The sequence below is a fragment of the Neodiprion pinetum genome, chromosome 4 (assembly GCF_021155775.2).
Source record: "Neodiprion pinetum isolate iyNeoPine1 chromosome 4, iyNeoPine1.2, whole genome shotgun sequence".
NCBI classification, from domain to species: domain Eukaryota; kingdom Metazoa; phylum Arthropoda; class Insecta; order Hymenoptera; family Diprionidae; genus Neodiprion; species Neodiprion pinetum.
In genome coordinates, this window is record NC_060235.2 from 34655398 (window position 1) to 34727486 (window position 72089).

Consider the following 72089-nt stretch of genomic DNA (forward strand, 5'->3'; position numbering starts at 1 on the left):
ACATATTTCGATACGTTTCGACGCACGCCCGCCGCTTAATTGCCCGAAAATTAGACGACTGACTCTTCAGATAGGTAAAAAGTCCGGAAAACGTTCTAGGCGGCTGCTAATCGCGCCGATCTTTTCAACAATGCGTTCGGTCACACGTTAACATCGCCCAATTTTCTCTTCTGTTCAACCATGGTCGTTAAAGGTTTTCTAAGTAATGACACCGGATGCTGTGGAAGGTTAGGGAACCGTACATGTTGTTTCACGGGGTTCCGAAGTCCCTGCATTCCGCCGCGCTAAATAATTTTACATGACTTTTACTTATCCTTGATACTTTTCTTTCATTAAACTGAAAATTCATACCGTATACTATTTTTCCTTGTTCCAGCATCAGCAAATTTTGCATTCAGCCAAGCGTCGGCTTAAAGATCCATCGCGTCAGGAGAATTTACCGACACATTAAATTCTTTCATTCAAAATCGCTGTGCCGCTGACTCGTCCGATTGTTGAGGTGGACTTTTCTCGTTCGGCCAGCTCGCGTCGGCTGCTGTCCAAGTTATACGTAGGCAAAGCCAGCTGTTCCTCCGAGGAATGTATACACAAATTTATGTATACCGTAAAACTATCCCTGTTTTAGAATTTCATATTTTTCAAGTGGAACATTTTATATGCCTCGTCTCGTCAAATTTCAGTTTTTATTCACGCAGTACCGGACAGCGAGCATTAAACCGGTATACCTTTATTTTCATTAAACAGGCGGAACGAAATGTTTCTCAACGACCAGAAAGGCATTCTACACACATACATACTAGTAAGTATAAACGACTAAAATCGTGACGACTATAATACAGTGCAGCGAAAGAGTATTTTCAAAAACGAACGGCTAGTTAAGCAGTAATTGTTGAAAGATTCCGGGTTGTTGATCGGTTTTCCTTCTGACCGAATTTGGTATGGATCTAAAAATGAACGTAATTTCTTTGAGAAATTCAACATTTTACACTTTCGACGTCCACTTGATAGTTCGAGTGCTTGCCTCATTAGTATAAAGAAATTGGACGAGACTTACTCTTCTGTTGATAAATATTTCAGATTTCTGGCATAAAATCTTTTCCCAATTGACCCCACCGATCGTCGAACACTCTTCACCCTACAACTGTGCCAATTGGCATCATATTGCTGGTCATCTCGAAGGCGACACTGATGCGGCAAATTATGATACAGAGACTGAGAGAGCGGGAGGATCGGGAAGCCGAAGAAGAGAGGTTTGGAAAGAAAGAGAAGGCCAAAGAAGCGCCCCGCCGCGGAACGCGTTCAAAGCCGCCGACCTCGTCGTCGGTGCTCCGCGCGTTCGCCAACGTCCATAAATCTTGACTGCTGTAGACAAAAGCCCGAAAAATGAAGCGCATCAATTAACCCCGTAGCGGTGAGCAACGCTTTCGATCACTTTAAAAATTTTCGCTGAGAGAAGACGCGCGCTCGTCCCGCGTCCCCTTTTCCCTCGCCCCTCGTCCTCTTTATCTCAAAGTTGGACATGTGGCAAACGGCGTCGACGGAGATCCCAACCCTGTAAGTGGTTTTCGAGCCACGTCGTTAACTCCCAAGAACCACGTGTCCCCAAGATGTTTCCGCGTGCTTACTAACTAAAAGTACTTTCCGGGCTTAAGTAGAATTTAGGACACGTGAGCCATGATGGCCTAGAACTTGGGAGGCAAAGCGCGTAAAATGATGTAACTTTGACCGTTTTAATCTCCAGTGGAAATAAAGAGGCCGCCCTGTCAAAGGCGGCGGACCTGATCCGCGGTTCCTGCAATGATCGAGGATGCCGTTCGTCTCTCCGTCCTTCGGAGAGATATCTTCGCCCAGCGGGACCCGGTGAGCATTTCATGCCATGTGAGCCAGTTCAATGTAACAATGTAAATACTTTGTCATCCGGCAGGGCCGCTTCTCGATCCTGGAGCCACGGCTGTTCCCGGTTGTCCCGAGGCGGAGTAGGGCAATCAGCCGCACGGAAAGCGCTGCAGTCATTCCGTTGCCATTATGAGTTTTAATTCGATTCGAGGGCAGAGCAGAACGCTTTGTGCTACTTCACGCATAGAATTACCGACGGAACTGGTCACTCGAATCGTGAGAGTCGCTGTACAATCCCGCTTGAATCCGGAATTATATCTCGCAGTTCGAACTCAAAGCCTGCACATGGACCAGATGCTATACAGGTGCGGTAGGTAGGTACTCTATATGATAGAAATAGTAACCTCCTGCTGGAAACGTAATTATTACGCGGAGCACAAATCCGGCTTTTTGTATAGTTGCCGACTCTGCGCTCGAGGAGGCAATTAAAAAGTATATTTGAACGAGCATATTTTTGAAATATTGACAAGGATTGCGTTCCATACAAACGTTACCCTCATTCTTTTCATCATCGGAAATACCAAACTGGACAATTAACTTTTTATCTCTCAGCGCACAGGACCTTATCAATAAAAAATAGTAACGATGCGCTCTTTTGAATCAGTTATACTTCGATTTCGACACCGAATTTTACATCTAATTTCACAACATATGCCGAACGATTCGTGATCATAAATCGTTGCAACTCCGCCAAAGACTATGAACAAAGAAAAAAGCATCCAAGGAAAAATCATGTTGACTGCTAAAAATAGCTCCGCGGTATTTCAAGTACAAGCATTAAATTTCGAGGTCAATTGCCGCTCGCAATATTAATTCATGAAGCCCTCGCTGTTTTCCGTTGAATTTACGTCAACTGTGGAATTTTAATAATGTAAAAATTAAAGCAGCGATAAAGGAGGGGGATGATTATGCGAGGGCGTATCAGAAGGGGGTGAAAATTTACGTGACGCCATGCAAACGCGAGGAGGAGGGAACGAGAACTTCCCGCAGTGGGTGAAATTGCGTGACGTACGTTACGTGATGAGAAAAAATAGTTCCATTTTTTGCGGTCGTGATATTACAAAGAGGAGGAGACTGAAGCTTTACGCTGATCGACCGCGTATTATGAATTCAAACGCGTCGGACCCACCCGCAGGGTACATCCGAGCACCCTGACGTGAATGTGGTGGGCAGAAGCCGAGGGGGACGTGAGTACCTACGCAGGTATAAGTAAACGTTACCCCTCAAGTGAGATATGGATCTTCCAGCTCGTTGAACGCGGAGAACAGAACGTTGAGTTGCGTTTACGTTTACGCAATCCTGACGCAGCTCCGCGTTGCGCGACCAGAAGGGTTGACCGAAAGAATACAACCGCAAGGGCTGCGGACCCCAAGCCTTGTGGAGCGAGTCCTTTCGGCGAACCGTGGCGAAACCCGTCCGTCACTCTCGTTATTAATATACTTTGCGTGCTGGCTGGCGCTCCGGTATAATAATACGTGCGTGCTCGTGTGGGTATATATGATACACAATTTGCTCATCTACTGGGTGTCCGTACACGGAGAACGTATCCGCGCTGATTTGACAAGAGACGTCTCCATTTCAGTGACGATGCCATTAATGCTACGCGGAGTTTGCCAATATTCACCTCAATTACAGGATCTCGAATTACGCGGTGGTTCGGTTAACTGGAACAGTCCGGAACTCTGCGGATAAACTGTAACTAGACAGTAATCCGACCTCCTGTATAGAATATCGAAGAAGTGAGAAAGCATTTCATTAGCTGCAAAATATTTTAACAACAACCACTTTGCCGCTTCATACAAATTTAACTCGTGTATACTGTCATATACTCTGCGTATGTCCCGATATTTTTACCAGATTGCAAAATTGCGCGAAACTCAATCGTACTGCATTTATTTATTAACTACGCAAACGATGCAAGTTTCGAATCCGATATTTCAGAATTATTGGCATCAACGAGCGTAGGCTGCTGAGAAGTTTCACATCGTGACGACACGAGCGCGTGCCAACATTTGCGTAATTCAGGAAGTCGAGTCAACATTATTATAACCGTGTACGGGTAATGTAATTGCTTACAAAAGTAATAGAAAAAAGATTTGAGAAACACGAACGCTGCAGTTTTCTCGTCGCGTTGCGAGAGATATGCGGCGAAACATACGCCCATAGGACAGATTTTTTAATAACCGAGGGCAGAAAGCGTGACGGGTGATAATTTGATCGTGTATTGCTCGCGTCACCCGTTAATGAAAAGCGATCCAAAACACCGGAGGGTTCGAACAATTCTAGGCGTACTTTCACCTCAGAGATTTACAACAGATAAAAAGGATGAGTTTTCGATGGTGCTCGCGATGCTTCCCCCACATATGTATGTACACGTGACGTGTAAAGCCAACACGAAGGGGTACGCGTACGTACGAAGCGCGGAGCTTTGAATGAGTCGATGCAAAGTCGAGCGTGAAGCACGAGTTTTCTCCCACGGGATTGAGAGATTTTTCAGCAAAAAAAAAAAAAATAAAAATATATACAGGAGAAACAAAACACGTGCCGAAGTACGGAGGGGGGCAACGAAAACAGAATTAAAAATTTTTAAATATCACTCGTCGACCGGCGAGCTGTTCGAAACTTTCTCAATTCATTTTAGAACGCTAGTCGCGATTTCGAACTTTCCTTTATATACGAGGTGGACGAAGGGTGAAGGTTTATTACGAACTATGAACGTCAATCTATGTACCTGAAGGAGGAGAAAAACAAATAAATCTCATAGCTTCGAAGTTTAGTAGGTAGAGAGAGGTACATTATAGAGCCGGACGATGTAGGAACAAATGAAATTTAACGACGTCTAATACGCTCCTGACGGAATTGCTTGAAACTCTGTACCAAAGATCCTTGCTCCTTGCAACGACTGCGTCAGACTGTAAAACGAGTTCGTAAGATAAATTAGCCTCGTTAACTGCCCCGCGGGAAAACGATAGGTACCTTCGAAACTGCGGGGTCGGTCGATTTGAACGGGTCTAGGCGATACAAATAAATTGAGCTTTATTAATTGAAATAAATGCCGGATTATTTTATGAGCGTAACGTTTCAGCCGTTGCTTCGCCACGCGGCTTATTTGAGACGTTTGGTCGATGCAGCAGCCGATCCGATGCGAGTAATTTGAAACCGTCTGCATTGGTCATCCGTAAATTGGATATGACGATAAGTACAATGGTGCTGTGAGCGTTAAATCCTTTTCCCAATAAAAACGTTCGATAGCGTAGTGCTGCTAATTTACTGCAGTCAAACTTTTCTACACCGCGAGTATTTGGTCAGATGATCACGCAAGACCAGCAATGGTGCCCGTATGAATAAATAAATGATTCTGCAAATTAAATCCGTTGATGCGGGGCGTGAACTTGTCTTCACCGAGCTTGAGTATAACTGCGAAAGAAAACGAGGCGAGGCTCGGAGAAAATCATTATTGAAGCAAATGGTCCTGATTGGTTGTCTCGTTGTTTCGAAACGCCGCCGAGTTTGCTCCTCGTTTTTTCTGGAGGGGCCTTTGGGTGGGAAACACTTGACACAACGTCTAGCCCCAAGTGACCATGAAAACAAGGTTTGATTTCTTACCGAGTACAGTGGTATGAGCGAGCGGGGATTTGAAGATGAAGTATAACCGTTCCGTGACACTTGGAAGTGAAAGAGGAAACGTAGAAGGAGAGAAAGAGATACATATATATATACATATATATAGAGGGTTTTTAGATTCGAAAGTCTGATTGCCGACGATAAATATAATTATGACAAATGTTCCGAGTGAGGGAGGCATTGTTTCTGAACCGAGATTGCGCAAAGTTGGTCCGATTCAACCATAGCTCAATATTGATTGTTCCGTATGGACAGAGCGGAACGACGTCCAATGATGCGTGAAATGTGAATGAAACGGTTTCAATTATCCAAATGTATACCTATCTACCTGCCTATGCCTGCATGGTTAACGATCGTCGATCACGAGCCAATCTGCTCTGTCCGTTGGGCGCGGAATGCCTTGAAACGGAGACCGATAAATAGACAGGTGCAGGACATAGACAAACAAGGATACGCGTGCGCGCGGGTCTACATGGATTTTGATGAATTAATCAAACGGTACCTACTGTATTTCGGATAGAATATGCCGGTGTCTGCCGGACGTGCGTTGTTACCGGAAAGTCGAATGTAGATATCGCGATGTAGAACGAGGCCAAACATTTCTGCAGGGAATGTGAAACGGATGTTTGGACATACGCGCATACACGTGCACAGCAAACATGAGGAGGCCCACCTATCGTTATTGTTGTTGCTCAATTTCTGCAATGCCCGAACCCTGCACTGCAGACAAGCCGGATCATCGCATCGGTTTACCTCGGCTCTATCGGCTTACCATGGCTACGCATGTCTCTCGAGAATACAAAGGGCAGTGCAAAAAGTTAATTACAAAATGATTCGTGCCAAAGAAACCGCAGTACTATAAGCCCTCTCGTATCCCGTAGGATTCCTGTATCTCTAGCTGAGCCCCTGCACCCTATACAACGTTCTCTCCCTCTCTCCCTCACTCCCGCTCCCGCTCCTCGCCAAACTGAACCCGTCCTGGGCTTCTACCCGCTAATAATGTGGGTTCTTGTACCGCTGACCAGAATGCAAATTATTATATGTAAATAAAATTCAGTTGCCTGAGGTTGCCTGATCTGGTCTGATTGTAACCCTGCAAATAATACTCGAACATCATTTTCAATATGTGATAAATGGGACGGGAACAACGTCGCTTTTGCATCTGCTCGATCAAGACGCAATATCACTGGTTGAGAAGAGATTAGTTTATCGAAGTACGTTCGCAGGGACTGAGTTCACAATATACTTTGAGTGCGGGATACAAGTATATCATATACGACGTGGTCTACGAGGAATTCTTTGAGAAATTAGACCGGTCCTCGATGTTTGCGGAGGAGTTCGTCCCCCTATTTATCATGGTCCGTGCAGAGACTCGCGCTTGCGATAATCACGGCGTCTCGAATTCAGACTCGCACTGACACTCATCATCTCGGCACGTGTGGAGGTATGACTTGTACGGAGACTGGAGGAAGTTGCCTCAGATATTTGAGCGTATTACTCACGTACGACGTGTGCAGTACGTAGGCGCTTGGAACGCGCGAGTCACTTTGGTACATAATGGTATCGCAGGAGAATACAGTCAGAGTCGTTGAGCCACTGCCGCCACCGCAGGACATGACGTATTCATAGGAGATTGATTGGACGCGTTGTCTGTGTTTGAATTGTGAATCCAACCTCAAAGACAAATGAGGGACGCCTGGTTCTCGTGAGCGACGTAGCCACCCGTGGGTCTCAGTTGGTCGCTTCGCGTCCCTTTACAACCATTATTAATACCCGTACATTCGTCATTTCACTCCGCAACTAAGTAAGTAAGCAATGTTTGCTTTGGCGCAAATCAATCAAGTGAACGGTAGCCGTGAGACTTGATTGCTCCGATGCCGAGGATGCGACCGACGCGTCATTGATTGAAAACCCCTTGAAGATAAGAAAATTGCTGATAGCTCTGAAAATCACTTCACTGAAATAATCACTGGGAGGTAGAGATGCTTCGTTAGGCGTCACATCGACCGGACTCGAGATGCAAAAAGGCACCCCGTTCGTCCTGAACAGGGCTTTGGAGATCCTCGCTCCGGAGCTGTTCATCAATCATTTAAATGTAACGCAGCGGCTGGGGTTCCTTGCAGAGCCCGTTTCGATGCATTTTGCCCTGACATCTGTCATGCTGAGGCCACGGAGCTGCGTGCGCGTTCATTGTTCTCGGTTCCAACACAACCTCGAGCAAACATAACACCGAACACTGTGCGTGGTTCGGAGTAAACCTATTTTAATAGCGATTAGTTAATGCCAAGAAGAAGAATCACCTCGAGGCGGGGAACAAGGCGGATTGTTCGAAAGGCGTTGGGAAACGTTCGAAAAATAAAAGGTATCTCCGAACCTGATCAAACAGCGCAGAATCCGTGTTCTGGAATCGTCACTGTGTGATGCAAATCCTGCTATGCGTGAGTCGGTGGTTACCGCCTGCCAATATGATTCGATTCCGAGTACGAGGGACCATCGAATTCCAAGGTATCCGATACGTAAGAGCCGTGCCCATTCCAGTCGGCCGACAGCATCCCATGGCAATATACCTCCGAGGAGAAGCTGACTGGGACGTAACATAATTACTTTAAGTTGAAATGGAGGCTCGGTAATCTAATCAGCATCTTATCAAGGATGGACCGGAAGACCCCGGGCCATTTAACGGCGTCACCAACCCATCTGGGGGCTCGACTCCGACCTCCCTACCAATCAGACTTTAACCCTAACCGGGTAGTCGGCTCCACCGCACCTTCATCCCCCCGTCTTAGACTTTCGCCAGTGCGGATCGAGCGGTCTTTCCACTTTCGGTAATTGCTAGCGAGATTTCGGAAAGCCGGGTCGAGGATAGGGGGTGGCTTATAACCTGGCGACGGTGATCAACCGATGTCCAAATCCAAGACACGTTCTCTGCAGGTCTTCAGAGGTCTGCGATAAAAGCGGATAACGCTTGATTGATATTACAATTTCAAATCTCGGTAATCCGGGGGTGCAGTTTGCTGCATGAAATCCACTGCGCCGATCCACCGCCCGCGAACAACGACTACTTTACCTACGTAAACCCTTTAACGTAACGAATTGCCTCCGGTATATTACCTGCGGGCATATTATGGACACACGTACGCGCGCATGTACCGAATGCGAAGCTTCCACCGTATTAGCCTTAATACCTCTGCAGATTGCAATATTCAATCGAGCAGACACTGCCGTGGGGAAATTACAACGCTAAAGCCGGAATCTTTATTGAATCTGGTGCAGAGCGCGCGGCACGTCTCTACGTTTACCTATTCCTAAATCAAGCACACCGCTGCGCACTTTTTTCTGTAACACTGCCGGGTTAGGGTTGATTCTCCGACATGGATGCACCGTCGAATGCTTCATAGCAATTTACCGTCCCAGTTAACGGAAGACCGAAAAGATCTCGGAAAATCCAACGCGAAGGTTATTAACGGTGCATAACTTCTGAATATTGGAAGCCTAATGGCAAGTCAAGAACCTTTAGATACCCGAGATGCCGAGAAAAATGTTCAAAACATGAGAAACTAAATTTGATCCTCGCTGTTTGTTGACGAGAATTGAACCGTCTTCGTCTCATTCTGCGATGTGTAAATAGTCTCGACAACGTCGAGCGTCGCACAGCCTGAAATTAGCGAAAGCACGACGGAAGTCGACGATGTCAATCATTTGCTTTTAATTTATTCCCTTCCCGAACTGGAGTAACCTTCGGTATTTAACCGTCGAGAATGGCTGGGCGCCGAAACCCTCGAGATCGCCGTCGACAATGGCGTCGAGGAGAGGGTGATCCGGTTGAACCCTGCCTATACTGGACATACGTACATGTACATACCCATGTACAGCTATATAAGGGTAAACGTAGCGGAAGACACGGAGTGGGCGCGGGGAGAGCCGCGAGATTGTGATGAGAAACGGGAAAGGGGTGAACGCGCGGCCGACCATACGAAACTGAACAGTGATTAACCCGGGGAATCAGCCGGGCTTACCAAGGTTCAACCCTACTCTGCCAAAAGCATGCCCCACTTGTGCACGCTTCATTGGTCATCTGACGAGGGCTTGGATTCCATCGAGTCTCTTGGTTCAAGGCTGAACGCTTCGGGCAACTGAAGAATTCCTATTGCTTCCGTCTAATGAACCTGTGCACGACTGTTCAATGACCAAGAAGAACTGTTCATTTGTCCTTTTGGCGACGTACGCTTCGAGCTCGCTCTCTGTGTTACGGCAGAAATCATACGTCGTTGACTAAATCTCTCAATTCTCTCGCCCTCTCACATCTGGTGAATTGCACGCATATAAAATTCGAGATGCAAACATCGTGTTCGATTTGAATGAACGTACGATACCCGGAAACACTGCCACACGATCGTTTTATTCGAACCTGCACAGGGATGAATTATAGATACACCAATTGAAAATTAATTTGTTCGGATATCGAAAGTGTTGCTGAAAAAATTCTGCTCAGCGAAATCGTTTTTCTTATTTTCATTGCAAAATATGTACTAGAGTACTGCAAACTCGGTGATTCAGTGGTATTTACAGTTACGCGCATTGTGCGAAAATTGATCGAGGGGAGGATCAGATGGTTAAAATTTAAGTTCGCGTCTTGGCGCGTAATATTTGGCCTCCAGTCTCCTATTCGCCGGGGGACAACACGTTGCCCGAAGCGCATTAACACAGACAGTTTTCAGGGACTCGTATTAATTGGTATTGCTGTTGTTGAGCCCACAGCTGCACGCCCGCTTACATATGCAAACAGCCCCGTGAAATTATCTATATACTAAGATAGGAGGGTGGCTGCCGGATGGGGATCAACATAATCCCGACTGTAACGTTCTCAATATCGATCTCGGCTCAACGCAATTTCTTTGAGAAGAAGCGTACGGTGTCTCGACAAGCAAGCAAATATTTACAGGGAAAATTGATACTCCATCAATTGTCAACAGTTTATCTTCACACGTAGCCGATGCTTCGATCGAAGATGTCGACGTAGTTTTCAGTGATTGCCACGTAAACATGAAATAAGGCAACCTTTAAAAACGCTTGTATCTCGTTTATTGGTAAAGTGTGGCAAGAGAATATTACAACTTTTGTGATAATCAGGAACCATCGGTAACCATGCTTCGGTATCTCCGTTACGAAGTCATCGCAATTCGAAGTATCTGCTGCTCGCCTGCCAATCCATCAAGCAGACAACGTCGAGATCCGAGAGCCTTTATACCTACAGTAAGATCGAAACGCAATCGAACAACGGACGATACGACGAGACGCACGATTCGATAAAAATGGAGTGACTAAAGCGTGACAAAGGTCTTTCGTTGACATTTACCGGCTCTCAGACCCGTTATATCGGCACCGAGATCCTCACCATCGAAAGCGTTGAGACATCCGTTACATCGGCCATGTTGGAAATAATTTTATTTGTGCTTCGTTCGAGACCTGGGAAAATGTTTATTTCGGATATTCATTTGCTATGAAAAATTTGGCAAGTGGATCCATCTGCTGTAGACTGAACAATTCACTGCAGAGAAGCTCAATGGAAGGACTCCGGGTGGATAATAACCAAGTACCACGCGCTGCGATAGTTTTCTTTGCCATCTGCCGGGGCGAAGCTTCGCGAGTCGCGAGAAGAAAGTCGGTGATAGCCGCCGTAGCATGACAGGAACCGTTTCGAAAACGCCGCGGGGTGCTTGGGCCCGTGGAATGACTCTGCCTCGAAGATGATGAGCTGTAAAACGGTGTAGTCCGCTGCCATTACAGATCCCATTATACGGTTCTTTTGTTGCTGCACCTCACTAATCTCGATTGGTTTACAGATAAAGCACAATTTGTCTGTCATTCTGCGTTTAATTGCAATCATTAATGAAGGGCAGGTTGATTAAAGTCACCTTGTTGTCTTTCGTCGGAGGCAGAAACGTTCTTTATTTGTCCTCACCAGGATCAGATTCAATAGGTTGTTCGCTCGATCGATTAATTGTTGCATCGCGAGTTCGATTATCCAGCAACATCTTAATTACAATTTAATTACGATCGTACGCGGGTGAGTTTTGATTTGCAAACTCATCAATGCGTGTGTGCCGTTTAAGGCTCGTACGGTAATATCAAATATCGTCATGCTGTATCGATTAAAATACTTTTCGCAGAATGATGACGATACTCTACGTGCACTTTGGAAAACGATTTCGGTTATTGAACATGACGCGGAAATAGAGTATCAGCTTTGAAAGCAATCGCGTTTGTAACATTACAAAGTGCTTATTTTGAACAATTTTGTAACCTATCTGCATCCATCCCCAACCTATGTAATCCACCCCCATGCGAAATATACACACGTCCAATCGTGACAAATCTTAAAACCGCCGACACACTTTGGCTCGAGTTTATTCCTAGACTTGTCAAAACTAAATTCGGAATCAGGTATACTGATTCTGGACTAGTGATAAAAGTTACAAATAAAAACTTACGAATAGCAGACCATTGGACAATGAGTCGTAAAAATTACACCAAAAAGTTATCCAATGCCGTCAGCGCTCCAGCCGTAATTTTCGAGTAAAAACAAAAGAAACCGAAAGGCGTCTCGTTTTGTACGAAACTTCAAAGACAAGAAAGACCATAAATTATAATCATTATCATAAATGGGTATGTGAGCATCGGGCGCTGCACTGCAGGTTTATATTTTGAACTTTTTGTCTTCAAAACGTTTTTATTATTTTTTCTTTTTTTTTTCTCCTGCGTGCAGTTTGCGGTCACCGCCCGTGGCGACTACTCAAATAACGGTGAGTTGTAAGCGAATTTTTTGCCGAATAGTATATAAAAGTATAGTGTAAAGACTCGAGTAATCGCAACACTTGCGCGGTCCTAATCGTTCTGTAAAAAATGTGCTTAGCGTATTGTTACGTCGGTATGTAGGTATTATTAACGGGTTTTTTTGCCGCAGGTAGAAAATTTACATGCAATCCGTATCTCCATGCCTAGCGTAAAACCCCTACCAAAGAGAGAGAGAGAGTTACAACATATATATAACATTAAAACGAGTTAACCGTAGTGAAGAGAAGGTCGGGGTGATGAAAGATCTTCTCGACTTGAGGTCGGAGGGCGCATCAGAGAGTTCCGGAAATAAAACGTAACGCCGCAATTAAAGGCTGGGACTAATTGTGGCAAATGACACGCGAGACTAATTGCGTTTTATCTTGGTAAATTAATCGTTGGTCCGGTCGCGGTGCAACATCACCGATGAACCAACAGCTCTGCTCCACGAGTCCGATGATAAAATGCCAGTCATCCGAGCAGCCTCGACCAAGTCCAAGTACGCGGGCGAGTTCACAATCGCATCGGAACTAGGTCATACCTGGAAAGAACGCGTGACATACGGCCGGCGGTTTTGTTTCCTCCTTTTTCTTTCCTCCTCTCCTCGTTCTCCTTTTTTTCTTCTTTCTCTGCTCAGTGCACTCGCCTCAGCCGCAGAGAAAAGATGATGGAACGATCGCAACAAAAGGAGTCATCCGTCGTGCGAGCCGAGGCCGGCTGGCCGGCTGACTTTTGATTCGTTCGAATACCTTCAAAGAGTGACACGAGCTCTTCCTACACCAGAATGAAGAACTCGGTAAGCACCGGCGTGCGAACTGTCAGGACAACTCCCGTATAAGGAAAAATCTATATAGGTATAAGGCGACAAAGGAGCCGCGAGGAAATGCAATCGGAAGAGACCATCCCAGCCAATCGACTTGCAATCCAGTCACGTCATCCGAGAGAATTTTCTGGACCACTCTTTCCTTCCTGCATGGCGCACGGGCAATCTCACCACATTTATCCTGCGCACCTTACAACTCAGTTTGCCTTCCGTGTGTCGATAATCGAAAACTCCCCGTGGAGTTCGGCTCGAGCCGATAGATACGAGCTTGCAGTGAAAAATTGTGAGAGAGCGGTATTGAAAAAGAAACTTAGGGCACTTCTCAAGGTATCGATCCACGTGGATAATATCCGAAATATATGGCTCGATTGCCTCCGGAGGAATTAACCGTAGGTTAAATTGAAGCGCGATTCATCGAAAAGCGCACGAGTCGAAGGAATAATTCTTCGCTCAAACGCGGCGTAATGAGTCCACTATGTATGACCAGTCATTGGAAAACAATGGGCCCTATGTCGACGAGATCCCGCTCGAAGTCATATAACCGTTAAGAGACGATTGATAGAAACCTATTGTGCAGCGTCCGTTCTTTCTTGACCAGAGTGACGGGCTGTCAGAAGAGCCGTTGCCCCGGCATGCCTCTTCTTGGCCGGGTGGGTGTCAACGTCTCATCGACGTTCTTGACTCCTCATATCCCCATACTGCCTGTCCGAATTCTTTATCTTCCTTTTACCCTTCCACCTTCTCTATTCTTCTGCCGTCTCGAAGCCGGCATCGACGTTCGTTTGTTCCCTGATGGACGGTTACTGTTTTTGCAAGCGATCAAGCCTCTTCTGAGAACCCGAGACGGTCAAGATCCTCTTATCTCAGGCACTTGTTTGCATTATACGTAACGTGGACAAGTTCGGTACGCTTTTATTGGCTCGGGCATTATCGCGAGGTGGATCATTCGGGAAAAACTACGGTTGCGCGAACCGCAACGTGACTGGGAGAACGCGGATTTTCCGTGTAATCAAAAAAAAAAAAAAAAACCGATTGCGCTCAATCCTGGATTAGTCGCACTGTCGCCGTATTTAACGTCAGAATTACCTTTACGTGTAAACTGTATAATCTTGAGTTTACAAAGTGCTCGGTTCAACGGCTCCTGTTTTAATGATAAAATAATTGGCCCTGCATCCAATGTAAGATTATAAAGGGGATGCAGAAGAGTCATATCAGGTGGTGTGAGAGCCTTGCGACGAGATCGCGAAGAGGCTGGAAAAGACGTGGCCAAGAAGATCCTCGACGATCTAGGTGAGCTTAGGCATGGAGACGGTTGAGTGTCCGTGTGATGGATAACTTGGGCGCAAAAGTGACAGAGAGAGGGATAAAGGCGAGGACAGAGGCCCAAGAGAGAACAGATTACAACGCAATTATGTCGCACGACCATTAGAACATCCCGACTGACAACGGAGAATCTTTGGCCATTCGACACGGGTTCTCTCCTAATTATAACCGGCACACTGTCCGGCATTCCTTACTCCTCTACCCTCGGGACTACGACCTGCGATAGCGCGAACCTCCACCCTCGGGAATCAGGGACGCTTCTTGGGTCCCGGAATACAAGCATAATAATATTGTATTATCCGTTCCACCCTCACATCCGTTCTCGAACTGTCACCAATCTCAAGATAATAGCTTGAAGGGCGTGGATTCTGTGAAAATTTGTCACGTGGCCATTTCCAGGCTCTGCAAGTCCATCGTCTGGCTCGCTGGGAAACGAAGAGCATCTTCTGGCAGAGGACTATCGACGAGTGTCCGATGTATTTAATTTTGCTAGTAAACTCAATTTTTAGAATTTTCGGAAGATATTTCTTTTTGAGTAATAAAACCCGTGGTCTAAGAAATCCAAAACCCGGTGAAGGACATTTTTATGTACACTCTACACAATATTTAAAAATAAAAAATGGAAAACGCCGATGGTGAAGGTCATACGTAGGTCGGTTTGGTATGGAATGCCTCATACACAGAGATGCACTGCTCCGCGCAAGGCGGTCTATGCTACGTGTTAAAATCTGCCTAATTACAACGTAAAGGAACAAGTATTATATCGCCATTTTGCAAATACAATTGGAAGAGATGGAAGGTCTCTAGGCTGTGGTGGAGGCAATCTGGGTACAGGGAACCACAAAGATGATTATTACCGAGAAAGTTGGACATGTAGTTTCCTTGTAGTTCGAAATCCCACACGGAACAATGGTATCCGGACGAGGGTCAAATCGTTGGTTGGGGAGGGATTAGGTTGGGTTATTTCAATCCAAGAGATTACGATTACAGGGGTGAGTGATGGTTAACCCGTCAGCAGTCCTCTTTAAGTGTGGAAGATCTTTGTTTTCGAAATGCGCGTCGATCTTAAAGCGATTCCTCATCCTTATCCTCGAGAGATCTTCTCACGCGTGACGTACCGCGCAGGAAACCAAAATAAAATCGACAAAGGCAGCAGGAGCGGCTAGGTGAGCAAACGGTTCACCAACAAAGTCACTAAAATCAGATTAGCCTGAATATTTTGATTACATCGTAGGCGCTGTAGTTAGGCAAACGCCATTAACTATTAGAGAAATCCCGAGAAGAACAATTATTATTCGTGAGGAAACGAATAGTAATAAAATTCCATGACCAAAGCACTTTTTAATTCGAACCATTTATTAAGCCCCTCTTTCCCTCCCCCTCTCCATCATGTGTATAATTTCTGGGGACCATAAATAACGGCGGGAGTAAATGACAGAAACGCTGGGCAGACGTTAGACATATCCTTCTGCATCCCTCGTCTAGATGATGACCAAGTAATTACTAGGATAAAATGCTTAAACGCCGGTTGCTAAACCGGGTTAACTGCACCTCTTGACTGCCTCTGCCTCCCTTCCTCCTATATCACAGGTAGATGTGTATATCTAAATATAAGTATACGAAGAAAGTCCCTCGCCTTGAGAGATTATATACCTACTCAAAACGAAACAAGTCTTGATATCGAGAATTCGGTTTCTTCTTTGTTCCGCTCACACATACAATTCCCACTCTTGATCGCGTGAGCTATGCAACCCTTCAAAAACAGTTACACAGTATTATTCATTATTTCAATACCAAGATTCGAGAACGGTTCAGGGTAATGAAAGGTTTTCCAATCACCGGCTTTACGCGACCTGACACGGCAATTGAGTCGAGTAAGCAAGACTGTTGCAGAGCAAAATTACGTCGCCAAAGGACGAGAGACAGGCGAGCGATAGTCGGCAGGACTCGATAAGACCTATATCAAATTCTTTTTCGAAAAAACTCCCTCCATTAAATTGTCGACGCAACGACTCTTCTACAACAGACCCGATACAGAATCAGTTCATCATTTTTTCCTCCAGGGAACCAAACACCACGCTTATGGACTCGAGTTGAATTGGCGCGTGTGAGGTCCGCCGAGTGGAGACAGTTACGAGCGTTGATGAGCTCCGAGTATTCTAATGAAGAAACTGCTTCAGGGTAGTACCTTATAGCAGCCGCCCCCCGGAGTGCGACATCCTGCCACCCGCAGGGCTCATTGTCCTTGTTTAGATCGCTCGGTCAGGCCGTTCCAGCCTCGCGGCGCAGTCAAGAGTCGGCCCAATCAGCAAAATCCACTTTTACTGAGCTATGATTGGAAGAAGTTGAAGCTTTGTTGGTGCACGAGACTCATCGATTTTGAGGTTAGAAATAGGTAATCACGTATGCAAACGCAATCGGTGAGTGATTCTTTGATGTCGCGAAGAGATGGCGAAAAGCTTCGTTCGAAATTGTTGGATGTCGGAGGATCCTGGGTAGGTATATTTTATCGAGGAACAAGCTACGAAAATGTTCCTAGTACTCCACGGCGTAAATAACTGAGAGAACCAGAGAAAGCTCGAAAGAGGATGACGGCTCTGATCATGTGGCTAGATCGATGGCCACGTAATACGACTACTTCCATCGTGTAGAGGAGACAGCGAGTGAATCCAGTTGATAATCTGGTGGGTAAAATTTATCGTCGTAGAGTGCCGGGGGGGGATATCGAGGCGTCGAGACGTCAGTCCGAGACGTTCATGCAGCGCGCGTAATAAAATAGAAGTGTATCTTACGGCTGGAGGATGGTTTACGCGCAGGCCCGGCTTATAATTTTCGTGCAATTAGAGTCAAACCCCGATCAAACGACTCCGCGGCCTTGGCGCTTCTCCATACCCGCATCTGATCATTATATAATGCCAAGGCATCGGATCGGTACCGCGAGAATCTCGCTCGTTCCTCTCTTTTGACAGATGGCTCGGTGGATCGCCAAATTGCCGTTTAACCTTTAGCTCCGGAGACCCAACAGCCCTTCTCACGTTATTATACACCGAGGCACCAAACTACATTGTTTAGATAATTCATTGAAATCGCTGCTGTCCAGGAACAGTGTAGGTACCCGAAGGCCTCCAGACACGTCCGCGATGTGAAATATGATCGCGCGAATTACGGACGACGGAGGACCTGCATCACATCGCGATGGCTCGCCTCTACAACGAAGACCTTACGGCGGTTGCAGGAATTTCTCACACCGAGCTGGTATTCTTAACGCTAAACTACGAAACGTCTAGTCGGATACCAGCTTCGGTTTGTCAGGAGTTGGAGGAGCAGTTCGAAGATATCGCTGAAGCACGGCGTTTTCTTGCCGATGCGCGCTACGCGCGGCTCGGGAACCGAACGAGAACTTTTCCCTATCTTGATTCTTCGAATAGCCATGACGTTTTCTGCTTCAACTTCGCCGACGCGATTCGAGTGCTTCTTCTCAACACGGACGATGTGAAATTAAGATCCGCTAAAGCCAAGCCTTGATTCCACCTTGCAGGCTGGAATCAAGCGACAGTATTTTACCTGTGTGACGTTTCGACGGCGTCAACTCATAATCATCGATGTAACAGTAATTCTTCATAGGTTGGTAAGCACTGCTCGAGTCGTCGGAGTAAAAATCATGACGTTATAATTCGAGATCCCATTTCGTCCCGCATCCATCTCACTGTCCGAAGTGGTGCTATTACCTATCAAGATGACATGAAAAATTCAAGTCTTTCTCGAGAAGAGAAGCTTCCACCTCGAAGTTTATGGGTATAGGTATATCTATGTATAATATCATACATAGTATTAAAGTGTCCTGATTTAAAGACCTAAAGAGGTAATGGCGGCAATTTTCTTTTTTTTTTTGATAGGGAGAGAAAGATCGGAGCTTTTTTAAACTTTGAGTGTATTTTAATTCACATTTGAAAAGTATGAGCAAAAATTTTTATCATCCAACTGTCGCAGAACGGCAGCGTTATTAGCTGACCCGTTAAGTTAAGAATACATCTTTGGTCAACGGCTGACCATCGAAGGGCCTAGCCGCTTGAGTCTGGAATCGGCAGGGAAGATAAAGTGCGTATTTGCTGTCTGAAATGTAAAGACGGAAATCATTATACATCATATCATATCATACATCATATCATACATCATACACAGTATTACAGTTCGAAACCAAAGTTTGGATGTTCGGATGTTCGGACGTTCAGAAAGTGACGTCACCCAAAATTTTTTTTCTCTTGACGTCGTTGATCGAAAATCAGCTAGCCAAATTCCTCAGTCTGGAAACAACCGCGCAGTAGAGCGGACGCCGGACGTATGAGAATCGCGTTCCGCGGATTTCGAGTACCCGGTTCTCTACCTCCTGGATCCTGCGCTCCGGATCCGTTTTCTGGTGCAACTCGAGTTCCAGGACAAGCGCTCCGTAGTTTCTGTGCTCCAGGTCCGCTACCTGGTGACACTCGACTTGCAGGACAAGCGCTCCGTAGTTTCTGTGCTCCAGGTCCGCTACCTGGTGAAACTCGACTTCCAGGACAAGCGCTCCGTAGTTTCTGCGCTCAAGGTCCATTACCTGCAGGAACTCGAGTTCCAGGACAAGCGCTCGTAGTTTCTGTGCTCCAGGTCCGCTACCTGGTGAAACTCGACTTCCAGGACAAGCGCTCCGTAGTTTCTGCGCTCAAGGTCCATTATCTGCAGGAACTCGACTTCCAAGACAAGCGCTCCGTGGTTCCTGCGCTCCAGGTCCGCTACCTGGTGAAAATCGACTTCCAGAACAAACGCTTCATAGTTCTGGCCGTTCAGGTCCTTGACCTGGTGACTTTTGATCTTCAGGACTAATTTTCCGTAGTTCTGGCTGTCCAGGTCCTTAACCTGGCGACTTTTGACTAAGGGCTGCGTACTTTCTGCGCTCCAGGTCCGCTTCCTGGCACAAATCGACTTCTAAGACAAGCGCTCCGTGGTTCTTGCGCTCCAGGTCCGCTACCTGGTGAAACTCGACTTCCAGAACAAACGCCGTCATGTTTTGTACTATCAAACCAATGTGCATGTTTCAGATAACATTTTGAATCGGAAAAAAAAACGAACGACCCGAAATTTATTGTCATAAAATCAGAATACGTTATACTTACATGCATGTGTAAACGTGATTTGTAGCATTATATAGAAAAAATCTTACGGACAGATTCGGTTTGTGTCGCACACATAAAGACAGTGTTCATTCTGTATACTGTGAAGCAAATACCAGAATTTTTTGGGGAGTCATCGTGCCCCAGTCTCCCCTACAACTATGTCATCTGGTAAAACACTGACAACGAGTAAGCGAGCGCACGAGCACAAAAACCAGTTATATTAGGCATCCGACCCCGAGCAAGCTTTAGCGAGCGAGTGTTTTAAAACTAGTAGTACTTTATAGTTATAAGGTACGGAGAGTCTTGTCCCACAAGAATGATCCAGGTGGCAAAATGTTTTCATATTTTCGGTGTCCACGGCTAAGTTATATTGCAGCGTCGTTTTAGCTGTTCTGTATTCTATTTTACGGATTATTCTATGCATGGGAAAGTATTTAACAACCGTCGGTAGAAATAACAATAGCCAGAATTCAAAGTTAATGTTCGGTAGGCGATGGCGAAGATTTGAAACCCACCAGCCACTCGTGAATTTCTAAACTTGGCACTCGTATGGACTCACAAAAGGGTCAGCATTGAGAGAAGAGCGTAAATTCCTGCCCTCACACATTCACCCCGTGATCTTCGTCAGTCTTGATTCCCGATTCGTCCGCCCTCGTGACAGGTCGCATCCGTTTTCCGTTCACAATTAGTACCAATTATCAAAACGGCCCCAGCTCAGCTCTATAATTACGAATAATTGGACAGGAAAAATGCTGACTGGACGCCGCGCCGACGAGGCATGCAACAGGCAAAACGCTGAGGAAGCGTACCTACTTTTATAATAGGTACGAGCACCGGTTCGCTAGCCATGGGTATTTGTTGTTTTTCGGGAGTCGTGCAGAGGCCGGAATCCCCGGGTTCAAAGGGTGCGTTCCGTCATGTTTTTCACATATTTTTTGACGTTTCGGAGAATGAAATGCGCGTGAACTGAATGAATAAAGAAATACTTCCGTTCAAGAAGCAGGGACAATTAGTAAATGAAATAATTTCGTAATGCCGAAGAAAAAGAGAAAGAGAGACAGAGAGAGGAATCGCCAGAGGTCGGGTGGTAATGTTCAGTGAAGCTGCGCGAGGGTGAGAAGATATTAGGAAATTCATATCGATGAAATTTCATCTATGTATATAAAAATATTATACCTCGCATTTCGAATTTATCCTGCAATGAACCGATGCGAAAATCGTCTGCCTCCCGAGAGAAGTTCCTGTATACATGTGCACATATGTACAGGAAATACCTATACCTGTCGCACTTTAGCAGAAGCGACAAGCCCGCTGGTCCGAAGATTTCGTTATCGATTCATGTTCAGAATTGTTTTCAATCAACGATTTTTTTCCACACCGTATTTCGCAGAATTAGGAATTAAAATCGTTGGCTACGGTGAGCGAGTTATTTCCAGCGAGATGTATGTCTCGAGTGGTTGCGGGAACGTGGCAATTAAATACAACAAGCAGGGATATAACTAGTAACAATTAAAATAATACCAGAGTTGCACCCCGGTAACCTATAACTAGAAATTGCGCTCGGTCGGCTCAAGGTTTGATGCTTCTAATGTTTGACCACTAATTGCCCGTTACTTTGGGTGACTAATTGTTATTGATTGCCGTGGATGAATGCGCTCATCATGGCGCCCATACCCATCGGAATTCGTCAGATCGTAATCAGAGCGGATTACACACAGCATAGCGATACATCGACAGTCCTTAGCTATTATTGTCGAGACAAACGATTATCCTTATCAATTCGTAATTATTGACGGCCGGTAACTTTATTTAAAAATACTTGAAACGGACTTGTTTCCCTCGAACGAGAGCCCCGTGTCGCATCGGGACGACGTGACTCGGGAGCTAGGCGTCGTTTGGGCTGTAAGAACCAAAAAAAGAACCTTGTCAAGCCTTAAAGTTCTGAGGAATACAAATGAGACGCGATTAGACTGGGTAAAAAATACGAAATACCGAGAGTTTGGTCTGGGAAAAATTCGTGTGGTCGAAGATCTTGTCTGATCACGGCGGGAGGAAAATATATCTTTCAATTCCTGACGCCCGGTAGTTCAAAGCACCTGGAATATGAGTTTCAGAATTCATACGAACGTCAGTAGAGTCATTTCGGCTGTCAACTTCATATTTTACTTACTAGCTGGAGCCATATCTCTTCGGATCAGTAACTACGATAAAAAGTCAGGCCAGCCCGGTCCGAGGATCCGTGTATTTTGAATAATAGCTTGCCGCCAGCCAGGCTGTGAGTACAGCAATCAATATAGGCGTTCATGTACCGGCGCACAATGTTACTTTAAGTTACTGTACCTAATAGCCAGCAGCGTCTATCGTTCACATGCTCCCAATTACGACCTGGCAAAGTCCAGAGCAAAGCAGATAGAGCAAACAAACGTCTAAACTTCAACCGCGAGAGCCAAGGCCCGAAGGAATCGGCTGACAAGTCCTCTATACGAATAGGTATATTCTGTCGCGAAAACATACGGAGCTTGCAGCTGAAGCTGTTTGGCTAATATTGTTGTTACTTGAACAAATTGTCAAAATTCACGATGTTGATATAAAAAAGCGCTAATTGTGTTTACACGCGCGCGAGCACGCAGGCACAACTGTATCCAGCTGCCGTCGTAGGTACGTAACCATGTACCATCGTTAAAGCTGCTATATCGATTTCGTTGGGCTTTACTCAACCAAGCCAACACGCGCACGGTGGAGTTTTATGAGTTTAGGCGAGGGCAGGACTCGCCCGTTTTGCTTTATTTATTCATTCGTCTATTTATTTACTTCCTTCTCTTTCGTTTTCGTTATTGTTGCTTATAAAACGTGCCATCAATCGTATCCAACGATAAAATGTTATACAAAATGGGCAGGCCGAACGACGTCGGGAGGATTCAAAGGGCTTTGTTCGCGTTGAAGGAGCGACAAATGGCACAAGTCATTCTTTTAAATTTGATTCCCTTGTCCGGGGGCTTTGCTGGCGGCCATCTTACGTCAATTTAAAAATACCGATTTTCTTTTCATCCCTCCTGCGAATATCGGCCGCTTCTTTCCTCGAGCCGAGCCGAAGTTACCTGGTGTACAGCCGAACCTCTACGGAGAAAACAGCGACGCTGCAGTTTGGACATATAACATTAATAGTCCGTGTAGCCCGAATGGCGTGAAGTCAGTGAAAGACACCCCGCGACGACGGGAGCCTTGAGATGTGATCGAAAAAATACTGCTTCGGTAAAATCCTCTCCGGCACCTAAAGCCGCGTAGGGCTCTCAACACGCATTGCCCTCTCGTATCTCATTTGTGACGCTCATTATCCAGCTAGGTATAATAAATGGATTGGGCGCGAGGAGGACCGCGGCCGAGCCTCTATAAACGTGTCCCTCGCCGGGCGGTCCAGAAGACAAGTACCTGCGGAGCTTTTAATTGACCGCAAGGAGGATAAAGTACCCTCGGAGCTTTATTATTATGCGCCGCTGCGCCGATCATACGGAGGGTGTATCCTCGCGAGCCCGACGTCACGAGCCCCGATATACGGCATGTGCACCATCCCTACTAATTAAGTTGCCTCCTGTGTCGTGACTTGGACTCGTCACGATGCAACTGTAACCCCAAGCCTGGTCAACGCCGTTTCGTTGCACCGCAACACCGACATCCCACAGGCGCCGCGCTGAGGAAGAGGGTTACATTCACCACGTGCACGTCACGCATACCATACCGATGACAAACGCCTAGGTGTGCAGTGAATGATCCTTGCTTTCTATGGGTGAAACGATTTCCTCGGCTAGACCTCTAATTACTTCACTTTTTGTTCATGGTTTTCATCTTTGGAATGCCAGCAGGTGACCTGCACAGTGTGCCTGAGCATCCACTGGAGGATGATACGAAAGAAGGAGTGCAACTTTAGTGTTCTAAGCTGTAAAACCGATTTTACAACGCCTTATCTACGGCATGAAAACATAAAGAAATCTACTTTTCTACATATTAGACATTGAATTTGGAGTGGCGCTTATGACAGGACGGAAAAAGTTTCACAACTTACAATTCCGGAATGATGTAAAATGTGAAACGAAGAATACAAACAGCGAAGACAGAATTTGATTCAATAAGAATCATGTGTGTTACTATTAACGCAAAACATAATCAAGAATACGAACTATGTTAGAATATGGATCTAGTTTCTAGGATATATCTTAGTTACGTCCCTCCGAATCTCGGCTGATTCTCGTTCATCCGCATGCTCACAACAATCGATACAAAGCAATCTGCTACGGCATGGCATATGAATGGCTGGTATTTGTTCTTGCTGTCGAAGTTTCATTGTGCATATCATATTTATTTTTGTTTGAGAAGTATACCTAGAAAGACAAATATACATGATGCAGGATTCGGCCGGCTTATCTCTCGCAATGATACATCGGCGAAGCTCGACTGCATATGTGCGGAACAGAGAGACAGCAGTGTGAGCAGACAATGGAAAAAATAGCAATAGCCGGGTATAAGTACTCCAGATAAATTAATTGTACGGCTGCAGGGTGCGCGGATAAATCTCAAGTGGGCAGGCCAGATTAGAGGGTTGGTTTTTGTTAGATTTGCACAACAATGGGTGGATCAGGGTGGCATGTGTGAACCGGCCGTTCGGCGAACCACCGTTCGTCAAGGGGAAAAGGAGGACTCTATCCGCGTAGTTCCAGGTCCGCGCTAATCCCAGCACTCGCCAATTTGAAACATTTCTATCCTCTCTTTTTTATCGGATCAGGGCCGAGGCTGGTCTTCCACAACTTTCAATGAACCGATCAATTTGCGAGGAAACCTCCTACGGTTCGTTACGTCATGGCGTTATGCGAAAAAAGAAAGCACAACTTGAAGTACGATAGTAATTAAGATAATCGCAATCATCATCCCTGTCATGACGGGCACAAGGCAGGCATGTAAGGGACAGTTGTTTTTTTTTTTTTTGCTGTAATTAGGTGCTTTACAATTGCGGTAGTTGCAATCTGACCGTGTTACTTCAGTGTTTATTGTTAGCGAAACAAATGTACACAACGACAACGTTATTCTGTTAATTATACAATTTTCTGCGGTTATTACTACGAATGAAGTTGTTAATTTGACGACCAATGTGAGGTTACTCGTATTTTATAATAAAACTCGAGACTGCCACGAGTTAAATTTGCGACAAATTGAATTGAATATGTGGCCTTTGTCACGGACGATGAAATTTTCGAATTCCAGCTAAATTTGGTATTAGTTATAAGTCATATCTGCGATAAAACATAGTGTATTCCAAAGAGTTACAGCAGTTATTCTGGCTTTTATATTACTTTTACAAATAATTTACCTTTGATAAATAGCTGTTCATCTTGTAGTTGGCAAAATCAGAATTATATATGCTGAGATTTGGCTACCAAAAATAACGCCGAAGGGTGCTCGAATCGATTTATCACTTTCTTATTCCAGTGAAGCAAAACAGTGACTGGCCTTTTTCCATTTTTCATAATTTCGTGGGAATAAAAATCACGAAGCCATTCGGAAGAAAGGGTCTCATAATTCCTTGTCGCGATTTAGATAACCGGCTCATGACTTATTCTTTCATGAAGCTTACCAGAATGGTGAGAAAAAAATCTATTTCAAATGGAAATTCTTGCCCACTGATACATCTTGATAATATTGTATGTACTTGAAAAAAATCGCCGAAAGAATAATATAAGGAAGAAGGTACCCCTGATAAATTCTTATTATAAATCCAAGATTCTTAAAAATTCAATTTCCGATCGAACGCAAGATACATATCGACCGTGAAAGGTAATAAAAAATAATGCAATTAATTTAGTTGATTGTCTCATTTCAATCCCAAGTAACAATATGTTTTCTCGTGAACTGCGCATCTCGCGAACTCGTTATAAATGTAATAAATGTGATCAGCTCCATACAGAAAATATGAACTTTTCTACGAGCGTTTTCTTTCTGCCACCCTCGAGGATCGTATTATCGCGTGAGAATAAAATATAATAACAACACTCTCCTTGTTATGAACCGAGACGGGTCTCGATTGTCGGTTATAAGAATCCGCTGAAATGTATGCAGAGAGCATGGAACAATGTAGACAGTCTCCGACAGTATTCGTTTATTCTCCAGCCAATACCAGTTGAAAGATCTAATCTACAATCACGCATATAGAAATTTGCGTGTTCATTTCACTTTGTTTACCAGAAGTAACTGAGAAATGTTTCTCTGCATTAAGGGAGTTCCAACCATACGAGTATTAACATTCAGTTTTCGATAAAATTTGGCAATTGAATGGATTTGTGTAATCCAATCACCAAATAAAAATTTTGTATCGATTCACGGGATTGTTTATGAGATATAAACAAATATGTCTTTGCCCATTTTACACCTATTCTTATTGAGGAATGGACGAGAATTGAAGTTATCAATTAAATTTGTAACGAAGTGACAATGAAATTTCGTTGAAATTTTCTCTGGCAGTAGAAGCAAGTCTAATAATAATTGATAAAGATTTTTCAGAATTATTCACCATTTCCATGATATTGTAAAAAATTATCTAAACAAATTTATACACGCCTGACGTTGTATCCAGCTGCGCAGGCCATAACACGTTGCGACGTGGCAACGGCGCATCACATGCGTAGAACATGAAATTGCTGTATTAGAGTTACTTTTCGGTTTTAAATAAAAAAAATGGATTTTATGCCTGACAGCTTTTGGAAGAATATAGAGTGAATATAAAAAGCTTTCACAATAACATGAAGCGACGTTGCCAAACTGTGAAAAACCTAATACGTTAGTCAGACAAGCAACGTAACCGAATTTCTGACTAGCTGCGTAGTTAAAACTTCGTCAAGCGTAACGAAAATACATTTAAAAAAATGTTAGAAACAAGCAATCGTCAGCTCAGTTTGCCCCGTGATATTGACCAATCATAGTTTCTCTGGACATCGGAATCCTGCAGCCGGCAGTGTTTATCGTTTGTATCGACCTACGCTAGGACAAAGTGGAATCCTGGCTATGTCATCATTGCGAGGCGCGATCTACACCATTGTCCTGCAAATGAGAGGAGCCGAACAAGAGAGCGAGAGACGGTGCGGGGAGAGAGGAGAGGGAGAATAGTCCAGTCTGTCCAAAGGGATTAGAATTAACGTGTCACTGCCCACTGACCGGCGGTAACAATCGCTGTCGCAAATACACCGTGAACCAAAATAGATTCAGGAAAATTTGATGGATTATCGTTGGGGACACAAGAGGGAAAATAGAACCACATTCGACGAGATCAGAACCAAACGATAGATTAATTTGCCCGGCGAATAAGTTGACAACCTACACGAAACTCGCGGTGGATTGTTTTGGGTCTGACAGGCGCGACTACTCTAGGAAAGCTTTAATCCCTTGGCAAATTGCAGACCCGTATTTCCCGAACGACAAACCTATATACGTCAGCATCTGGGATAACACTTAATATCGAGTTATTGTTGAAATTGCTCGGACGTGTTTCAGGGTGACTTTCGCGACGACGTAAGAGGAAATCGCCGGGTTATTATGGCAGGGGTCCGATTTGGCGACATGTCGTGTATAATTTATTCGCGTATATCCGCCTGCACGCGAACGCCATCGTTAAGGTCAGGAAAAAACGAAGCCTGGTCGAGAGACCGTTCTGTTACCATCGCAAACAACTTCTGCTACCGATGTCTCTTTCGCAGTCAGTGTATGTATTATAGACGACATGAAGATATGTGGTACGATAAAGCTGCAGGTACATTATTGTACCCACGTGTGCGATGTGCGGAACTCGTGCACCGCAGTTTATATTAACTGCGTCAAATACGGCCCGATCGTTTGTCAAAGGGATAATAGAAACGTTACTTTCGTGCCATATGTCGCACTGTTCTTCCCCGCTACGTACAATAAACGCAAGTTCGTTTAATGGGTGGTGGCGTCGCACGCAGGCCGCAGCATGGCCTGTCAGTACGGCGACAAATAGCCAGGATAATGGTTTGCGGAATAAACTTTGTTCCTGTACTCCGCCAATAGTACGGTTCTACCATTGGAGGGGTGAGCCCTAAATTTTGCGGCCGTTGGTCCTTACTGCACATCGGGATCCGCACCCGTAAACTGACCGTTGGTTGTTACAGTTTTTAAAAACTCTCACAACTGCTGAAATTCCAAACGGATTCGATAACCCCTTTGCTCCGATAAAAACCGTAACAATATTGACCAACGACACCTGGGCAAAACGTGATTCTAACTACTTTATCGTTCAATCAAATCGAGCACTCATTTATGTCAGAAAATATTCTGATCTATTTAGTAGAGAATCGTACACGGGGGTGAGAAAAGGGTTTCGCATTCGTTTATCCTGCACCTTTCTAACCCCCGTTTAATCGCGACTCTAGAAGTTGGGCCTTTGACTTTCTGGAGTTTGGGTAACTCTAATCTGCATTGGGGAGATTTTCGTATTATTCGAGTTTAAATTGTATGGATTAGCGAAACTTTGATTTCTAAGTTCCAAGGGTACGGCGAGTACCTAAGAGTGGTTTACAGAAGTCCATTTCACAGAAGTCCGAGTCAAGATGAACGTAAGAGTCGCGTTGAGTGAATAACACGCAGATCTCTGATCTCTGATGCTTCGGTCACAAATAATTTCAAGTTTTCTTCCGTGAATACTGATATTGAATTTTTAAATATACTTGTCGTGACTTTTATTCATTGCTGTCTGACATGTAATGCTTTTGAAATCACTCCGGGCTGTTTAGAACACCCAGGTGGTCGACAAAGTTCAAATAACCTCAATTCGATATCAATTGTAAGTTGCATTAACGAAAATACATTCCCGATTTGCCGATGCATTAAAAAAAAGGATGTAGAAAAACATCTTGCAATCGTTGTTCAAAAATTCTATTTCAAAATACCGAAATTTCTTTGAATGTATAATCGTGCAAGGTCACATCGATTTCCTGACTTGTTTGAGCTTCGTTGGAACTGATGTGAAATCTACCCACACGCATGCCTGCACTTGATGGAAAATACACGATTACTTTGTTCTTGGATTTGCCACCGGGAGAAAAATAACATGCTGAGCAGTATCGGATCGAGACGGAAAAGGCTGTGAAAGAAAAAAGAAAATTGGGGAGCAAAGCCCATTTCGATGTCCCTGGTGAGCGGGTGGGTTGCCAATCCTATTTGAGATTAGGCGAAGGCGTCAATTGCGTTACCTGGGGGTTTGTGGGGATCAAAGGCAGATTCCCCGTTTGTGATGCATACGGGCGTAATTGATACCTCCGACGGTGGGGAGACAGAAGAGGCGGGGGTCGGGGTGGGTTCCAAGTCGCATAGTCAATTAGCATAACCTCGTTGTGGCCGGGGCCAGTTCTCGGCCACGTCGATTCCGTTTTCCGAATACACCGGGGATATCAATTTGATTCCGAGAGACAGAAGATCCCCGAAGAACGAACGAACGAACCAATGCCGCCCTCTTTATTCCCGTCGAGTTATTGGATTACAATCAACGTGTATTACGGAGTGGTAGAATGAGGTATACTCGAGTGGGTATATCCCACCAAACTGAGAAAAAAATAGGGAATTCAGGCTCGATAGAATACGTGTGGCTAACAAGCGAGTATAAATTCAGACACACGCACAAATATATTATGGATTCAGGTGAGTAAGGTACTCCATAACTTGTTTGAGTTCCGAATTAGACATCTCGACCGCTCTTATGTTTTATCGTGTGAGCCATGAGGTTGATTCAATTTCAGGGAATACATTTATCAGTTACAGTTACAGACAATGCCGATTCGAGTATCGCTTCCAACTCTTGGTACTGTATAGCTTTATGACTGGATTTTCGGCGCTCGACTGTTAAGTTCGTTCAGTAATCTGCAGTCAGTCCGATAAAAAGGAGCACTTAATTATTTGAACGCGGGGGCTTCCGCGAGCTCGAGAGTATCCCTGCTGGCATTTGGAGACCACTTGAAAAAATCTAAATCTAAAACACGCCGCATCTGGTAGGCGTGACGCCGTGGACCGCTTGACGGGATCGTTAGTGACGAAACATTGAGCAGAATCTCGTGCTCAGATAAAACCGCAGACTTATTTTCTAGTCTAGGCGTGACGCCTGTAAGGAAAAAAAATCGGTCCAATTGAAAAGTAAGTAGACTATGAGAAAAAGAAGACGGTATAATCCTCGTGATGCCACCAGATGGGTGAGATTATGTACTACATAGCTCCCGTGACGCGATAGGTGAAATCATTTTACCATCGGAAAAGAAACGTTCTTTTAATGGAAAATCAATGACATGTTCGTGTTACACCATTCGAATCACATTCATTGTGAATGGCTTTTCACCGATGGCGAGCTTCGCGAATAATATTGTTGTAATATTTTCGCCCTAGACACCCATAATCATGATATAGTCAAGATAATCCGGTACGTAATATTTAGAAGATAAGCAAACGATGCTACTATCTTTTCAGTCGCTGTAAACAAGGTCGATCCCGAAATACTCGACGCCATACTTCAGGTATCCGTGAAGCACTGACCGCAGTCTCAAGTTCAACTGACGCATGATGGAAGAAAAGCGCTCTCGAGATACGCTTGGCATCGTTTATCACAAGGTAATGCCATGTAATGGCATTTTTAACCTATGCAGACAACAAATACTCCAATTGGAGTCGCTTGAAATATGGCTAATTTTAAAAGTAACACAGTCGAAAAGAATAATCGAAACTGTGCGTGCAGAAGGTCAAGGCGAGACATCGAAGTGCGTGAAGATTCGACGACATCCAGACGTGAGATGACATCAGCCGCTGTCTCTCACGTAGTTGATAAGCACGAGCCAATATTACCGGCATCGATCACTGCCCGATCTAGAGATACACAAGTAGTTATCTTGCATAAGGAAGACCGCAATCGTCGTCAACGATAGTCGACAGTACGCCGTAGGCAACATGGGGACGCACAGCACCATATTTGCCGTCCTAGGCGCAGCTTTGTACCTCTGCGCCATTACTTTGGGTAAACAACTAGATTCATCTTACCGCTCGTCCCATTTTTAAGCTCCCAATATTTATGGTTCGATCATTCTGTCGCAGAGAGATCAAATCCCGTGGGAGGCTTCGTGGCCTCTGAAATACCTCAAAGCCTCTTGAGGATAAATGTGAAGTCTTGACCCAACATCCCTTAGCTTATACTGCATACGTAGACTAGTTTGTTTGTTTATAAAAATTTTCATGAACTGCCGTACTGATAACTGTCCTTGTTCACAGGGGAGGAATTGTCAAATGATACGGCAATCGACGCGTCTCTCGTAGCTAGCAAGGTGGACGAAAATTGACGATGAGTATTCTAAATATATCGTTTATTGGTCGACCGTGATGGTAAGCCTCATTTTACTTTTCAGTCTATCACCGCGACGTGGCCGACTTACTTTCCTAACCGAGCGGTTAGCGTATTTTCCGGAAATTCAATCACGCTTCGCATCGTCGATGAGTATGAAGATTTGACCACTTGCACAGCCAAATTACCAAGTGTGAGTATAAAAGGCGGAAAATCAGAAATCTCACAATGTATATTCGAGTACGTAACTACTAGGTAATAAATTTTATCTGTTGAGGGTGAAGAATTCAACGTTCTCAACGCCACCAATGATAATTTGGATGATATCCGCTCGTACGGTCAATGCGGTGTTACAGTTCGAGTGAACAGCAATCACACGGGCACTTGGCGATTGGATGCGATAACTGGAGAAGAAATAAATTATTTCGCGACTTTCTCAGTCACGGTCGTAGAATATAGCAATGCTTCCACTGAGGTAGGTATGCACATTTGTGCTCGGATTCACTGGACAAGGTTCAATCATCCGGGTTTGTTTTCCAGTCAACAGTTTTGCACGTCCAACGCGGTAAATCAGCCACCATGACTTTCGGTCCAAGCGATGCGACTTCGTGCAGGCTCACAAATCCGAGCGGTCAAACCTTGCCCTTGGAACTAGGATCTTGCCAACTAGAAATCTCGACCGTCACCAGCGTACATGAGGGGTTCTGGACCGCGAAATACAGTATTGCAGGAAGAATGGATCTCATAGAACACGTAACCGAGGTCGTTGTTTACGGTACGCCATAAACCTCGACGCTGGTCGCTTCTCTTAATTCACGTTTCACCGATCGTTCATCATCTTCTTGTTCTTCTAGATGATAGCTCGTTCAACGCCAGCGTTACGGTTTCTGAAGATGGCAGCGTGAATCTACTTTGTCGCGTGCGAGCCTCATCCTATTCATTATGTCAATTTGTGAAACCGAATGGAGAAGTCTTAAATGTTCTCGAGGCAATCGGCGATGACAGGTGAGCTATTATTACCCAACCGGAAATAATTAATACAAGGCAATGATAATTATTGAAGAAAATATCGCGTGACTTTGCAACAGGTACCTCTATTACGGACTCGGAACTCAGTCCTCAACTGGGATTTCCAGTGTGCAAGAGCACGACTGTGGAATAACCATCCTGAAACCAGCCTACTTAGATTACGGAGCCTGGAGGTGTATCGTTGGCACTGACTCAGGGTTATCGGGTGCGGTGCTAACAGTGTCTACCCGTAGAAGAGACGAAAACGTAAATGTTCGCACTCCGCATATCACTGAAGACGTCTACGTCACAAAGGGTGATAGTTTCACGGTGAGTTTCGGAACTACGTGCTCCGGTGTCTTTCGAATACCATCGATTATTCCCACGAATGAATCAATAAAAATTGAGTCTATTTGGTTCGATTTTCAGATCAAGTGTAGTGTGGACGCGGAATTGAGGTACTGCTGGGTACGTAGCCCCAATGGTACGGCCTACTCGGTATCCTCAACCGGATCGTCACCCTCGGTTCTCTCTTACGATGGGATGGGGCTGTCACTCGGAGAGTGCGGCGGCGTAGTTCCAGGTTCCGAAGAAACGGATGAAGGCGATTGGCAATGCAGGATGGGGACTGTTGATGGAGAGGAAGTTGGCACAAATGTTAACGTCGTTGTTACAGGTTTGTCAAATTGCTGGTTTACTATAATCTTTTACCATATCAGGATGGATTTGAATTCTAGAATTTAGATATGACTTGACAATCGTTATCTTGTATGTTCAAATGAATGCTCGGATTAAATACCCAAATTACTCGGATTACGTATCCAAATTACTTTGATATCGCACAATAAGATACAACAGACGTCGTGGGATTAACTGGTCACTCTCACGATAGCGTAATTGCTTGGTGAAATATAATATCGGGTACAAAGTAAGATCTTACTTAACCGATCGTGGACATTCATCAATAACGTATCAATTCGATGACAACCTAATGCGGGGGACCGTCCAGGAATTTTTTGCGTCTGCTTATCGCTATTCGTAAAGGATTTGATCTACCAGGTGATTTCTTAATGACTTGATTTCTGTTAAATCGTAGATACGCCACTCGTCCCCACAGCCAGTGTGGTGTACTTGGAGCAGACATCCACGCAGCTGTCCTGCTTCATACCTCCTGGATATGAATATTCCATCAACTACTGTCGATGGATCCAACCGAATGGAAATGGTATCCAACAGTCGACGAACTCCCGATATAAAACAGGACAAACAATCACTAGCTGTGAGCTAGAATTAGTCATGGGTATGTAACTGACTGCTCGATCGAAACGAAATACAGTTTTTTTAACTTCATCATCATTTTAATGCTTCTAAAAATTATTTCCTTCTTTCGGTATTCAGGAAGGAAACAGTCCCATGACGTTGGAAACTGGACCTGCGTAGCAGGTCTCGATGGATCCTCCGAAGAGGTGTCAGCCACCATCCAGGTTCAACGAGTAACAGCCGAGAATAACAGAAACGATAAAAGTTCTTCTTTGAGCCTCATTCTTACCATCGGTATGGCCGTGACCATTATCGCCGGCCTTGTCGTAGTTACGATCCGTTCCAGACTGTTGAAGAACAAAAAGTCGGACCTGCCCCCCAGGTATCAAGAGCACAGCCCGGGACTGCCTTGCTCGACGTTCCCCGTAACTAATCAATCGTGATTTTGGCGCATCGAAAGTTGACATATTGCACGGACTTGATTATCGCTACCCTCTATTTCTTTTCAAAAACAACGTGTATGGACGTTTATAGTTGATAATACTTAGTCATATCTACAAGCACAATGGATTCGACTACATCTTAAATCTTGTTCCACGCCCTCGTCTCACGTATCTTTGATATTCACCATAAATCCCATGACCGCCTCAGGAAAGTGTCGTTAATTATACCGTCGCGAATTGCCCGGCCGCGACCCGCAGGCAGTGCGTTTCTCGAGAGCACCGATAATCGCATGTTTTTGACAAATCTCCTGCAAAGGTGAACGAAAAAGTTGCTGATCAAGGGACAAAAAAAAAAAAAACACACCGTCGTCTTACATCGCTGAACGCAAAGAGCTCGATCCGCCCCGCCCGCGAGCGTTTCATTCCCCGGAAGATACTCGCCCGGAGGCGTGAAAGACGGACCTCATCTAGGCGAAGCAGTGCACGCCCACGCCTCGAGTGGTTTCATTACGTCCACACGAGCTTCGAGATAGGATGGCCCACCTCTGCGCCGGTAGATTTTGGCACGTGCGAATGTGTGAGCAGGGCGCGTGTCGTGACGACTGCGATTACGGAATATCGCACATCCGGGGCTAGGGTTCGTCGAGGCGCGGATGCAACGGGGCGCCCCATTTCCCGGAGTACGGCTGCAACAACATCGCAACGGGTGCTGTGAGAACCTCCATCCTGGACTGCCGAAACCGAGGCCTGCAGGAGGAGGCACGCAGGCAGGCACGCATCACGCACGCACGCATAGCGTTTGGCCGATTCTCGTGGGCGCGTGAAATAACCCGCGGGAAATTGGTGTATCGTTGGATACTTTCATTGTCAGTATGGGAAGAAGGTCGTGAATTATGACTCTCGAGTTTTGTGTAGGGTCGTGTAAACATCTCGATTGCGTTACAGCTGGTATGTGCCTGTGTTTATACCTGTACGGTTTCGGGGGATAAGAGATTGAGGAGGAGAGAAAGAAAGAGAGAGAAATAGTCGCAGGCGCATTAAAAATCGGGTATTTGTCTGAACGATCCTGCATAATGGGTTTTAATTTTATTACGGATGTTTACAAGCACTCAAAGTAAATTATACAACCATGTTATAACTGAAATTTAGTACTTGCTGCTTTTCCTAAGACACAGACCGTACGGTCCTTCACTGAAACCCATCGAAATTCGGCTGGGGTATTGACTGGTTCTTGTAATTTATTCGGCCGAATCAACATTATAATACGTTGAGAGCATAATCTTGATGATTACTTTTTTCAGATCTATACTAAAGAAGAATGGTTCTAGAATTATCTTAGAAAACTCGTAAGATTTCGAATTGGGAGTATTCAAAGGAAGGAACGACTTTCTTACTTCATCCTAAAGCTATGATCATTTAGATCGATGTATCAGAAAACCGCGTAACAAGAGAATGTGTATTAGACACAAGGCACGAATAACGTTTTCGCGTCTTATTCATAGCGTAAAAGAAACGGTGAAAATGACTGAAACATTCATTTTTCTCGGTCACGCAACTTCCGCAAGTTCGACGACGGAATTTCAGGAAGTTTCGTGAGAGAAATTGAAAAGAAAAACCAGCCAAAAATATCTGAACAAGCGATTAGTAGCTCCTTAATGCGGACAAGGTACAAAGAGATGAGTGAAATGAGAGTTCCGTTGCGTCTCGTAAATATACGTGGGTAGCCAGGATGAAACTGAACGACTTATACAATACCGTGTGTTTGCGTTTGTATATGTGTGTGTGCCCATTATACATATCGAAACTCAGCCTGCAAGACAATTAAGAGATGCGGTGGCTCAACTATATTGTATTCAAAAGGGAGGGGATAAAAAAATGGTTCAAGTGAACTCAAAGGTTCACCCAGATGCTCCCAACGCAGACTTTGAACCGTTTCAAAATAATTCACAGCGAAGAGTTCTGCAGCGTGATTTTGTCGTCGTTGGATCAGGAGCTGAAACTCGACATATGCACTCCGGGGAATGAATATGGCGTTGAGAATTCTTTTCATAAAATATCTAGTGAACAGTTGAAGCAGCAAGATGGTAAAAAAAGTAAAAAGCCACGCCTGCAGGTGGCATTCGCGACTGTCAATGGTATAGGATTAACCCCTGCACGCGGTATTCTCGCCGGGATTAATTAAACCGTATTGGCAAGCGTCGCATTACAGGTTCGCGGCGACAGAGGTGGGAAAAACGAATGAAAAGGTAAAAAAAGTGGGAAGGGGTGCCTTGAGACTAGGCGAAAAGCGGCAGGAGGCAATTGCACTTTGGACCGTACGACGACCGGGGATGGCATCTTTTTGTTGCCGTATATCTTCAGCTCCGCCTCGCTTGTGGGACGCACGTGGCCCTCACGCGGTAAATCCAAGCTGATATCTTGAGCCCCGGTTAATCCAGCTCCTAGATTACTTCTCATTGCTTAGAGAAGAGTAGAAACGTGGCGACGGCGATGGTTGGTCGGAGGACCGAGACGGAGATTGCGAGGTGCACGAATGAGGCGGCGGTGGGGCGGGAGGGGGTGGCGAAGCGTGGGGTGGAAAGCGGGAGCGAAAGACTGCCGGCGTGCTAGTCATTTCGTGGGATTAATATTTAATATCCAGGAAAATGACAGCAGCCTCTCCTCGCTGCCTCGGTTCTTATGCAGCGACCTTTCTCTGCCCGGGTTTTCTGTTGTCTCTTCCCCGCGACGAGATGAAAAGGTGGAACATAGTTTCGCCTGCTGCTCCTGCACGCATTGCTTCATATTGCTTTCACATCAGCTTTCGATTGTTTGCCTGCAGGCCTGGATATCACCTCCTCCCCCAGCACCCCCAGGCGACTTTCCGTCTTCCGGTGAAACAAAAGATCTCGAGGGACGCCCGCGTTTACCTGCATCGCGTGTTCCGAGTTACCGACCAGGTAGATGTAAGGTACATTCGGAATACGCTCAACCGTCTGTGGTACAGATTTTTAATGATTACAGACGAATGATGCTTGCAGGGTTGATGTCGCATTACACATACTTGTGCGAAATGTGCGGGATTCCCCTTCCGACGAGAAATACCCGTTCGAATTTCACCTCGCAGGATGGTTTCCTTGAGGTCCTTTCTCCATACCCCGCAAAGCAGGTGGCAGGGCATTACCTCGAACTTAAATGCAATTACACGGGATAGTGTGTCTTAATTAGCATACGCGCACCCCGGTTGAACGTACATCCTGGCGTACACCGGTGAGCTGGTTGCTGGCAGACTTATTTTGTCTGAGAGTTAAGGCGAGGCATGATGCATCGTCTGTTGAGTTACGACCAGCCGAAACCTCCGCTAATACGAACCTGACCTCGTTCCTGAACGAAACCGGCGACCAAAATTGAATTTCTTGAGGGATCAGCAGACTCGTTAAGCACCCGTTGCACCCCGTCAATCTAGCATTTCATACGTGGGGCGTTTGCATCTCGCGTCAATTACAAAAAGAGATTAAAAAAAAAGCTCTTCTCATGTTCGGTTTTCCGCCCCAATCACCGTGAGTCTGCAGCTGTGGATATCGCATCAAATTCGTGCCGAAATTAAGCGTGAGACCGAATGTCCGGTAACGGATATCCAGAGGCTGGTTGAGCCGGCAACAGGAATGATCTGCGGCCAGAAAAGCATTAAAGTCCCGCCGGTTTCAATTACCTAATTGAAAGAAACGGCTAACTCCCCAAATACAACCTTCGATAAATTACATCGGTGCCCTTTTATACGCTGGCCAACGTGTGGCGCCCACCACCAGCCAATAACTGTTAAGGATTTCCATCTGCTTTGTTCCCAGCCAAAGTCCGGGGGTTGTTACAGAATGCTACCAACGAAGGCAATAACCCGAACCACCGTTTCTGCAGGGGTTTCACTGACGCGGTGGCCGCACTCACAACCGCACATTGAGCAGCAATTACACGACGTTAACGCGGCGCGTGCATCCCACCGACGAAATCCATCTGGAAATGAAAGATCGAAACGAGTCTCTCTCGGCCCTACCCCGCAGCTCGATACCCCCAAATTTTCATCCCACATCCCTTAGACCTTGTGGCTGTGGAATCAATTTGCCAAGCAATTGTGCTGGGGGGAAATTGGGATGAGTTCGCGATCTTGGGCGTCCAACTCCTTGTATTATTCATTTTATAACTTTAACTCAATCCGAATGAAGAGCGAATCACCTAATTTACGCCTCATTCAAAAGCTTTCCAAAGAATACCAGTTTGGCGAAAGAAGTTGAGCCAATGCAATCTAAGACCGATATTAATACACTACAGGTTTGCATCGTACGATTCATAGAAAAGCCATAATAACGATTCGCAAATTTACTCCGAAATAATCGGATTAAGTCATCTTCTCCCGCTTTCCCCGACTGATACGCTGTCTTGTTCTGATGCCCCTCACTATGTACGGTATAAGGTAGTTCTTTTGAGAGATGTAATCAAACTCGAGTCTAAACCGTATAATCCGTTCTGTAATCACTCGACCTAATCCAAGCTCATTTATAATCACCTAATCTGAGTTTGGTTATTAAGTTCAGGCCCTCTCTCTCTCTTTCTCTCTTCCTCGCTGCACGCTACCATCCTCTCTCCTCATCTCCATCGCGCATCGTTCTACACTGGCAGTTCATCGGTATAAATATATGTATATGTGCATGAATAATAAGTCTTTTACTAATTGAACGTTGCACGTTTCAGTCCCAGGATTTCACGATTAGATATTTATGTGCTAAAACCAACTTAGCAAACCGGAAATCTCCAATTCATATTAAAAAACTGGAATTCCCAGTCGACCGCATGAACATTGATTACGGGATGAATTAAATGAAATCTACAAGACGTACGGGTCGGAAAAGTTTATGAACAAAAAAGAGAATACTGAAAAATCAGTTAGCGGTGTAGAATTTAGTGAAACACAAAAGTTCACCATATATAATTCATCGCATCCGGTACCACGATATGCATAGTTCAAAGATTCAGTGGAGTCTGTGGTGGAATGATTTTCAAAGGATTATTTCACCGGGAGATAGAAGTTTCGTTAAGTTTCTATGATTGGTGGATCTTGGCTGGGTGAACTTAACGAGTCTCAAGAGGAATAAAGTTAGAGCTTGGATTGTTTGAACTTTGAAAGAGTTCTAAGAAACGAATTTATCGCGGGTGGATTTCTAAAAGCCTTTACGAGTCCAATTTGCCTGGCTTGGCTATGTACATATTAATGATAGAGCGTGAAAAATACGGAGATGAATTAGAGAGGGAGTAGATAATTGCCCATGAACAAATCTGTGCGTTGAAATGACAGAGCGGATGGGGTTTACGGCCTAGGAATAGAACAGGGCAAAGTAAGTCTCCGGAATGGACAGAGTCAAGTGGCAGGATGCAGTTGCAGTCTGGCGGGACCTTCTCAACCCCCGGGATTTAAATAAACAAATCCTTTTTTTTCAGAACCCTTTTCGATTCTCGCCGTGACTATTCGCAATATTCATTATCCTATCGTCCAGACGGAATACTGATTATATGAATTATTTGAACGGAGTCAAGAAGTCTTGACCAGAAGTAAAAAATCGAGACAATTATCGCGTCCTTTTCCCGAATATGATCGCATAAGCCATAATATGGCAGGAGTGAATTGGACGATTCCTGGAGGGTAGATTTTGAATTATGCGGGAAGCGTTTGAGCCTCCACAGATGTAAGTGACGCGATATCGATGTATCCATTGCATGCAATAGACGTCACGCGCAGAGATGTTCCCTGAAAATCCTCATAAACATACAACCTAGACGGGATATAATAACGGGATAAATAATGAGACGAGGATGGATGCTCGTGCACCCCCGTGCATCAAGTGCTCGGCTAGAATTTTCCCGATGCAGCACAAATCTCCGTCCGCGGACGCCAGAGTCAGGGTTTAATAAGGGCGGGAAAATAATCCCCATCCCAATTCTCCACGACTCTAGCCGTGCAGTGCGATCAGCACGGGGATAATCGCGGGCCAACTACTCTTCACACGTACGGTGTGCGTTCACATATTAGGAGCATCCGCGATCGTGCTTTGCCCGCACACATCCCTGCGTCAGCAATATATGTATTTGAGGAATCGATCGGGTTTATAGGGGAGAGATTCGAGCCGAGGATTTAGGGGTAGCCAGGCGCTTTCACGTTGAGCGTTGCTTCGCAGAAACTCCCGCGCAAAACTAACACTGCCATCTGCGTTTGATGCAGCTTTCCCAGTCGCTGGGAGGGCGTCGCGACGTTGGCACGTCGTCGTCGTCGTCGCCTAAGAGCGTGATCTCTGATCACTGTAAAAGCACGACACCCCCGCGAACGATAAATATTTGCAGAGAGTAAACTTTTACCTTCAATTCAGAGACTCTCCAGCCAGGAAACGAACGGTACCTACTGGCGGTGTGAACGTCATTCCTCGACTATTTCCACAATCCCCGTGAACTGCAAACGGCGAAATGCTGGAAACCTGTTACGCGGGGCGACAGATCCTGAGGACTTTAAACACCCCCGAGCTTTTACGGCTGTCGATAGATAACGCGGTTCGAAAGAGGACAATTGTTGTTAACGAGAAATCGTTGTCCACCATACGCCGCGTGCCATCCGATCTATAATCCCGGGGGCCGAGGCGTGGACACGCGGTGTCTCGTGTGTGACGGTGTATCGGGGCCTAGCTAGACTCGGGGGTGGCTGAACCGGCCAGCCGTTCGATCCGTTGACACAAAACCGCCCAGGGAATTACCTGCGCTAACGAGATGCTGGTAATTTTGTATCTACGAGTAAGCCAATACGGCGAGCATTGCCTGCCGTACTCGGGAGCCAAGATATCTAGGTTCGGATTTCAACAAAGATTTTTGATTCGAATTTTTGTCGGCTTTTTCCTTTGACGAAAACATTCACGACCAGCTACGCGACGCGTGGAAAATCGGGGAATACCATTGATCGTATAAATCTGGTGAACGGAGAAGGGAAAAGGGCCCTGGAAGGTCGAACCTCTCGGGGAACGGATTTATTGCCGGGGAAAAAACAATGCCGAAAATTTTTTCCACTCCAGCACACCACACCAGCGGGTGGGTGGTAGGTTTGTGCCTATTGATTCGGTACGAATTCGCGTTGGATTCGCGATATCTTCATTCGTTCGCGCTCTTGTGCTGTCCTTTCGCAAGAGCGCTGCCAGTCCGTAGATCCCGTTGATCATTCGCACCGATGCGGCTATGCTATAATCAAATCGAATTTTCGCCGTGATGATACGCCTACATTTATACGTGATCAACAACGAGGGCGCGGGTGACGCGCTCCTCGGATTTCAGGATCGCTCGCGGACGCGTCCCTTGGAGGCGTCAAATGCGAGGACACGAAAAGGAATTACAAGCGGAGCGAGGCGCGTCACGCCTCCCCCATCTGTAGCACTATAACGTAGTGGGCTCTTCGCCTCCTTGATCCCTCGTACAGAAAACTGAGGCTCGGAATAATTTAATAACAACATCAGTGAGCTACGCCGCCCCTGGAAGCTCCGCTTCACCAGATAATCCTAGGAAACAACGTGGGGATGAATTAGTCCCCATCCCCCCGCGAGGGTTGCCGAGAGATTCGACTGATGCGACTTTAATTAATGACTTCAAGAAATAACTGCGCCTGATTGGCAGAGCGACGACGACTGGCAATCGAGAGTAAAATCTGCGAGGCGTGAGGCCTTCGCCATCTTCGAAAATTATTAATTATCCCAATCGATTCCCCAAATTGCAACGTAGTTACGACCCGGTAGCACAGCCAAGCTTTATAAACTTATCCTCAAGCGCCCGGAGTAACTTTTCAGATTTTTCATACAGTAATAAATCAATTATGGACTTGTAACGACGAAATTTTTCCATGGCTTTGAGCCCGTTCTCCTGCACATACGACGCGAGACAAAAAGATTTCGGCAGAATGTTCATACTTTTGAAGAAGAGTGGAGAATCAGTTTTTGTTCTGCTGCGACGACCGGAACAGGATGTTTTGTCGGCACATAGTCTGCGTATAGCTTGTACGCAATAACGAAACGCGGTCTCTGCGATTGCAGACAATCTGGTGATAACGCGCAGAAAAATGTTTTTGCGAATAAGTCTGCAAGCGTCCGGCGCGCTTTTAAACCATACCAAGGTCTTAATTGTACGTTTGTTTCTTGCCGCGACTTGAGAATCTATAGCCTTGCATAGGAATCCCAAAATGAGCCTGGCATATTCAAAAGCTCGTCTAACTCCGCGCATCCTCTTGCAGAAATCTTCCGTTGTGGTTGGAACAATGGGAAAACTCCGGCTTATTGTTAGTAAAACGGCCGTTGCTGCTACGAGGGTGCAGACTTTGATGTGGTTTTGGGCCTGAGCCCCAAGATAAGGTGTGGTAGCGTGTGTCGGTCGCTTTTGCGTTCGCTATTCCCCTACGCCCCCATTTAATTTGTGTACTTTATACGTAAATACGCAGGTATAACATGCCTACAGCGCACCCCGTTAATCAACAACAAAACCGAAAACGCCACGTATGAAACTGTCGGCTGAGTTTTTAAACTATACGCCAAACTCATCCGAGACAATAGTAGTTGCCGTCACAAATTTTTGGCGTTAAACAATATTTACACTGAGACATATTATTAAATGTGATCCCTGATTTAAAAATCTTCCACTATGCCGTTAATGAAGGCACTATTAAATATACTTACAATTAATTACGTAGCATAACATCTGCGTGTTTATGCGGGTTTAATTTTTCTTCCGCATGCCACGAGTTCCCGACAGTACAATTCTGAATCTTGGCGTTGTGATAACTCTCGATGACAAATGACTCGCCGGAAACAAATATGACAAGAGTATGATGAAAGACCGTTCTGGCGGATACATATATTTTTTATACGTTATACCTATAAGCGTACGTCAAGTCTCAGATACCAAGAGATGTGACAAATGATATTAAAAAAAGTTGATCATTTCATCAATTCATTACTTTTGCATAATTAAATTGCATTAGGTAAAATATGTGATTCCTTTGCATGAAACGACTATAATATGTTCTTATTTCAAAAGCTCGCGAACTAATAATATGTTATCTTCGGATGAGAAGGAACCTGCAGGGAATCATCTCACAACAGAGTTGCCAAACAACCGGGTAACTTGAAGTTCGTGTAGTCGGGCAACGACGAGACTAAGGAGACTGTTCGAGTTGCTTCTGTTGGGAAAATGGAACTGTTGTGGTGGATGGCCATAAGGAGCTTCTGCGTTTGCTACGGCGATAGATAGACTTGTTAGCCAACGCTGCGATTTATCGCTAAAGCTTATTATCTCACAACATGTGGGGCAATCACAGAAAAGACCGGTTCGTTATCAATCGAGCCAGCTGAATGACATCCCCTTGGCAGTAGTGCGGGCTGATGTATGTACATGTACTGAATGCTGTGTGATACAGAGATGCGGTAAACATCTCGGATGTACACATTTGTAACGCGAAATATTCCCCTCGAAAAGGATCCCGTCGTTGAGAAGGCGAAAATCGATATCAGCATCTAGAATTTCAATTTAACATTTTATTTACTTCGAATATAGTACTTCATACTCGGCGGGAGATATGTGGAGATACCTATGACGTCTAGGTAATCAAATACAAAATATTTTCAATAGTTTTTTTGATAAGAGACAATATACTTTCAGCCTCGCTTCGAAGCGGGAGCTTGTTTTATGTCCTGATTATTATGAGGACACTTTTTCTGTGCATTTTTTCCCCTCCTTTGTTTGCTGGTGAATGTATCGACGACTTCGAAAGCTGAAATTATGAATATGAGAAAACGTCACGACGCCCCTGGTATTGACAAGCAGTCAAGTTCGCATTAAGCACGAGCAATAAAAGTCCGTGATACTCGATCTTTTACGAGCAAATAAAACATGCAGACTGGGAAAAAGCGTATTTTGCTTGAATTCCACGCTCGTAAGATGATCAGCCCTGTTCGTCCGTAATTGCACATTTGCGTGCCAGGAATAAACATTTTGAAAAAATGTATACATATAGATATGTAAAACCTCGATGAACATGTCTTTCACGAGTAAGCCATCGCTTCGCTATAATGTCCAGCAGAAATGATCTCATCTTCGCTGGAGTGTAATTATCTCTAATTGATAATGTGTGTTCTCGCCGTTCGTCGACGTTACATTGCCGCTGGAAATGGTGTCCCTCGCCAATTCCGCATTTCTCCGACCGATTAATTTATGATTCATACAATATATACCCACTATAAATATTAAAAGAACGCTGAATTATTACGTGAGATAATTGGAAATTACATTCAGGAATGGCTACAGACCAATTCCCTTGGATGACTGTGGACGAGTCCGTTTTTTCTCTCCTAATTATTACCGAGTAATCCGATTTCATAATTACTTTTTTTTTATCACCATCGGATTCCTGGAAAATCGAGTGTGGCCGTGACTATAATGAATGGCTATGCGGAGGAGTGAATTAAACAAGGCTATTAAGGCTGGGTAAACTCTTAGTTAAATACAGAACTATAACTAGAAAGTTTCTCTTCCATATCTGAAAAATCAGAAGTATATTGTATAATGCTGTACATAGTTGCCTGAGCTTCTCCGATATCGCGACTAGCAATAATTTTTAGAATGTCTGCGAACCACGGCATGAATTACTCCTGCGAACGTGATCGCGTTTTCAAAAGGTCTTAGCTTCACAACCGTCGAACTTTAACCTTGGGCATAATTTTTGTGCTTCGGAATTTTTAACGGTGCGCGCAGTAAGCTGTGGAGAAGTTTCTCGCAAAGTTATGAAGCTTCTCGAAATGAACTTCCCCGCCCTATCTTATTATAATTACGTGAAATGTATTTTAGACCGTTTTAATTAGGTTTGCGCTGTGGCATTTCGGAATACACATTAAAATTAAATTAATAACCGTCCGATATGCTCAGATCTTTCACAGTTTGTACGGTAATTAAAAAATCCTGATAGATACAATCGGAAATTGATACTGTGGTAAAAAATTTTAAACTTGAAATGGTAACTCGATAACAAAGTTATTGCATAACAGCGTATCATAAGGTGATGTTTTTATCAATATGTCACTTTTCAAATATCGCATAAGGTAAGTGTTCAATAAACAACATGCATGTCGTCTTGTAATACATTGTGACTATTCCACAGTGAAATATGTGCGTGACCCGGTGAAATATGATTGAAATAATACACCTAAATTCCGATGACAGTTGGAACATATGTATTTCTCATATAATAGGACGCAAATGGTTTGATAAGTAATATACGAAAGAAAATTCGATCACTGTAATAGCAACGTTATATATTACAGTACCGGAATATTAGAAAATATATAATGGGTTACAATATATTGAATTTTCCAAGGAGCGCAAATAATTTCATAGATTCGAAAATGTAAAATGTCAGAACCGTCAGAGTAAATAAGAAGATATAGCAAGCCAAAACTTACACAGAATAGTTAGAATTCCAACAGTTTTGGTTTTCCATACCTTGTACCTTTGCACATTTTTACTTTTCCGCACTTTACCTTTGTAGATTTTAAAGTTCTATAAAATAGGTTTTTGTGTTTTTGAAGAATGGATATTGTTACCGTTCCATTTTCTAATCCATCCGCATTCTTCTTCCCTGTGCCTCACCGTGCGCACGCAGAGTTGAATTCTCCGCTAAAATTTGTTAATTAAACCTGCCGTCGTGACCACTCGGCTCCGGTCTCCCTCGGCTTTAATTCCCGTGGTTACTTATCGTTCGTATTTCTCGCACGGATCCGGAGTCCGGATAGGTCGAGGATGGGTGGGGGGGTATCCGAAGTCACGTCATCCTCGGAGACGCAATCTCACCTCTAGCGACCTCTTGTTATTAATTATCTCGGTTTGACTGGTGCGGTCAATGAGAATCATTAATTTCTTTTGAGATTTTAGCGCTGGTAGTATGCCGTAATGGTTCGCCGCGTGCTCACCTACACGCGTATCGCATAGCTCGGAGAGTGTTTCGATGCGTATACCGTATGCGTGCAGGAAGGCAGGCAGCCTATGTGCGCCGTGGCACGGGATTCCACGTTGGATATTAGCTCCAGGTAATTACAACCATTAGTTCGCGCATACATCAATTATCGATGACATGATGACGCGGGCACGATGCTGCCCGGGGCACTCCGACGCTAGGGAATCCTTCGCTCCCAGCCTCCGCGCCTCCATCCTCGACATCTTGCATAACGCGGATCGTCGACGTTGACGCTCCCTTTTTAACAGATGAACCTCACCTGGACGAGACCGCGATAATTCCTTCCGGAAACGTGAGTCGCGCTCAAACAACCGCTAATTAGCAGATGTCCCTTGGTCCGAGTCGCAGGCCTTCGAGTCTCCGGTAAGCGAGATTCTCGTTCGCAGCATCTCAAACGTTCCTCCTCTTCGCTCGCGCCGTCAAGTCCACGGATGGCTAGTTGAGGTAGAATGACTGTGACGAAAACGCGGATCCAAGGCTCTGACTGTAAAAATTGAAAGGTACGTTCACCTTGCGACACTGAGCCCTGTTTTCAAACGGAGTATATTTCTTGAAGGATCGCGGTGCGTTGTGTCCCGGTATCGCGAGTGAGTAAAAACGGAATTTACTCACCGCCTGGGTAGGAGAAATACAAATCTTATACGCATGTACGAGTATGTATGATTGAAGCGGGGACGACTTAAGATTGATTAATTGAACTATGCCTACGTATTTGGTGCGCCTCGAGCATCGAGCAAGCCGAGGCTCCGGCTTCGTCTGTCATTACATCTGGAAGATTCCCCTAAACGAGCGGAGCTCGTTAGTCAACGCGTATCCATTCTGGAAAAACGTGGGCAAAGTATAAGAAACTCGTTGTTTCGCAAGAATATCGTCAATTTTTTTTTTCCACTGCCAATGACGCAGCCCCTCGTTATCCTCGTATGGACATAATATATTAGCCTCCGGGGCAGTCCGACCATTTAAATGTTTACATACGTTATTACCGAAGGACTCCCATCCACGCATGTCAATATTTACAGAAAAAGAGAAATAAGCGCCGGGGATAGGAATAAAAAGGAAGCCCGAAGTTTCAAGCGCTCGTACCTAATTGATTCAACGTAACAAGGCTTTGAAATTACTCAAATGAATTTTAAATGAATTTTAACGAGACGACGCGGCGGGTCTGTAGACAAGGTGAATAGCTACGCCATGACACACTTCAAAGGCGCAAGTTAATAGCTCTGGTAGAGAAAAAAAAGTAAAAACACTCAATTTCATTCATCACCAAACGCCTTGATGATGATCACGAGGTGTGCAAGTGATTTGGAAAAAACGAATGGTTCACGGCTCCTCGGCCAATAACTCCACCTGCGTTGTATCCCGACTGCCGACTTAAAAACATCCCAACTGAAACGGTGGTAGCCAATTAAGCAAACGAATTAATGAAAACGTGACACTAGTGCAGCATAGAAATATCCTTCAAACGAACCTATAGCCGTGTCTGGCACTATCATAAATGTGATGAATTACGTGGTTATTCGTTACGGCTATAATGGACGCATCACTCATCCGGCCAACCAATCACGTATACTTGAATGTATCGCTCGGTGATCGGTACGATACTTGTCCGCCATTCTCCCAATCAAACGGTGATAACGCAGTTCGAGAGCCAGTCGTGGTCTTCCGAACGTTTTACAGCGCTGAAAATAGGTAGATACATTCTACCGATGGTCAGCTTCCACAAGTCTGCATCCCAGGCGCGGTTATTCCGAGAGCAAAGATTAGGTCCCAAGAATCCTGGGGCATCTCTGGTCGCCGGAAAACCGGGTGTACATGTGTGTGGAGGGTATAAGGTGCGAGAGACAGGCTCTTCCCAGCAGCGGGCGCACACTCGATAAGATATACAACTCTACAAAGAGAAGCACTTGGCGCCGGGTACAGTTGAGATCTTAATTACTGGTTTTACGGTCGACGTCGCGTTATCTGTTGGCTACTCTTCGCGCCACTCACAGCTAACCGAGTGTCTCTTTCTCCCGAGTGGCTTGTCCACGTATTGAATTACATTCCTTGCCTCGCCTCACCTGCGAAGAGTAAGATTCGGCCATTGCCGCACAGATATAGCCTTCCGCCTTTTCTGACAGCTGCGGCACCTATATCTTGACGGTCAAAAGAAATTTCTCTCGCCTCATCGCGCGCCTTACTAGTAACATTTTACTCAGAGTTACATATACCCCCCTGTTTAGTTCCGTATACGTATGAATTATGCATTTATTCACTTGTTACTCTGTGGTGTAACATATTCTAAACGTGCGTGCATTCTTTCATCGGGAACGCACTCGAGACACCGAGCGTAACTTATACGCCTATATGCATAACTAGAACCGCGTTTTTTCATCTTTCATATGTATAGTTTATCTCCGGACTTCGTGAACTGTTGTAACTCCATGTCTCATCGTCAGATGGTGAAACGAAATGCTACAGCGCCGAATACAGAAACGCAGCCAACGATAAATATAGCTGTGGTTGTGCTTCGCTTTAGGGGTATACACTTCACTCGGCAATGTCTAGACGGGATCCATTCTTGCAGAGCTATATACTTTCAGGCGGGGAATAGCTTCAATTAATGGTTAGTACGTATGCGGTGGTCGGATTAATTGAAGGGATGGATGGAAAACTGGGGATTAGTCGTAACGTGTAGTCTTGAAATGGAGACAAAAACGTCGCTGCGATACTTTCAGCGTTTCCCAAATCAATTAAGTATCGCTCGTTGATATAGTGATTCGTGCCAAAACTTCGAATATTTGTGCAACGCCTACGGAAATGGTGAAAAACCACGGTCCGACCGGTCTTTGGAAAAGAAAGTTTTATACGTGTTGGTTTGTGTCCCTTTTTTATCTGCTGTCTAGAATAGCCTCATTAGGTTTTTTTCTGTTTCATTCTTGAAAAACGTAATCAACTGTTGGTAATATGCCCTTCGACAAATTAATGACTTGTATTATTCCGTACCGATTTAACATCTTCGTATATAGGATACTTTGAAGGATCCGTATGATCAACGATTACCGTAACGCCGCGCCGGAGGGCTGCAGTTCCGAAATACGAAACGTCACCGTCAACTGGACGGTATCTGTAATGGACAGATGGAAAGCTATATATTTTCTACCACGTCGTAACGACGTCAAGTTAGCCATAGCTGAGCCGCCATAAAGCTAATAAATATTAAATACGTAATGACCGCAATAAATACAACCAGTCGTAAACCGAACAATAAACATTTTACACCCAAGCAGTTGCAGGCAGGATCTTGGTCCGGATTTCCTGATTACCTACGATCGCTTTACCCGCGTCACATCCAATCCTGCCGACTAGACGCGTCCTGCAGCACATAAATCTCAGGTTTTATGAAAATTATTATTTTTTTCAATAAAATCCAATAAAACAGGTTTACCGGTAAAACAATTTTCTGTAACACCTTAACTACCATATAAAAACGATTCACCAATTTTCGTCAACCTTCAGCGTGCGTAGTTCTGAGACTGTAGACCGGTTAGTGTCTCGATCGGTGTCCGATCCTAATTCCAAATTACGCATCCAGCTTTCCTCCGATCTCTTTCGCGCGTAATTTTCTTTGTTTCAGACAAAGATAAAGAACTTGATGCTCGCGAGTGCCGACGACACTTACGACAATTTAGGAGCCGCGTCCGCACGCGGCGGTTCGTTCCAATGGTTACGGTGGTTCCGGTGGTTTTGCCGGGCACCGCCCCTAACGTGTTCCATATTATATCAAATAACCCCCGCCGGCATTTCATCCATTAACACACCGTCTATCCTATTATTCCTGTATTCATAGTCTGCTCTATATAATAGGAAGCGCAATTCCGAACCGTTCCAGGACAGCTGTGCAAGCCTGCATCGTGAAATAATTTATATCCGCTGTTCGCGTCACGTAGCCGCGCGCGGGTTCATCAAAATTTTAGCTTCCATACCGCGGAGGAACCGATCGCTTGACCGAGTTCCGATAGAAACTTGTTTCCACGCTCGACTTACTATAGCTCTATTATCATTGTATACATGGGTTAGGTATACACCTATAGGTATGTTTCTAGCATACGGAGTACGATTTCAATCTCGCATTCCATCTCCGGAACACTTTCTTCTTCCGAATTGAGCCGGATTCGAATTTGAATATATCACTTGATTAGATAAGATTTAACAGCCTGGTTATCTGGCATCGTTATGTCAATAGGTAGATACGCATTGGCTTATTTCGGCTCAGCGTGGGTATCGCGCCGATGAAGGGCTCGTAATGTAGCGGCGCAAGGACCAATTACCGACGTCATCCTCGATACCGCACTCGGGCAGAGGACTTGGCGACCGCGATAAGGAAGCGGGATATCTTGGATACTGAAATACGTACAGGTATGTGCCTCATTACCTGCTGTGTAGGAAGCCGGATGGGTTGATTAATTGCGTGACGGCTCACCGCGTCGTTAATATCAAATTAAATTGTGACTCGGTGCGTTAAGCCGCCCAGACGTCTCGGCATTTATACAATAACATAGCCAACACGAAGTTCGGGGAACGCATTAGCGACTGATTCACAAACGTAGTACGGGGCGGCAATGGCATTCCACGTGTCCTCAGGCTAAGTTTGTCTCCTGAAATTGCACGTATGTATGAAGATTCCCGACGCGGCATTTACCACCCCGTAAATGGCACACCTAATAATGATAAAATGAACCCTAATTCTTAGAACGAATATAAATTAGAGGGGGATTGCATTATGTGTGAGAAAAACTTATCCAGATTACAAACAAATTTCCGTGCAACATTTACAGATACCTGTCATGAATGAAAATTGTGACATTAGCGAAATGCATCAACACACCGCACAAAAACGTGAAAACTTTGCTCGGATCTCAGTGCGGTGCGTAGTCCTATAGATCTAAAGAGTACATATAAGTAGAAGGAAGGCACGCGTCTAATTAATTGTATGCATAGAATATATACATTCGAAGAGTTCAATGTGTATATTACTCTACACGAGTAATATTTACGTGGCCACGCACAACAACCGTAGTAGGGAGACTAGATGCGTTTTTTTTTTCTCTCAAGCAGTGGTTGTTGGCTCAAGAATTTCGTAACGGTCGAGCTATAAGTATAATACATGTGTATGACATGCAGACTCGTTTGAAGTGTAGTACTTTTGAAACAGTCCCTTGTCCATAGATAACAAACAATATGGTGGGCAATTTGATGATCGAGACAGAAAGAGAGAGAGAGACAGAGACGAGAGAAGAGAAAGGTTCACAGAGAGACTGAGGGAGAGAGAGAAAGCTGCTACAGGTAGGTTAATGCCGCAGTGACGCTTGAGACGTAGGTATAACGAGGACGTTTGCTACTTTGAACTGAGTAGCCAAGTGGTCAAGTGCAGGTAGCACTTCTATTGCAAGAGCTGGGGGCGTTGATGCCGGATGCCTGGTGAGTGGCTAGGTTACAAGCCAACGAGATCTTGCTTTGATCTTTGATAGCTGATACGTCGTTCAACCGTATAACGTGCTACAGAGAAATCGGTCCGTTGATCCATCTGGAAATCAAAAGCCCATAGCTTCCTATCGTGCAATTACAGACCATTAGGCTTGACGTTGCCGAGAAATAAGGGTGATAAGAATATGAATGGTTTTGTAAAATAAAAAGAATAAAGGAAAAACCTTTCGCGGTATTACTACACCGGGGTGAGATAATCACTCACTGCATTAGGGGAGAGTGGTAAGTATAAGTTCGAGCAAGGTATACATTTTGGGATTGATCGTGATTTTCGAATGCTGTTTATCTCTTCTTACTGTTGTAATCCCGGAACTTTGTAACATTGAGAGAGTTCTTCGAAAGTGTGATCACGGTGACTTCGATAATTACGAAATATTGACGGTCATTCGTATACGAGTGTTTGCAGGTGAAATGCAATTTTCTATTTCTCCACGAGAAAAAAAAAAATTAAAAATGTGAACAACCAAACGAATGCACGCGAGATACACTAATGGGCAAACTTATCGTGGAAATGTTTTAACCACGGTTTACCTCCTCTCTGTCCCTTGTACCCGCGCTTGCTCTTCAACCGGAACTGCACGCGTACGTCCTACCCCATCGAGTTTTTAAAAGTGCTTTACCCTGCGGTGAATCCTGGCTGGATGACGGAGAAAATGGGGTTTTATATGGAGCAGGAGGAGAGAGAGGGGTGGTTTGTTGAATAGATCAGGAAGCAGATGCGGGGGGATCGTATATATGGTTCGGCTTTCAGGTGAGCACTTCATCCCGGTCGAGCTATAAGTGAAACCTTCGTTTTCGGATTCAGGTGCAACGGGCCGCGATTAACGCACCCTGGAAGAAGATGAGACGGGTTCGTTATTTTGATAGCCTTCGGAGATGCCACCGAGCGTGTCGACGATCCCCGTACCTTGCGACTCGGAACCCCATAGAACTAGGATATATACCATGGACCAGCTCAGCCCTATACCTCGGTATAGTACTGAGTCTTGCGTCCTGATCACCCCGGCGCCACCATAGCTGCATAGCTTCGAGTTCCCGGTGCAGCAACAACGAGCAGCAGCCACACGTAGCCGGTAGATTATACCTGCAGCTGAGGCGGTGCAGTGTGGTTAGCAAAGGAAAGGCGGTCTTTTAGGCGCCACTTCAACCATGTAATGCAGCTAGCCGTCCCAACCTTCGCCCGCAGCCCGATCTGTCCGTCGGGCCATCCGTTCGGGAAAAATATCTTCATCTTTCGTGTTCGTTGGTGCTTGCAAATTGGAAAACCTTACTTAGACGCTTCATCAAAGCCGAATACGGTCAAGCAAAATATTATGCCAGTTGGACTTTCGGAGCCTCACGCAAGCCTTCGTTAATCTTCGTACTCGTAAGGAGGGGTTGCTGGCACAGAAAAAAAGTCTTCAAATATGCCTTGACCGGATTCTATAATTCGACTAGACCAGGATTATTTTTTCCCAATATTAATCCTGTTTACTGAGCTGGGATCAAAGAGAATTTTCCTACTCTGTTTAGTTTTAATTTCAATCTTTGCTGAGGAACTTTGCTGCAAGCGTTGTATTCTCAGTGTAACCATCACTGAAAGTCGTAGTTTGTCAAAGTTGAGTCACAAGTGATAACCAAATTGAATATAGAAAAGTATATCCAAGCGTCGATGTAATTGATTAATTCCCGAGAGTGAGAGAGAAGGTAGTTGCTTAGGCTAAGTGAGAGCGGGACCTTGTTTTGATTTTAATGTGAAGTCGTACGTCGATCAAGTTTCAGCGGGCTTTTAGAAAACTCTGATATTGGATCCAAAAAATTTAGTAGTGAAGTTGAACGGAGGATATTCGCCTAAATATCCTTGAGGGTTGTTAGGATAACTGACAGTATTTTCCCACTAATTTCTAATTACTTTCAACATTTTTTTAGAACTCAAACAAGCATGTGCTTACCTATTAGTGCAGACCAATAAATTTGTTTCAAAAACGATAATTCCTGCACATAAAGCAATAAACAAAATTAATCGCGGTAGCAGCAAGATGTATAAGTGAAACGCATTTCTGTATCTATTTTTCAATCTTATACAATTCTAATTCTTTGTGTTTTTTTAGTTTCGTGTTCACGACCACTCGGGATTGGCTCATATAATATTTCCAATCTAAGTAGCCGCGCACCTGCCCTTTGGGCGAGGATAACGAGGACATCAAGTTATATCCAAACTGCAGGGGGATTGAAATCATCGCAGCAGCAACCGAGTTATCCAGGATAAACCGTGGAAGTTAGACTGAACCTGGATACCTTGTAATGTTAAGTCTGAGGCTGTTCAAGGGGGCTCGTAAACAAGGTTAAGTCAGGCTAATTAAAATTTCCCTTCGATACCCGAGCAATTAATACAACAAATTTTAATGATCCGCTTACGACTGTTGTAAATAAATAAAAATTCCCCCGCAATGTCCAAGCTTTATGGTTTATTATGCTTTATTACGCTCGATCGTCTGGCTGATGCGCGTGGCGAACGTTCCAATTAACGCTTAACGAAATCTAAAGGCCGAAAATAATGGCGCCGGAGTCGTTAATTTGCCGTCAACGAGCTAAGGATATATAATTCTCAAATACCTTATTGCCTAAATGCCTTAACCTGCAGAACTCCCTCGTAGTAGCAAAGTTGCATCAGCCATACAACGAAACTCTCTCAGCTTTCTTCTCCGCGGGAAAATTAACTCCATCCCTTCACAGCATGCTGCCCTTCACCCTCACCTACATGCGGCTCCTTAACGACTGCAGTTTATAGGCGAGAAAGCCACGCGTGCAGGTCCATACTAGTAATGAAAAATATGACCATCCTCGCCCGTATTGATCACCGCAAAACCGTCCCACCCGTTCCATCATATCCATCGAGCCAATATCCTGAATTATAATAGATCCACTCTAACCGGCGCGAAAGATATCTCTTAGCCCCTTTCTTAGGATTGGAGCTTTTATTTCACCGCACTTACGTAAGGGGGGCCGACATTTTTTGATTAGCTTTCCTAGCGAAACGATATTGATAGGGCCACAAACCCGTCGTGGTAAAGGCGTACGGCTGACACACACGGACTTGCAGAGGATCCAAGTGCCGGGTCTTCCGTGAAAGTGCACGAATTACACGGATAACTATAGGAAACAAAGAGGCATCCTCGTCGAGCGTTAGATCCGGGTTGGATAGTCGGTGAGTTGCTGCTATTATACTGCTGCTGCCATGCTGCTGCTGTGCGCGAGCTAAGCTACACCTACCTGAAAACGCACAAAAGTGTTAACCAACCGTGAAATAGACGTCCCTCTATCCCCGTAAACGCAATTAGTGTTTTTAATTAAAGGAATTACTCGCGTAGAACTAAGCAGCCAGGATATACCGCCGCCCGCTGCGTTAATTACAACCGAAGTATTACTTCAATGGATTTTATATTCTCGCTTCAACTTCGACGCCGACGTGCCTCTGTGTCGTGGCCGTGGCATTGCACGCGCGCATTTATCCAGTTTTACAGTATTTAACGAAGAAGTAATTTTGTTTTTTGTAGTTCTAATAAATCTACAGGTACAAAAGATGAGGCAATTCTTGACAAATCGTCCAATTTACTCAATTTCATTCCTTGTTATTGATTCGCGAATCGGTAGTCCGACTTACCAACCATTGTAAATTATCCGATCTTCATATCGTTTCGTATCGGTTTAAAGACGTAAACGCATGCATTCGAAGTCGGCACAATATGCAAACATTTTATCCGATATTTGAAGTATCACATCTCATCTGGACCTCATTTTTTTTACAATTTTTATAAATTGTGTTCGGAAATTTTTTCTTCATATCTTGTTACAGAGTTCACAATCGAGCCCTGAAAAATTCAAAATCGGCTTCATTTTTCCGTTGATAACGGCCTGGTATGACTTATAATCAACAGTAAATTGGTTCAATAACCGTCGGAGAGAATCCGTTTCTAAGCCTCTTCCATTTTCGTGCATAAAATCTCGGATTTGACGTTCAATGCCAAGCCTGTTCCTGCAGCATGTGAAATATATGTATGTACACACATTTGTATGTAATGCATATAGCATGCATTTGTGTGTACGTGCTTGTAGCGGTAAGGCACACACTCGCACGTTTCGTCAGTTAGAATCAGAGGAGGGTATAAGTTTGCTTTATGTTTGTTTGCCCAGCGATCATTAGGCTGAATAATCAAGAACGAACGGATACGTAAGCTGAGCAACGTGTATGCAGCAGGGCTAGATTAATACGGCGGGGTTGCAAAGCAGACGCTGCAAAATTAGGTCTGCATCAATCACGGAGAAGTAAATCTTGGCAAATGAAAATGAAAAAGAGATAGTTGGAGAGGAAGTAAATTCCAGACGCGTAAAGATTACATGCATATTGTAAAAGATTCGTGAGGGAAACTGTGTTACGAATTATTATTACTACTTTTACCCACTCTTAACAACAGAACCCTTCTTTCTGCATGTCTCGATTGATTTGGCATTTCCAGACATGAATGTAGTGCGATTTGACGATATAAAAAGTCACAGACGTGCAAATTGAAGTGTCAGAGGCTTGAGAAATTGTTCCAGTTTGTCATATTCACTTTCTTTGAAAATATCTTGAGAAATTTATTCAAGGGTTCATCCGGAGTTGAATTGTATAGATTTCTTGATTGAGCCTACGCCCCAGCCCGAATTATTAAACAAGTTGAGAGGAAAAAACGCATACATGTATATAATGTACGCGATACAAGCCTAACGTGTATTTGAAAAGAACTATTTTTTCTCCGAAACGTAATGTAAGATGTAACAGAAATGGATTCTTCTTCTTTGATCCATTCTTCAAATGCAGCAAAGCGGATCGAGGTTGGTGTACAGAGATTCTTTTTTACAGTCTAGCTTCGAAGTGATCCAGTCTCAGACCGAAAGCAACGTCGTAAAAATAACGAAAAACACAAAACCGATAGCATTGGCGCAAAAACATCCTCTCAAATTATCACTGGGTTATAGACGGCGGCTGAGCGAGGAAAACTTATCGGCGTCGCTCTGCAAGACGCCGCGGGATATTAGACGTATGGGGAAAAGGCGTAACTCGATTAACCGAAAAATTGAGTTCACCGACGCCGTCGATGAGGGAAGCACCCTTTTTCATGCACGAGCATCACGCTGCAGGGATGAGCGCTCCGCAATAGCTGGATCATTTTTTATATTCGTAAATTGAGCCTGACGCGACGAATACGTCGTAAAATCCCCCAGGGATGTTCCTTCCCGCTTGTAGCCCAGCTGAGTTCGCCGCTTTTCCGGTTTGCCCTTTTCAATGCCTGCTGCACCCTTTGCACTGTCATCTCCTGTGGCCCGAATAAGGGGCAGAGCATTACGCGCAATAGGATGCAGGTATACGGTGCGTCTAGAGGGTGACCAAAAAGTTCGGAGAAGGAACGCTGATCATCTGCAAGGGACGCGACTGACTTTCTCAACTTTCAGACAGTCGGAGCGTCGTTGCGGTCCCGCAATGCCCGGGTTAACATTTTCGTGAAACTTTTTTAATACAAACGTTAGAACCCATGGAAACATCCAACTTCCATTTTATTTTATATACGTAGTAATATATATATATAAATATAATATATATATACACATTACGGCGAGAAATAACTTTTTGTCCATTTTTTCCATCTTTTTCCTTTTCTATATGTATGTCGTATTACACGTATACTTTATCCTCACCAACGTGGTTTATGGTATATGGTATACATGCGTGGTTATAAAAACTTTAACCCGACATTCCGAACTTATTTTTACATCACGTAGTAATCGTCCCCCGTCTTTTCGCCTCTCCGAGATAAACCAGAAAACCCCTGCTTTCAGCCCATCTTTTAGTGCAGCCGTAAGATTCCCTTTATCTTTTCTCGTATAACTGCTCAAAAGTAGAGTGAAAAACGAAGAAACAACTCCCGGAATTCTTAATTTGTCGCTACTCGAACTATGCTTTTTCAAACATCTTAACCGCCATCAGTGGGTTTTACATACACGCGGAAGATTGTAACATAGTCTCGACGTTTCAAGCTACGTGTCAGTTAATTTGTTGGCTGACACCTGACCGTGGATAAGGTAACGATTTGTCGTATATGGAGACAACGTGGAGGACCGAGACGACTGCATCGAACCGTTCCAAACAGGACGTGACGTCTGACATCTGATTCGTTTACGGTGCGCAGCTCTTACTGCCGATAACGTCTTGCCGAAATCCCCTTCTCTGACACGGGTATTAAATTTGAAATTCTCCGCCTCACAGCGAGCTGCACAAAGCAGCAGTCAACTCAATATACCTAACAGTGAGCTTACACGTGAACACTGTATTCCGTACATTACTGGGCATAACGAATATATCTCCGCGATTAAATTTTCGCCATTTCCGTAATCTTCGTACTCCGAACGCTGAATACCCCTTTGAGAGTTAATTGTTCGCGTTTCTTTGATCTATAGCTACATGGTATCCAACCCTAATTCGCCTGGTAACAATGCAAACAAATGATAAACCGACATAGTATATTCACCCTACGCCGAGGGTGAATCGGAAATTATCTTTCCATCTTACGAACGATAAGCCTGCAATAAAAGCACAAGATCACGTGATATGCTTGTACAACCAGCTTTACACTACGACTCATCGCGTAAGAATACACTTTGTTGACCGGAAGTGGAATTGATTTCTTGTATACGTGCTATTTTATAATAAACAAGAGTTATTCGGGAGTTAGGAAGTGTGATGAGAATTTCGAGGCTAAGCGGAGTGTTGAAGTAAGTGGTGGTAAGTTTAGACAATTGATTTTACTAACAATAATGTAGTCAATAACAATACTCTACTTATAAAAAAATAAACATAGTCTTGTATGACAAAATATAGTGAGAATTACATATACCTTCATCTTGAATTTAGCTATTAACAAAAATGTGTGACGTCAAGTTACCGGGTAATGCACATACATGCTTATTAACATTAATTATACAAGTATCAATTGAGGGAATACTTTGGTGAAACTTTGAAAATCGTTACTAGAAGTCGTATAAAAAATCCTTCCAGTAGTTTTCAGATTCTGGTAGTATAAACCTTGAAACAAAGTTTTACCTCTTACGATGAAAGTGTGCACAAGGAATTTTTTGCAGCGGAGGACAGAATGTTTTTCGAAAGGTTCCTTGCACATACATTTTCATCGCAGGAAGTTGAAACTTTTTTTCAATGTATACGATACCATAACCTGAAAATTACTGGAAGGATTTTTTACGCTACGTTTTTTAATCGTGTGAGAATTAATGAACTGATTTTTGTCCAAAATTTCACTAAAGTCTGTCCTTAATTGAGTCATAAAACAAAAGGTGGCATCAACAAGATCTTCAGATCTTGTCCAGTATCAATATAAAGTACATTTCACAGACGCTATATGTGGGCAGGATCCAGATGCTTTGTAGTCGGTGTTAAAATATTTTTATTATTAAAAAATCCAACCCATATCACGATACATTAAATAAACATGAATGTCAGATTGCTGTTTGTTCAGATTCAGTGCATATACATGATAATTGTATTTGAAACAATGTTGTCAACGAGGAAATCAAAATCGGTGAAAACGGAAATCGAAGTTATTCGAATAAATCGAATACGAAAATAATGAATCGGTTTTCGGTTTCATATACAATAATTCTTATTACTTATGTAGCGGAGATTGTAGTACAGATAAAAAATGATTCTTTTTTCATCTCACGTGCGTGAAAACTGGAGCTTGGCGTAGCAGTTTAGCGGGACGAATTTAAAGCGGCCAATTTCATCTCAGTGTTGTGTTCATGGTGAAGAAAGCAATTGATTAGATAGACGGACATAAAAACAATTTTTAATTACTTTAGCTGCACTTTGGATGTTTAATTTTCTATAATGTACCAGATCGAACAGTTACAAAAAAATTCTACGTGAAAACGAATGTCATGGAGACAAACGGAGAATAGAAACGGTATGATACTTCAAGAGGCATATAGCAGATGAAGTCTTTTCCGATCTACAAATTTTTTGAGAAGTAAAATTTTCGTGTTCTAGATGGTTTAATTTTGGATTTGACCGATTTTTTTTTTTACTTCTTATGGCCACTTAAGAAACAATTTCAAGTATATGGACTGTACTTGATAATGCTGCTCAACTAAAATAGATATTAATCATGTGGTAGTTTATTGTATAAATCTTAAACACGAAAGGTTGACTGTGCCTGACTTATTTACAAATGCAAGAAGTGATTAAAACGACACGGTATTGAGTATTATTAATGATCCTACGATAGTTAATTTAGATAAATTTAAGGAATTTGGAAACATCGTCATGTAGTATGAAGAAATAATGAAATATCGCCTCTATTAGCAATTGACCAAATAAACATAGCTCTTTGTATAACCAATTGATGAAAACACGTAGATGAATAAATTTTTTCAAGAAAAGACTCGACGAAAACGGATCATCGCGAGTTTTTAATATGTTACCTGGTTAATTTCTTTTCAACTTCATACGTCAAGAATTCTCATGGTGCAATTTTGTCTGGGCTAAACCATATTTCGAACGAACTATGAACTCTGCAGAGAAATAATGCTTACCTGAGGCGTGCCTCTATGATTAGGAATCTGACACTGAACACACACGAAATTAAAGCAAAATATTGCTTTATGATTTCGTGACTGAATTCGGTAAAAGATAATCAAGTTTACTTTTTCGGCAGATGGGAACCACAAGTTAATTAAATCAGCCTTAGAGTTCCATTGTCATGTGACAACTCAAGCAACCTTGAAACTGATGTATTTCTGTCAATTATTTTTTTGATATTTGAATATGAAGACCAGTTGACAATGGTTCTGTATTGCGACAGTAATTGTGATAAGTATTACTAATTCATGTTATAGAAATTAACCAAAATATGCAATAACATATTTTGTACCAATAAATAAAACACAAGAAAAAGAGAACCCAACGATTTAGGTTGATACGATCTTCAAGTAGATGGCATTCACATTCGGTATACCTCTGATGTTATAGAACCACGGCTATGCTGATATTGCGAGAACTCTAAATATCTGTTCTCTCACTTCGTACAGAATTTATCTTGATGCTATGATTTCATTTACGGTGTTTAACTATTTGTTAGATGTCCCCAAGATGATGGGCAGGTTTAGGGAGAATACTCAGAGATAACTAACAACAATTTTTTGTTTCTATTCTCCCAGGAGAGATGCGTTGTAGATCGGTCTTCAGTGGTTTAAGTCGGCCAACTGTCGTGCGAGATGGCTGGACCTATTTAGCCATACCATCTCCGTGTAAAAGTCGTTATGTAGAGCTAATCTACATCGTTTTGAGCAACGCTCTAGTCATTTGTTAATATTCTTTTTTTCATGCACATTTATATGTAATGTTATCGTTCCTCTTTATGTTACCTTTTTTTGTACTTTATGGGTGGTGAGCTGTGTGCCGGACTGCTCGCATTTTTTTTTATGCTGTCAGAGTGTATAGCGTCAATGACACATCAAATTCCCTGACATTTGCCAGTTTTCCAGATTTCCAGACGAAACTGGTCATTTCAACCTAACTTCACTAACAAACTCAATTTTGTCATGTAAATTACTCAAAAATCAGAAATCAGATACTTCCATCGGAAGTTAAAATCGTCCTATTTCTCTTTCAGTTCAATTTTGCTCAAACTCAATTACCAAATTGTCAATGAAAACTTTAATTTTAGGAAACTAACCGAAGATTAGGATTAGCAACTCTTTCGAAATGTGAAGATAAATACATGAATCTGAGAGTATTGACTGTATTTAGTACTTGTTTATATTTTACATGAATTTCATATAGTACTCAACATCAATTTATCAATTCTTAAAAATCTTCTAAAAAACAATTTTTTCCTCACTTATAGAGTCGTTCACTAGTGAGGACGAAAATACAAAAATTCCAGATGATATACTCAAAGTTCCGAACAATTACCGGTTTTTCATATTTCCCTGACAGCGAGACACCCTGGTTGTAACGGGCAAGTTGTATATAAATAAATAATAATATAATGTTGATTTGTGGCATTGTCAAATAGTTTACAAGGGTTGATGTTACTATAAAAAATAAATATGAACAGGTATGTATTGCAAAATCAGAATTGTAGTTTATTTAATTACATGCACACGTGTCACATCGAAAATATATTTAGTCCTGTATTTTTATCCGAAACTCAATAATCATCGTTTAACGTTCAGGAATCATGTCTCTGAATAACTCGTCTCTGCAGTTTCCTTGTACACCTCAGTATATGTGCTCATTGAGTTCATTATTGATGTCAAGCAGATTGTCCACAGCTTCATCGGTAAAATTATATTCATCGGTTTCGTCAATTAAGTAGTTATGTAAAATGCATGCTGCTATAACTGTTTCGGTTATGAAAGGTATTTGGAAGTACTGTGTAAAGAATTTTATAAGCTGACATCGTTCTTTCAGATGACCAAATGCCCTTTTAACAGCCATACGTGTTGATAGATCTAAGAAATTGAAGTTGAATTGAAGAGAATGCAAGTTCGTAAACCGCATATTACGATCTACGACAGCTTGCAGGTGAATAGAAAAGAAGTTTTTTCTATTACAATAATCTCTCGCGTCTGTAGTAGGTTTTTCAATTTGTATATGAGTGCAATCAATTCCATTAAGAAAATTTTGAATGTTTCTCTTTTGACTAAATATGTTACACACTCTAACAGCTTCACGTCCCTATGGCCATCTGATTGTATCATCTAATTTTGTCATCAGCCAATCTATTACACACTGTATTATGTAAAAGACAGAAGAAACTGAAACATCAAATCTGTCTGACATTGTACGTAAAGGTTCCGTGTTAGCAATATCTCGTAAGAAGATACAGATGCACAATTTGAACGTTATTGGTCTTTTTGGAACAAATGTTTTCAGATGAACAAAGACCTTTCCAATTCATTGGAAAGATGAAGCTAATGTCAACTCATGTCAACATATTCTGAAAAACATTTTTACTCATAATTACTATCGAAATACTGTCTCCTTTTCTACGCAAAGGTCTGATTTAAATTTCTTCCCTGTCCAGGAATCCAAAATTTCTAAATAATTCTGTATGCGGTGTTGTCTTTGTCTTGCAGTTAAGGTCTGCATTGAAGGAAAAAAAAACATATCATTAGCTTTATCGTCACCACTTGAATCACAGAGATCTTTTACACTACTGCTCGATAAATCATTCCAGCTGCTATTTGCAGTAGTTTTACTGGAATCCAAACTTACTGGTGTTTCTTACAACTGATGTATAATTGGCTCCATCACCGGAAACACCATGAAAATTTAAATTGTGTCTTAATCTACCAATTAAATAATTAGTGTTGTATACATTGAATACCTTTGTTTTTATATAACACGTATAACTCATTATCAAATGTGGTAAAGTTCAAATTCTTATACGAAATGTTTTTTGTACACCCCTGCTTCGTCTTTTTTTTTATTTTTTATTTTAATTCCTTTGGCATCCTCTTTATTTTTAGATAAATTTGCAGCAAATTGTAGATGATAAGATCATTATAATAATCCCTGTAATTTATGTAGGTCCTACAGGTTCTAAGCATTCTAAATTTACCCCACAGTGAACTCTGGCGGCTGTGTCTGGAGGTATATTACATTCTAATAAACAAGACTAGAAACTAGGAGATCGAACTTAGGTGGCGAAGTAAGCCTGTGTATGGTAGTGCCGCCTGGCAGTGCTGCTAACGGTGCTTTTAAGCGAGAAGTAAAAATAAAATGAACTATATTTATTTCCGTTCAATCAGTCTTCGTGGTGAGCCATTCCACGTAAATTCAACGGGAGTAAAGCATTGACCGATAATAAAAAAACATTCCTTATTAAACCGCTGAATATTTCTGTAGCTTTGATAAAATACACTAGATAAGAGCAAAAATCGATTTTACTTAAAATCTTCAAGAAAAATTGTTTGTTGGTTCAATCATCGAAGAACAGGTTCTACTGTAGAATCCGCTGAACGATACGACACGTGTACTCACCATTGAATTGCTTGGATTTTGATTCAAAAGTATTGCCACGCCGTTAGTGGCGCACTATAGAGGCGGCCTACTGAACTATATTTCGTGGCCGCACATTGCGCTACAAATGAGTCTATAGTGGGAAAGCCGGTCCTCAATACATATTGCTCCGTGGTACCACCCAAAAAGTATACTATACTCTATCATAATACCATTCTGCCGTGATCTCGCCGTTGTGCAAGTTACACTCGAGAATTTTTGATCGTTCGCATTCTTGATATACCTATAGGGTGCGTTCTGAACCATCTGCCAGCGCTCAAAAATCTCTAGGACAGAAGCAGAGGTTCTCATAAACTCGACAGCTTAGAACGCACTCACATATCGAGCGTTAACTACAGATTTCTTGCATGCGTTCCGAAATTAGCTGGCAGCGCTGAAAACTCCCTAGGACAGAGACAGAGCTACGCACAAACTCGGCAGTACAAAATATATGAGATTGTTGTCAGCACTGGAAGTCAGTATCGGAACGATCGGAACGCACCCTATGGTATAATTTAGATAGCTGACACCAACTAAAAAAAGTGTGTTCAAAGCACGTTCAAAGATATTTCTGATATGCACAACTTTACCTCCCATTCAATGGTGGCCACCGCTATTGTGTTTACAGTCTCGCAAGTCTTTTTGATCTAAGTATTTGTACAGGAAACGTCGTAATGCCGCAGCATTACTGCATGCGTATATTCAAGTGAGTATCCGAAAACACCACACAACTTAACAACTTTATACGATGTATAACGCAATTAACTAGGTTATGTTCTGTACTTTTACAAATAGTATTACAAGAAAATCTCCAATACACCTGGTCACAACCTGACTGTTATTGTTTTTGGATACAGATTTCTTCTAGGGAAGAAGCTACTTCTAGAACAGTGGATCAATGCCACTAATATAAAAGGTCTTCATTCAACAAAGTACAGCGTTATCTATAATCAACACTTGATGGACGATGACTATGAACATCGACCAAATAAGTACAGGGTACGATTGAAATAGATCACAGTGCCTCCAGTTTTCTCTCATACAGCAAATTCACCGGAGAAAGATGTTTCTGGATTATCGGACTCTGTAAAAACATCTCAAGACAATGACATAAGATGCACAAAACAGTTATTGTAATTTGCAGCAGATCATAATTGAAATGCTATTAGTCCTCAGAATGATGTACAAAATCCTGGGACACATATGGCAGCTTTATGTGAAATTGAGCTTATGATCATTGAAACAATTCATAACCAAGGTGAGCCGAATGTTGCTGTAATTAAATAACTTAGAGCAACGACACGTAAAAAGCTACTAAAATCAAGAGATAGAAATAACCTTGATCAGACGAACATTAGTCAAGCGGAGATTATTCCATTTCTTGATGTGCCATATTTGTAAAAATGTGCAAAAAACTGTTACATAAACATTGGTTTCACAGTGCTCAAGCGAGATAATTTTACGGGAAATAGAGGAAAGCTTTGTAAAAATAAAGGGGTATATTTCTTCTCAGTACTGACTAAATAGAGCAAAATTAGAAACACACTAAGGTGTCCGTTATTTTGGTTTGATAGCAATTCGCAATATTGTATTTCTAATCTAAAAATTCTGTGGATTGTTTTAATGTATTGTGACATGGTGTTGTACCATGGACATGTTCCAGGTACAATGTGTCTATTATTTCTGATTACTAATTGTTCTCCGATTGGGGAAGTTTTCGGATGATTATAGAGACGTGATGTAAAGTTTACTTATGAGAAACTTATTGTTGGTATTTTTGTTATGGTTGTTGTACTTGTCGTGATTATAGAGTGGATGTGCTAGTGACCAAGCCATAGGCTCGACCTAGAGCATATACACTCTAAGAATTAGGTGGTCGGCCACTTTTTTTTACCTCTGGTTGGAAATTAGTGTAGACTTCGTAACCATGAAACTTCTCATCTTACTTAGAAATTTTCCCTCGCGATTCATTCCCTTTTGTAAGTTATTGTGGTAATCACACATCTTGTGAAGCAATTGATTCTTCTAACAAGTGTACAGCTAATTTATTTCTGTGGTAAAATATCTGTAGCTGGCAACTAATACATTTACCTTACACCACAATTCCCGAAATTTTCGTTATTTTAAATACTTTACGATAATATTATGTTAGTATACATATATCATAGTTATTATTATCAATACAACTTGTTCATAATTTACCAACAACATGTGTTTTGATGTGATCACCAGATATTAAATAGGTAGGTACATACTACCGAGGAAAACATAATCGCATGATTAAAAAACAAATTTTTTTGTGTCCCGACAGTATCTAACCAATCGCAGTGGTGCATTAAGCAGATACAGCGTGTGTTATTCAATAGACGTAACTTAGATGCTACTGCTGCCAACCTTGTTTATGCCCTGCTAAAATTAGGTGAGTCAGATTGGACTTTACCTGGGTGTACCTTGAGTCCTAATCTACTTTTCTAGAAAAGATCCAAAAAACGTATAAATCGTAATATGTAATTAATGTTCCAAATTTATAACATGCCTAAGGCCTGAGAGAATAACATTCAATTCGGTTAGCATTATCATCTGCACAGCCTGATTTCTAAATAAATCGAAACCGAAAATAGATCCAAGGTATAACAGGTTCCCTTGTAACAGGCAATAATAATAGTAATAATAATGATAATAATAATACCTAAATTGCCGTTAAAAAATCTACTATTCATTACTTCGGTAGTACTATTAATAAATGTTAAATATCTTAGAAACAATTAGTATAGTTCAACAGTCGCCGTCTCCTTTCTCATCTTTTCGAACTTCACTTTTCGTCGATTCATTCACCAGATCTTCACCCTCTGTCACATGTGAGTCATTCAAACTGGATATATCTTTGCTACAACATGCTTTGCACATAGTACTAAAACTTGATTGTTTCTCCGTTGTTTCCTCATTTCCGGCTTTGCCCTTAACTTTTGCTAGTTCATTACTGCTTACAGTGTGAGCAGATGTACTCAAGGCTGGTTTTTGTGACCCACTGTCAAAGTTGATCTAGAACAAAGACAGAATAATCCTTGCAAGTATTTCCAAATGATGAGAAAAAATTCTATGCTTATCATGAATCAGAATTAGATGCAAATATTTGTCATAATATCTGTAACTTCGTGGTAACAAGCAACATGTTAGTTTGAGACCCGAAGATAATCTATATCAATTTTTCAATTCAATGACAGGTGAAAAAATTTCTAGTAAGTACACTGGCATGATTGAATAGGTCTTTGTACCTGCTTAATAACTTTTACAGGTTCCCGCTGCTCTACCATGTGTATTTGTTGTGTGTGACTCTGATTTGTGGTTGATTTTCCTAAAGACATCCCGAATGGACCAAACCAGACACGAAAAGCACCGCCAAATATAGAAAAAGGCAGCAAGACGATAAATATAACAATAGCAGCATAAAGGAGAATTGTGACGGTCCATCTCAATCCAAAGCCCAAGTGCTCTGTAATCAAATAACGAAATGTCTTTTAATTAAAATACACATTGGAAAAAAGAATTGGACCATTTATTGTTTGGTGCTTACTGGTGGAATTGTCAATGAAAAGACTGATTCCAGATCCAAATCGCGCAATTGGTTGTAACATCAGTCGATCTGAAAACTCGACGAGTACATCCACTGGAGTGACTTCGTGATAGGGATCGTAATCGATAGCTTTGTAATACTCAAAGCATTTATCCGTTCCTGAAAATGCTATGTATTTAATGATAAAGAAAGAAATGGGTACGAAACATAGAATATATTTCTCACCATCGAAGTAACCCATGATTCTGTGCCAAGTACCCATTTTTTCTGGCTCGCACTGGATGGGTGGTTGTTTATGTATTCTTCCTGCTGTGAAGTGTTTAATTTCAGCTTCCTGAGTGTCGAGAAGGAAAAACAATAATTAAGCTCTCAGATGCTAAGAAACTTTACGGAATTTAACATTACATACAGCATCCATAAGATGGATACCAGGATATATTTAGTTTAAATTAGTTTTGTTGTAATTTAATTAACACTTGCATCAATTATCCGAATTCAATGCACGAATTTCGCACAAAGCTGGTTTTGAATCTTCTTTACATACCTTTAAAAGCTGTGACCACATCATAATATAGCTGATCAGAAAGCCAATTGCAATAAAGGTAATGATAACTTTCCCAGTACTCCAGTTTGTAAGTTTGATGAATAGGAGTATTGCTGAAGATGCAAACACTGTTGTAAAGATCTTTTCCTGCGTTACAATAAGTATAATATGGTCAATTTAACACGAACACAAAATTGAATTGAAGATGATTTGTGCATATGTAACACAATTGGATATTTTAGTGAAGGATATTATTTTTTTTTTTCTCATGTAAAATTGAAAGTAAACGGAACATATTAATACGTACATGTTGACGATAGGTGACAAGTAACTGGTCAATTACCGAAAGAACCTCAGTGAATACATTACTAGTTGACTTAATAATGTCAGTAAAGATAGCATCGACTTGACGCATTGTAATTTTCCCATTGCCATATTCTTGGATTTTTTGAATTTGTTCTTTGGTTCCAGATAGAAATATGGAGCCACTCAGCAGCTCCCCATTTTCCTAAATATATTAATTGTTTTAAAACATATTTCTACGTACTTCACTTATTTACTTCAAACAAGATTTATAAACAATTATAACATATACCTTAAACTTAGCATTTGAAAGCAACAGATTAATAAGTCGCTTGGCAAAGAGTCCATCAGGTTCAATCTTCTCAAGGGTATCTTTGCACCGTTTCAAGTCTCGCTGACATTGATCGTCGTTGATAAAATTTTCTTCAGTTCTAAACAGCATTTCAGCCACTGCAATTAGTTGAGATTTCAATTCAGAAGGCAACAATTCTTAAATCTTTGAAAATTAAAAACTGACCGTGGAAACTGAACCACTTGCCCGCTGGCCATCTTTTTGTTTGCTCTATCGTAATCAAACGAGTATGGATCCACGAAATATGTGTCTTTTCTGAAAAATATTAATAGGTTATCTAAGTTTTACGATAAACAACCTATCAAGAAAAACTTCAACTTTTATCTAACTTTTGCATGTAGATAAATTCAATGCAAACTTTTAAGGTTATGTGTGGGATGCTATTCGTGGAGTGATACATTAATTATCACATGACATAATACACTGATACTTAAATGAACAGAAACCGTTTTTGTGTACCTGGTCGAATATGTACCTAAGATGTAACGCAAACGAACTTACTTGTCTTCGTTGTGCCTGGTCATAGACACCGGGTCTTCGGCTTCATTCTCTTCGCATGTCACGATTTTCCACGTTAGCAGAAAAATAGAAAGATATAAACCGAGATTCCTCATATTAACTCAATACAAATGTTACTGCAGATGGTAAAATGTAATACGACAAATGATAAACCGTACAAGAGCAGTTAACTACTAGTCAATTCTCTACTGCTTGTATCGGGTAACTTTTTCCAAATGTCTGTTGCAATACCGCAATAGTAAGATCACAATAGCACGCACTGGCACGCAGTGAACTACGAAGGCTGTTGGAATTGGACGAAACGGCTGATGTTGATATTCCGATGGACCCACGCGGAACCACTAATACAGTCAACGCACTGAACCACTATTACTATAGGGATACGTTTGCATACATATGCGTACAGATTTGTGGTTTGTATATTTTTATACAAATACACACCCCGATAACTGAAAAATATATCTTTAGTCAACGGCTAACCATCGAAGGGCCTAGCCGCTTGAGTCTGGAATCGGCAGGAAAGATAACGTGCGTATTTCTTGTCTGAAATGTGAAAACGAAAATCATTATACATCATATCATATCATCATAAATCATACATCATACGTCATCATACATCATACATCATACATAGTATTAAAGTTCGGAACCAAAGTTGGTATGTTCGGATGTTCAGAAAGTGACGTTAACCAAGATTTTTTTTTCTCTTGACGTCATCGATTGAAAATCAGCTAGCCGAAATCTTCAGTCTGGAAACAACCGCGCAGTAGAGCGGACCTATGAGAATCGCGCTCAGCAGATTTCGAGTACCGGGTTCTCTACCTCCTGGATCTTGCGCTCCGGGTCCACGTTCTGGTGCTACTCGAGTTCCAGGACAAGCAGTCCGTGTTTTCTACGCTCCAGGTCCACTATCTGATAAAACTCGACTTCCATGACAAGCGCTCCGTAGTTCTGGTCGCCCAGGTCCTTGACCTGGTGACTTTTGACCTTCAGGACTAATTTTCCGTAGTTCTGGCTGTCCAGGTTCGTGACCTGGTGACTTTTAAACAAGCGCTGCGTAGTTTCTGCACTCCAGGTCCGCTACCTGATGAAACTCGACTTCAGGAATACGTGCTCCGTGGTTCCTGCGCTCCAGGTTCGCTACCTCGTGACTTTTGACCATCATGACTAATTTCCCGTAGTTCTGGCTGTCCAGGTCCTCCATCCCGGTGGATCTTGACCTCCAGGACTCGCGCTCCGTAGTTTTTGCACTCCAGGTCCTTGACCTGGTGACTTATGACCTTCAGGACTAATTCTCCATAGTTCTGACCGTCCATCTCCTCCACCTGGTAAATTTCGAGCTTCAGGACAAGTGCTCCGGAGTTTCTGCACTCCAGATTCACTACCTGGTGAAACTCGTCTTCAGAAACAAGCGCTCCGTGGTTCCTGCGCTCCGGGTACGCTACCTGGTGGAATTTGACTTCCAGGACACGCGCTTATTTATCAGTATTTGATGTATAACCCGACGGCAAAATTACGTCGGAATAGTGCCAGAAAGAATTTATTCCAGCACTATCCAAGATCGCGAAAATTTTCGTCTAAAAGACAAAGGGGTTAGCCTTACTTATTTTTTAGGTGAAAAATTTTTGGTCTCAGATTCGATTTGTAAGACCATTTTCTGACCAATTGGACCCCCACGAACTCAGAAAACGCAGCAGAAATTGCGTCGGACCAACAGCAGAGAAATGACGAGGAAAAGAGCACTAGCTGAAAAATGGCGAAAACTCGGATACTCGTTTTTTGGCTGTAACTTCTTATCCGTTGCTCGCAGCGGATTGGGACTGCGCCCAATCGATTCCTGTTGCAAAATTACGTCGGAATGGTGCCAGAAATAATCTATTCCAACACTATCCAAAATCGCGAAAATTTTCGTCAAGAAGACAAAGGGGTTAGCCTTACTTATTTTTTGGGCGAAAAATTTTTGGTCTTAGATTTGATTTCTATGACCAATTGGACCCCCAGGAACTCAGAAAACGCAGCGAAAACAGCGTGGGATCAACAGGAAAGAAATCACGAAGGAAAAAGCACCTGCTGAAAAATGTCGAAATCTGAGGTTCTGGTTTTTTGGCTGTAACTTTTTATCCGCTGCTCGCAGCGTATCGGGACTGCGCTAAATCGATTCGTCTCGCAAAATTGCGTCCGAATAGTGCCAGAAAAAATTTATTCCAGCACTTTTCAAATATTAATCCTCACGTAATATTTTTGATATGTTCTGATACTGAAAATATTTATTGCTATTTCAGGTACAACTTGAGGTGGTTATCGGTGGTTGTTCGAGGTGGTTAGCGATTGTTGGAGGTGGTCGGGGGTGGACGAGGAGGAGGACGAACCGAACTGAGTCTCAAAGCCCTGTTGACATAAAAGCAGCTATTCGATAGAAATTATAGTTTATAGTTTACACAGCCCATTGCATGATATTTCATTACAAATACATACGTTTCAATGTATTTAGGAATAATTTATCAAATATACGATAAAATTGATGCACCGGATCATCGTCGACTTTAACTTTTGAAATGTCCTACCATTTTCGAACACCTCCTACCTCCCCCTGCCACCTCCGACCATCAATGGCCACTTTCGACCACCCCCTATCACCTTTTGCCAGCGCCGACCACCTCCTAACATTTCCGAACACCTCCGATCATCCTATTTAGCTATATTACCAGATTAGCTATGATATGAAAAGAGAAGAATTATTCATTTCGAAATGGGATTCTATTCGACGCGCGCTCGATGTATTCCATAACATTAGTATTCATAATTATTCCAACAACTTTTCATTTGCTCTCTCGATCTTGAATTTTCATAGGCATAGAATCGAAACGTTGTTTTAGCTGGTCGCAAGTGAAGTATCTGCGTTGGGTGGAGGAGCAGAATTGTTTTTCGAAAAGTATTCGGATGGAAAAAAATTCAGAGTAACTGTAATACATCACGGATGCGCTAATTTTGAACGAGATGAAATGGATGCTTCGTATATGAGACGGTATTTAACGCTGCGTAGTGGTTTAAAGACCTAGAAAGGTGATAGGGAGAGAAAGAACGACGCTTCTTAACACTTCGAGTGTATTTTAACACACATTTGAAAGATACGAGCGATATTTTTCATCATCCAACTGTCGCAGAACGGCAGCGTTATTAGCCGACCCGTTCACTGAAGAATATATCTTCAATCAACGGCTGACCATCGAAGGGCCTGGCCGCTTGAGTCTGGAATCGGCAGGAGAGATAAAGTGTGTATTTCTTGTATGAAATGTGAAAGCTAAAATCATTATACATCATATCATATCATCATACCTCATACATCATACATCATACATCGTACATCATACATCATCATACATAGTATCA

General features: G+C 43.1%; 2 protein-coding genes and 1 long non-coding RNA gene across 4 annotated transcripts; 2 read left to right on the forward strand and 1 right to left on the reverse strand.

Annotated features, from left to right (window-relative positions):
• The first annotated feature begins 30583 nt into the window (after window positions 1-30583).
• LOC124216847 (uncharacterized) lies at window positions 30584-34876 on the forward strand. Its single transcript, XM_046621893.1, has 10 exons — window positions 30584-30700; window positions 30952-31004; window positions 31086-31214; window positions 31299-31496; window positions 31562-31796; window positions 31876-32026; window positions 32110-32359; window positions 32459-32705; window positions 33126-33329; window positions 33428-34876. Exons 1-10 carry the CDS (start codon window positions 30634-30636, stop codon window positions 33730-33732), a joined length of 1839 nt encoding a protein of 612 aa, XP_046477849.1. The 5' UTR covers window positions 30584-30633; the 3' UTR covers window positions 33733-34876.
• A 15164-nt stretch (window positions 34877-50040) lies between these two features.
• On the forward strand, window positions 50041-53697 carry LOC138190810 (uncharacterized). The gene is made up of 3 exons (XR_011176898.1): window positions 50041-50182; window positions 50993-51109; window positions 53401-53697. It is a non-coding gene; the product is annotated as an uncharacterized lncRNA (long non-coding RNA).
• An 11726-nt stretch (window positions 53698-65423) lies between these two features.
• LOC124216643 (uncharacterized) lies at window positions 65424-69043 on the reverse strand. 2 transcript variants are annotated; one of them, XM_046621406.2, is made up of 9 exons: window positions 68682-69043; window positions 68346-68435; window positions 68121-68259; window positions 67833-68033; window positions 67526-67672; window positions 67207-67315; window positions 66982-67140; window positions 66683-66900; window positions 65424-66449 (listed from the first exon to the last, which is right to left on the reverse strand). In XM_046621406.2, the coding sequence occupies exons 1-9, from the start codon at window positions 68792-68794 to the stop codon at window positions 66183-66185; spliced, it is 1443 nt and encodes a 480-aa protein (XP_046477362.1). In that variant the 5' UTR covers window positions 68795-69043; the 3' UTR covers window positions 65424-66182. The 2 variants fall into 2 exon arrangements, with proteins under 2 accessions (XP_046477362.1, XP_068991321.1); XM_069135220.1 differs by lacking the exon at window positions 68682-69043 and adding an exon at window positions 68510-68551.
• Between the last annotated feature and the right edge of the window lie 3046 nt (window positions 69044-72089).

Coding starts and splice junctions, on each gene's coding strand:
- LOC124216847 (XM_046621893.1), top strand. CDS start 30,634: ATGGGGACGCACAGCACCATATTTGCCGTCCTAGGCGCAGCTTTGTAC. Junction 31,215..31,298: donor GCACAGCCAAATTACCAAGT/GTGAGTATAAAA, acceptor TTATCTGTTGAG/GGTGAAGAATTCAACGTTCT. Junction 32,027..32,109: donor GAGGCAATCGGCGATGACAG/GTGAGCTATTAT, acceptor ACTTTGCAACAG/GTACCTCTATTACGGACTCG.
- LOC124216643 (XM_046621406.2), bottom strand. CDS start 68,794: ATGAGGAATCTCGGTTTATATCTTTCTATTTTTCTGCTAACGTGGAAA. Junction 68,436..68,681: donor ACCAGGCACAACGAAGACAA/GTAAGTTCGTTT, acceptor AATATTTTTCAG/AAAAGACACATATTTCGTGG. Junction 67,673..67,832: donor TTGTCACCTATCGTCAACAT/GTACGTATTAAT, acceptor ATTGTAACGCAG/GAAAAGATCTTTACAACAGT.